The sequence below is a fragment of the Azolla caroliniana genome, unplaced genomic scaffold, assembly GCF_043228905.1.
Source record: "Azolla caroliniana isolate FFs.n. ecotype wild unplaced genomic scaffold, voAzoCaro1.0.p SCAF_13, whole genome shotgun sequence".
NCBI lineage: Eukaryota > Viridiplantae > Streptophyta > Polypodiopsida > Salviniales > Salviniaceae > Azolla > Azolla caroliniana.
The window spans coordinates 312064-384152 of NW_028230448.1; the positions used below are offsets into that span (position 1 = coordinate 312064).

The window sequence follows — 72089 nt, forward strand, 5'->3', positions numbered from 1 at the left end:
AGTTGTTTTCGGTTTGCCGAAGTTCAGCGGCCGGTAGGCCCAAGTATGTGAAGCCTGCCAACTCGGGAAGCAACACCGGCTTCCATTCCCTACCGAACGTAACCGGAGCCGTAACAAGCTCGACCTAATCCATTCGGATGTGTGGGGACCGGCACAGAATGTTAGTCTTGGCGGGAGTCGATATTTCGTCTCCTTCATCGACGACTATACGCGGCACACATGGATCTACCTCATTGAGCGGAAGAGTGAAGTCTTCGAGTGTTTCCGGAGTCTCCAAAGCATGGTGGAACGGGAATCGGAGAGGAAGATCAAATGCCTGCGGTCGGATGGCGGGAAAGAATACTTTTCTAACCAATTCAACAGTTATCTGCAGCAAACGGGAATTCGGCGAGAATTCAACTGCACATACACACCGCAACAGAATGGTGTTGCCGAAAGGAAGAACCGGTCGCTTATCGATGTGGCAAGGGCAATGCTGGAGTAGAAGAGCATGCGCAAATTCTACTGGGCGGAGGCAGTCCGAATGACTGTCTACATGCAGAACCGGATCGGTGACAAGGTGTCAGCTCACGAGCTGTATTTCGGGCGGAAGCCGAATTTGAGACACCTTAAGATCTTCGGTAGCATTGAATATGTGCATGTACCGGATGAGAAGCGAAGGAAGCTGGATGCAAAATCGGAAACATGCATCCTAGTCGTCTATGTTCAAGAGCAAAAGGGTTATAAGTGTTATTACCCCCGGACAAAGCAGGTCCGAGTTAGTCGAGATGTCGAATTTGATGAATCGGCATCATGGTACTCAGGATGAGAGTCCGGAATCGTTCGGGTTAAGTGGGCCGAACGTGAGACTGAGTCAGTCTCACCATTCAGATGAGGAACCGGTGAGTAGTGGAGACTCTCCCGTGCACTCTCCCGAGGAGACGGTTCATGCGCAAAGAGAAGGGGAAGAAGAAGATGCCGGAATTCGAAACCGACAACGATGAGTCGGATCGGTGTGCGTCCAACTCCAGCAAGTAGAATGGCGGATCTTCGGCAACGAAGACCAATTCGGCTAAGAAGGGCCTCAAACCGGGTAATGGTGAGTTACGCCGGTCCACCCGCCAGAAGGATCCCGTCAAGCGGTACAGGTACAATGAGTACATGGTGCATCACTATGCATACATGACTAAGGTGGCGGAGGTGCGTGAGCCGGAGAGCTCCACAGAAGCGGCCAAGGACGCAAATTGGCGTGCCGCTATGGACAAAGAAATGCGGGCACTTGATGTCAATGAGACATGGGACCTGGTTGACCCTCCTCATCACTTTAAACCGATCGGATGCAAGTGGATATACAAGGTAAAGTACAACGCCGACGGTTCTGTTAACCGGTATAAAGCCCGGTTAGTGGCGAAGGGATACGCGCAAACCCACGGAATCGGCTACGACGAGACCTTCGCTCCTGTAGCGAAGATGACGACAGTTCGACTGGTGCTGGCGGTTGTTGCGGCAAGGGGGTGGCATCTTCATCAGATGGATGTGAAGAATGCATTTCTTCAAGGTGATCTTGAAGAAGAAGTCTTCATGACTCAGCCTCCCGGTTTTCAATTGGAGATGAACACGTCGACGGTATGCCGGTTGAAGAAGTTGTTGTACGGCCTGAAGCAAGCCCCTCGAGCTTTGAATGCGAAGATTACGCACTGGTTGCGTAAGATGGGTTTTGTGGCCTCCAAATCGGACTCTTCATTGTTCATCCGGCAAGGCTCTACCCGTCCGGTATGTATATTGTTGTATGTTGATGATCTAGTCATCACTAGACCGGGTGTTCCAAAAATAAACCGCAGCAAGTCCCAGTTGTCGGACGCATTTGAGATGAAGGATCTGGGGGACCTTCATTATTTTCTAGCGATCGAGGTGATCCGAACCCCAGACGGCATATTGCTCTCACAATGACATTATGTCTTTGTTGAGCGGCAAGCTCAACTGGAGCTAGATCGGCTAAATAAGCCTGAGCCGGCAAGCGAGACGGATCAGTAAGCAGTGAGCAACCGAGCCAGCAAGCAACAAAGCCGGTGAGCTGGGGAGCCGGTAAGCCGGATCCAATCAGTAACCGTAAGCCTAGTACTAGTGTAGACTACTAGGCAATTATAGTCTCGTAGTAAGTGTCAGATGCTCGTGTGAGCATTGAAGTACGTGGTACTTTTGTTAGTCCCACGAGGACTTGTATAAATAATGCTACTGAGCATAGTTGTATGTACTGATTAATTATATTGTTTTTGAATATAGCATTTACGTTCTGCTCTCTCTGTCTCTCTCGCGTACTCTGTGTATTCACTACTTTCTCTGTTTTCTAACGCTTCCGCAAGTAATCGTTTACATGGTATCAAAGCGCGAGGGTTGAGAACCTCCTCTGTAGCCGACAAATGCTGATAGCAAACCCTAACAGGTCGTAAAACAGCAGACAGAGAAGTGATGGATAGAGGGATGGCTAGCTCGCTCCCTATGGAGAAACTCGACAGATGCATCTATGCATCTTGGTCGTATAAGATGCACCAGTACCTGCTTGGGCATGACTACTGGAGTTTCGTCGAAGGAGCCAATGAAATAACACCTGATGCGGCACATAAAGACTTCCCAGTGTGGGAACAATCGGCAAGCAGAGTGATGTATTGCTTCGCGTCCAGTGTCGGAGACCAGCTGCTGAGCCACATCCGAGATGCCAAGACGCCGAAGGAGGCTTGGGGGAACCTGAAGAAGGTTTTTGCCACGAGCACTACAACCCGAAAGCTACAACTCTGACAGAAGTTAAGCAATGTCTGACAGAAGGATGTGTTGGTGGCGGAGTACATGGCCCGGATCAAAGAGATCTGTGACTCACTTGCCTCTATTAACGTTACCGTAGAGGAAGACGAGATGGTACAAGTTTGTCTTGGGGGCCTGGCGTCTAATTTCAGAGCGTTCCGAACGGTAGTGTGTACAAGGGAGAATACGCCGTCATTTTTCGACTTACAGTCGATGCTCCTTGTAGAGGAGAACCACGCCGGTGTGTCAACTAGCGCACCCACTGACAACCAGATGTTGTACACGGAGGCAGATCGGTCCCGTGGGCGTGGTGGACGCGGCAGGTCGGCACGCAATGGAGGCGGCCGGCAAGAGCAAGAACGAAGGCACAAAGAACGTGCCGACAGCAGTTTCAGGACTTCCGCAGGCAGGGGGAGTCATGGCGACACCGGAAGACAGCAAGAGTGCTCAACAACGGAATGCTGGTACTCTGGCAAAAAGGGCCACAAAGAAAGCGAGTGCTGGAGAAAACGAGCCGATTCGGACAAATCCGGATCCGGCAAGCCCAGCAAGGATGGCCGGCAAAGCTCGCACTACGCGGAGGGATCGGGAGGATCCAAGAACGGTAACGGGCCAGCGTTGGTGGTGAAGCACAACGCGAACTCAATGAAGAAGACCACTTCCAAATCGGAGGAAGTCTGGTATGTTGACTTCGGTGCGTCGAACCACATGACAAGCCACAAAGAGTGGTTCTCCTTTTCGGAAAAACCGGATCAACCAGGAGTAGTCGAAACCGGAGACGACACTCCTCACCCAATCGTGCACGTCGAAGAAGTCCCTTTGAGCCACGTCGGACATAAGGGGAAGTTGATGAACGTATTACACGTTCCGACAATCACGAAGAACTTGGTGTCGGTCAGACAAATAGTCGACCAAGGGATGCAGGTGCGGTTTACGCACCTCGGATGCTTCATCGAGGAAGAGAGCCAAATTATTGCGCAAGGGCGCACAGACGGGAGGATGGTTATCCTCGACACCAATGACGTCGGCACCGCTCTATTTACAAAAGGACAGAAGGTCGAATCGGACATCGACCTCTGGCACAAGCAGATAGGCCATGTCAATTACCGGAGGCTTCAAGACATGCAAACGAAACAAGTTGTTTTCGGTTTGCCGAAATTCAGCGGCCGGAAGGCCCAAGTATGTGAAGCTTGCCAACTCGGGGAGCAACACCGGCTTCCATTCCCTACCGAACGTAACAAGCCGTAACAATGGATCTACCTCATTGAGTGTAAGAGTGAAGTCTTTGAGTGTTTCCTGAGTCTCCAAAGCATGGTGGAACGGGAATTGGAGAGGAAGATCAAATGCCTGCGGTTGGATGGCGGGAAAGAATACTTTTCTAGCCAATTCAATAGTTATCTACAACAAATAGGAATTCGGCGAGAGTTTAGCTCCATATACACACCGCAACTGAACGGTGTTGCTGAGAGGAAGAACCGGTCGCTTATCGATGCGGCAAGGGCAATGCTGGAGGAGAAGAGCATGTCCAAATTCTACTAGGCGAAGGTAGTCCGAACGGCTGTCTACATCCAAAACCGGATCGGTGACAAGGTGTCAGCTCACGAGTTGTATTTCAGGCAGAATCCGAATTTGAGACACCTTAAGATCTTCGGTAGCATTGCATTTGTGCATGTACCGGATGAGAAGCGGAGCAAGCTGGATGCAAAATCGGAAAAATGCATCCTAGTCGGCTATGCTCAAGAGCAAAAGGGTTATAAGTGTTATAACCCCCGAACAAAGCAGGTCTGAATTAGTTGAGATGTCGAGTTTGATGAATCGTCATCGTGGTACTCCTTACTAACTCCGACTTCCAAATCTGACCCGATGCCGGTGGATAAGGCTAGTGATCCTGAACCGGGCCCAGGTAGAGGATGATGAAGCGTGGACTCAGGATGAGAGTTTGGAATCGTTCCAGTTGAGTGGGCCGAACGAGAGAATGAGTCAATCTGACCAGTCCGATGAGGAACCGGCGAGTAGTGGAGACTCTGTCGTGCACTCCCCGCGCAAGGAACTGAGGAGACGGTTCACGCGCAACGAGAAGGGGAAGAAGAAGATGCAGGAGTTCGAATCCGGCAACGATGAGTCAGATCGGTGTACGTCCGACTACGGCAAGGAGAAAGGCGGATCTTCAGCAATGAAGACCGAAGTGGCTAAGAAGGGCCTTAAACCGGGTAACGGTGAGTTCAAGGCACATCACTATGCGTACATGACTAAGGTGGCGGATGTGTGTGAGCCGGAGAGCTACGCAGAAGCGGCCAAGGACGCAAATTGACGTGCTACTATGGACAAAGAAATGCGGGCACTTGATCTCAACAAGACATGGGACCTGGTTGACCCTCCTCGTCACTATAAACCAATTGGATGCAAGTGGATATACAAAGTAAAGTACAACACTGACAGTTCAGTTAACCGGTACAAGGCCCGGTTAGTGGTGAAGGGATATGCACAAACCCACTGAATCGACTACGACGAGACCTTCGCTCCTGTAGCGAAGATGACGACAGTTCGAGTAGTGCTGGTGGTTGTTGCGGCAAGGGGGTGGCATCTTCATCAGATGGATGTGAAGAATGCAGTTCTTCAAGGTGATCTTGAAAAAGAAGTCTTCATGACTCAGCCTCCCGGTTTTCAATCAGAGATGAACAAATCGGCGGTATGCCGGCTGAAGAAGTTGTTGTACGGCCTGAAGGAAGCCCCTCGAACTTGGAATGCGAAGATCACGCACCGGTTGCATAAGATGGGGTTTGTGGCCTCCAAATCTGACTCTTCATTCTTCATCCGGCAAGGCCCAACCGGTCCGGTATGTATACTGCTGTATGTTGATGATCTAGTCATCACCGGACCGGGTGTTCCAGAAATCAACCGTGTCAAGTCCCAGTTATTGGACGCATTTGAGATGAAGGATCTGGGGACCTTCATTATTTTCTAGGGATCGAGGTGATCCAAACCCCGGATGACATATTGCTCTCACAACTACATTACGTCTTGAATATGTTGTACAAGTTCGGCATGACAGAATGCCGACCTATATCCACACCCTTGGATTGGAACCAGAAGCTTCGCCCCAACTCCGGACCGGCCTGTAACAAGGAACGGTTCTGACAAATTGTCGGAAGCCTTATTTACTTGACTATCACGCGACCCAACATCAATTATCCGGTTGGTATGATAAGTCAGTTCATGCAGAAGCCGACCGTGGAGCATCTTCAGTGCGCACAACGGATATTGCGGTATGTCAGCGGCACCAAGGACCGGGGACTGTTTTACCGGCGAGGTATAACCGAAGAGCTCGTCGGTTACATAGATGCCGACTGGGCCGACGATGCATCAGATCGACGATCAACCTCTTGTTACATGTTTTCCCTAGGTAGCGTGGTTGTTGCGTGGAGCAACAAAAAGCAACCAACATTTGTTCTGTCGAGCACTGAGGCTGAGTATCGGGGTGCTACCATTTCCACCTGTGAAGCCATTTGGCTTCGGCGACTGCTGCAAGACCTACGGATCGAGGTACCACCCCGATTCTGGTCTACTGCGACAACATAAGCAGCATGCAACTCGCCAAGAAGGCCAAGACCCGAACATGGTCCGATGTGGTGAAGGGCTTGGAACCAAAAGGCGAATCGGGAGCAACCGATTTGGACAAGATCTGGAACGAATCGGAGACATTCGATTCGGTTCAACAGACAGATTCGGAAGAACTGGATCAATTCAAGGCCAAGTAGACATGGATGCAGCGGAAGTCGATACCATCGCGGAGGAACCGACGGATCGGCAAGCACCGGTGTCATAGCAACGAAGGAGCTGAGAGGGGCCTATTGAGCAAACATACCGACCGAGAAGATTGAGGCGTGCAGAACAAGAGGGGTCGCGGAAAACAGAACCGGACCGGACGAGGAGCGCGAGCAAGGCGGAGCGACGCCATGAGAAGTCGGTTGGAAGAACCGACTGCCGCAGAGACTGACACTAGGATCCAACCTCAAGTTGAGCTTGAGGGGGAGTGTTGAGCGGCAAGCTCAACTGGAGCCAGATCGACTGAATAAGCCTGAGCCGGCAAGCGAGACAGATCGTTAGATGTGAGCAACCGAGTCGGCAAGCAACAGAGCCGGTGTGTTGGGGAGCCGGTTAGCCGGATCCAATCAGTAACCGGAAGCCTAGTACTAGCGTAGACTACTAGGCAATTATGTCTCGTAGTAATTGTCAAATGCTCGTGTGAGCATTGAAGTACGCGGTACTTCTGTCAGTCCCACGAGGACTTGTATAAATAATGCTATTGAGCATAATTGTATGTACTGAGTAATTATATCGTTTTTGAATATAGCTTTTATGTTCTGCTCTCTCTGTCTCTCCCGCGTACTTTGTATATTCACTACTTTTTCTGTTTTCTAACGCTTTCGCAAGTAATCGTTTACAGTCTTGAATATGTTGTACAAGTTCGGCATGACAGAATGGCGACCTGTATCCACACCCTTGGACTGGAACCAGAAGCTTCGTCCCAACTCCGGACCGTCCTGCAACGAGCAACGGTTCCGACAGATTGTCGGAAGCCTTATTTACTTGACTATCACGCGACCCGACATCAATTATCTGGTCGGAATGATAAGTCAGTTCATGGAGAAGCCGACCGTGGAGCATCTTTAGTGCGCGCAAAGGATATTGCGGTATGTCAGCGGCACGAAGGACAGGGGACTGTTATACCGGCGCGGTATACCCGAAGAGCTAGTCGGTTACACGGATGCCGACTGGGCCGGCGATGCATCAAATCGCCGATCAACCTCCGGTTACATGTTTTCCCTAGGTAGCGTGGTTGTTGCCTAGAGCAACAAAAAGCAGCCAACATTTGTTCTGTCGAGCACTGAGGCTGAGTATCGGGGCACTACCATTGCCACCTGTGAAGCCATTTGGCTTCGGCGACTGATGGAAGACCTATAGATCGAGGTACCGACCCCGATTCTGGTCTATTGCGACAACATAAGCAGCATGCAACTCGCCAAGAACCCTGTATTCCATGCTCGCACAAAGCACATAGAAGTGCACTATCACTTCGTGTGTGAGCGTGTCCTGAGCGGTGAGGTTGAACTTCGGTATGTTCACACGGATCGGCAAGTTGCCGACATCTTCACCAAACCGATCGGACAAGTTACAGCAGTTCACCGAAATGCTTGGTGTTCAGCATCTCGACGTGCCACACTTGAGGGGGACAACGGGCAAAGACACCGGAACGGGCAAAGGCAAATAGACTATCGATTGCGCCGGTGAGGGAAGAACAGGAGGTGGCAGAGTCAAGAAGGACAGAGCCGACTGAAGGAAGAAGGGCTTGGAACTAGAAGATGAATCGGGAGCAACCGATTCAGACAAGAGTTGGAACGAATCGGAGACAGTCGATTCGGTTTGAAAGACAGATTCGGAAGAACCGGATCAACTCAAGGCCAAGCAGACACCGATGCAGCGGAAGTCGATGCCATCGTGGAGGAACCGATGGATCGGCAAGCGCAAGAGTCATAGCAACAAAGGAGCTTAGAGGGGCCTATTGAGCAGTCATACCGACCGAGAAGGTCGAGGCGCGTAGAACAAGAGGGGTCACGGAAAATAGAACCGGACCGGACGAGGAGCGCGAGCAAGGCGGAGCGGCGCCAGGAGAAGTCGGTTGGAAGAGCCGACTGCCACGAAGCCTGACACCAGGATCCAACCTCAAGTTGAGCTTGAGGGGGAGTGTTGCGCGGCAAGCTCAACTGGAGCCGGATCAACTGAATAAGCCTGAGCCGGCAAGCGAGACGGATCGGTAAGCCGTGAGCAACTGAGCCAGCAAGCAACTGAGCCGGTGAGTTGGGGAGCCGGTTAGCCGGATCCAATCAGTAACTAGAAGCCTAGTATTAGTTTAGACTACTAGACAATTATAGTCTCGTAGTAAGTGTCAGATGCTCGTGTGAGCATTGAAGTACGCGGTACTTCTGTCAGTCCCAGAAGGACTTGTATAAATAGTGTTACTTAGCACAGTTGTAATACACAAAGAGTGATTATTGTTTTTGAATATATCTTTTATGTTCTACTCTCTCTGTCTCTCCCGTGTACTCTGTGTATTCACTGCCTTCTCTATTTTCTAACGCTTCCGCGAGTAATCGTTTATACTAAAATTACAAGGTGGCTGAAGAGTGGTCTTGAACTAGAGTAGTTCATCACTAAGTAGATCTTCGACTTACATAGTGTACATCGAATTGTGCATGATCACCATTTGGCGTACATGTTGTGTGCCACTTAGCATACATGTGTGGATGCCATTTGGCGGTCATCTAGTGTGTCTAGTGCTCCATAATTCTTAAATAATAATAATATGAAAACATATTTATAATGAAAATAAGTGGGTATAATGGTTAGAGTGAAAGACCCTTGTTAAAGGTCACAAGTGCAAATCTTGATATTAACATTCTGTGATAGTCGGAAGTGTCGAAATTTATTGATACTATCTATCATACCTAGGGCTTCTCACTCGGTAGCGGAGTAATTTCGTTTGGCAACTGAAAGATTCCGGCTTGAATAATAAACTTGCTAATACCAATTTGGTTTGGTGAATCGCATGAGCACACTGCCGATTGCGATGTCTGATGCATCCACGAACATGTGGAATGGTCATTTCCAATCCAATGGTTGTTCTCCCTCTCGGTCCATTGGGATGGCGTTTGGTGTACTGCCGCATGTATGGTGTTGCAAAGTCAGCTAGGTAGCGCAACATCCGAATGTGCTAACGGATCTGTCCGAGAAAGCGACTTAGGGCCTTGACATTTTTTGGGGTCGGTGCCTCCATGATGGCCTTGATCTTCCTTGGATTGACTGCAATGCCTTCATGGCTTACTATGTGTCCGAGGAGGACGCCACTTGTCACGCCAAACATGCATTTTGCCGGATTGAGGCTTAGTCGTGTTGATCGGCATCGTTCCAAGCATAATCGTAGATGTTGTAGATGCTCGTTGCGTGCACTGTACACCATGAAATTGTTGAGGAAAACCTGCATAAAGGCAAGTATTTATTCGCCAAAAATTTCGATGATGATGCGTTGGAGTGTTGTCGGTGCCGTTTTAAGCCTAAACATCATCACTATTGCTACGAATATGCCCAGTCTGTTACGAACATTGTCTTCTCCTAATCGTGCAAATCTTATTATAGCCACTGAAGCCGTCTAAAAAAGTATACATCTCGTGTCCGGCTACTACGTCAAGTACGCCATCCGTGAATGGTAAGGGAAATGCGTCGGTTATCATCATAGCGTTTAGTTTCCTATAGGCAATGCAAACTCGGATTTTCTCGTTTTTCTTCGCCACGTCGACAATCGGTCTCAGCCAAGTCGCAAAATTTATTGGTCAGATGAATCCGATTTTGTCCGTCGCAAGGTTAATCTAGTGCTAGTAGAATTTCGGATCCGCCGGTCACTCCTGCTAGCAGACAAAAGTTATGTGCAGTCATCCTACTTAGTTCGAGTCCCCAGTCGACCTACTCATGTTTCACGTGCACACGCATAATTTCATGACACCACTTTAATTCTATTGTTTGCTCAATCTCGAAGTTTAAGCTCAAAGGATAAGTTTCCCTTCTATCTTCATTTTTCATTGTCTGCTAGAGCCAAAATGAAGAGAGAACATATTGGCATTGCATCTATTGATCTGGTTGCTTCTTGGACCTTCCGTGTAACTCATTCAACCACCTCCTTCAGGAATTTCCTCTTTGTGGAACTCTTGAGGAGGGATGGTCATAATTCTTCTTCATTCCCATCTTGGTCACACTAACCCTCTTTCCCTATTCGGATCCCAACCAATGCCAAGTAAGCAATAGCCTCAACATTTCTCCCCTTGGATTCTTTCATCAACCACGTCATACCTCCTCATGTAGAGTTCAAATCCCAGACTTGTAAAGATTCCATGTCCAGACCTCTCCATAAAAATCTGCATTACATTTTAATATTGTTGACTTACTTTCTCGCGATGTATGGAAAGTTCATGTGATATTTTCAGATTGAAATGTGTAGCTAAACCACATGCATTGTAAAGTTGTTGTGCATTTTCTTATCCAATTTTATTTTTGAAAACATCCCCCTTTTCCTAACACATCTATCGTTCTTCTCCTACCGTAGACCCTACTTAGAAGCGTGACATCGAGCTCCTTTACTCTCCCATCTAAGTACATTTTGGATCAACATTCAAGAGCTAAATTATTAAACATAGACAAAAAGAAATGCAAATAGATACAAGCATGCACAAAAATCACCATGAATAGAAGGGAGCAAACATACAAACACATTTTCCCAACACATATATATCTACACTTAGGGTTAAGTAACCATACATACATACACAACTAGATTTGTTTGTTTGTGTGCGTGTGTGAAGCAGACCATAACTATCCATGTGCACTAGCGAGAGGAGTGGTGAGAAAGAAACATCATGAGTGATTGAGTACAAATACTATGTGATATTAAATGAGTGCAAAAACGAGAAGCATTATTAAGCGACGTTTGTGTACGCAATTTAAACACAAATAATTGCAAACATCTTGCAAAATGACGTTTGCATAGGCAATTTAAAAGCAACCAATGATTATTAAACTTATAAAGTAATTTAAAGGCTAGGCATATGTGTGTATTTATATAGTAATTTAATAATTCCTCGATTTTGATGACTTTTTACAATGGCCTCTAGTCATAAAGAAGACAAAAGAAACCATATAAGGCAGACATGCTTTGTTGTGTGGATTGAAACTATGTGGTGCCAACGAGGCCTCCCCAATGTTCAACAGCAATGGCGCCTTGAGTTGAAGTATTGTTCGCCGGCAGAAGAAGCTTTTGGTGATGACCAAAGAGCAAGGACTTGAATTCATCTTCTTTAAGCCCCCAACAAGTTCAGATGCTTGGTAATAAATGCTAAACCCTTTTATATAGAAAAAGACTCATTGAAGTACTTTTACATAGTAAAGGCTTGTGGAGATTCCACGTCTACGCCTCTTCATAAAAATCTCTACTACATATTGATGTATAATTATATTGTTCTCTTACTTTCTCGCGATATATGTAAAGATAATGTGACATTTTTAGACTGAAACATGTTTGCAAAATCACGTGCATTATAATGGTGTGGTTGTGAAATGCTTTATCCAAAAAAAATATTTAAACATCCCCTTTTTCATAACACAGCTTCTATCGGCCTTGCACAAATAGAATGTGCATATATTAAATGAGAAGATTTGTGAATTCAACACAAAAGAGAAGCATTTGTCTCTTTTGGTATTATTAGGACAACAAATCATTCCAAACATCATGTGTGGACTAATTTAAAGGCGATGCATCATAATGAGGGTCTAAATTTGATGGGTTAGTATTAAAGTTTTTTACAAACATTTTTTAAAGATTGCAAAAACTAACATGTCATTTGAGCTACAAATTTTAAAAATGAAAAGTTCTATATAATGTTATGTTGTTTTACATTTCATTACCGTAAAACTACATAAAGATACAAAAATCAACATACTACCTCACAAAGATAATGAAATATATAAAATAAATATCTTGTTAACGTTTTTTCAATACAAAACAAACTTTATATGTCATAGACACTTTTATTACATGTATATTTTTTATGGGGAAAATGGCCTTTGACAGGCATGACACATGTCAAATTTTTGCCCTGATATGATTCATAAACTAATACAATAATTTATACATGTGATTTTTAGAAAAATAAATAAAGAAATTATGCATGTGTGTAAATTAAAGGTAAGGAATCATAATCTTATACAATAATTTATACATGTGTGTAAATTAATGCTTAGGACCACCAATTGTAGGTCAGCTGCAACAAGTGGTAAGGGTGGAGAAGGGAGTGTAGATCTTGTAGAGGGTGTGTTGGGCGAGGGACCTTTGTGTCCCACATCTGCAAGTCTGCTTTCTATAATGGCAGTTGTACGCGATTCAGCCCAGCTCTTGTTTCAACTCTCATGTTAACGTTTTTAATCTAAAGCACAAACAAGATATGTATCAATAATCATAATCTATTCTTGCAAAGTGGATACAATAAACATCAAACAAAAGATCATGCAAATTGAATACTTAGCCATTGTATGTTCCTTAAAGCTCAAAAAGCTTTAATACTAATACGTCAACTTTAGGCCTTGCTATCATTAAAATTTATATGATATTATTTTAAATATGTTACCAAAAAAAACATATAATATATTATTATACATACATATATTTATATGAAAATATGTGGCATATATATAATATATATGACATGGAAAATAGAATTTGAGCATGTCATTTGACATGTATAATTTTTAGGGGACTTAGAAGCGTGACATCGAGCTACTTTACTCTCCCATCTAAGTACATTTTGGATCAACATTCAAGAGCTAAATTATTAAATATACATAGAAAGAAATGCAAATAGATACAAGCATGCACAAAAATCAACATGAATAGAAGGGAGCAAACATACAAACACATTTTCCCAACACATATATATCTACAATTAGGGTTAAGTAACCATACATACATACACAACTAGATTTGTTTGTTTGTGTGCATGTGTGAAGCAGACCATAACTATCCATGTGCACTAGGGAGAGGAGTGGTGAGAAAGAAACATCATGAGTGATTGAGTACAAATACTATGTGATATTAAATGAGTGCAAAAACGAGAAGCATTATTAAGCAACGTTTGTGTACGCAATTTAAACACAAATAATTGCAAACATCTTGCAAAATGACGTTTCCATAGGCAATTTAAAGGCAACGAATGATTGTTAAACTTATAAAGTAATTTAAAGGCTAGGCATATGTGTGTATTTATATAGTAATTTAATAATTCCTCGATTTTGATGGCCTTTTACAATGGCCTCTAGTCATAAAGAAGACAAAAGAAACCATATAAGGCAGACATGCTTTGTTGTGTGGATTGAAACTATGTGGTGCCAACGAGGCCTCCCCAACGTTCAATATCAATGGCGCCTTGAGTTGAAGTATTGTCCGCCGGCAGAAGAAGCTTTTGGTGACAACCAAAGAGCAATGACTTGAATTCATCTTCTTTAAGCCCCCAACAAGTTCAGATGCTTGGTAATAAATGCTAAACCCTTTTATATAGAAAAAGACTCATTGAAGTACTTTTACATAGTAAAGGCTTGTGGAGATTCCACGTCTACGCCTCTTCATAAAAATCTCTACTACATATTGATGTATAATTATATTGTTCTCTTACTTTCTCGCGATATATGTAAAGATAATGTGACATTTTTAGACTGAAACATGTTTGCAAAATCACGTGCATTATAATGGTGTGGTTGTGAAATGCTTTATCCAAAAAAAATATTTAAACATCCCCTTTTTCATAACACAGCTTCTATCGGCCTTGCACAAATAGAATGTGCATATATTAAATGAGAAGATTTGTGAATTCAGCACAAAAGAGAAGCATTTGTCTCTTTTGGTATTATTAGGACAACAAATCATTCCAAACATCATGTGTGGACTAATTTAAAGGCGATGCATCATAATGAGGGTCTAAATTTGATGGGTTAGTATTAAAGTTTTTTACAAGCGTTTTTTAAAGATGTATGTCATATGACATAAGATTGCAAAAACTAACATGTCATTTGAGATACAAATGATTAAAATGAAAAGTTCTATATAATGATACAAAAATCAACATACTACCTTACAAAGATAATAAAATAAATATCGTGTTAACGTTTTTTTATTTCAAAACAAAATCCTTCCATGAGTGATAAAATTTTGCACCTGAGAAGGGCCAAGGCATAGGTGTGTATTTATACATGTGTGTGTATATTTACATACTTAATTTAAAGGCAAGGCATCATAAATCGGATTCATCCATCAATCACTTAGTCTAGTATACGTCAAATTCAATTACTTGCTATAATCTTCGTATTGATGACAATGGATAACATGTTTCTCGCTCAAGATTACTCCTTTGATGACCAACATCGGCTCACTCACTTCAAGTATGACCTCACCCCTCACGTGCTTGCCAAAGTGAGCCAAACCTTGCCGGAGCTGCTAATGCGCGACGGCGTGATTGGTTGCCCCTTCCAGTGGAGGAATCATCCCGAGTGCGAGAAGCTCAAGACCTTCACCGCGGAATGGGCCCGCTTCCACTTTGGTGGTGACATCATTAACATCAGCTGCGACAAATTGATAGGCTCGGACTTCCACTTGCTGGCCACCATGACGGGGCCAGGCGGACGGAGCGATCGAATGCCTGCCGTCGTGAAGCTCACACTATGGTTCTTCATGTTCGATAACTTCGTGGATGAACCAACACACATGGGAGCCAACATGGGAGCCTCCCAAGAGACAGTTGATGCCATCATGAGCGTGTTCCACATCGCCGACAACAAGAACACGGTGGCCGTAGGAGGAGATGGCGATGAGACAGAAATCGTGGGCATTAAGAAAGGCGTGGAGTATGGTGGCAATAGTGATTACGATAAGGCCATCTGGGTGATACGGGAGTCGGCGCGCGATTGGTGGGAGGAGATCCAGCAGTTGGGGATGTTGACGAGGCAACGATATCGGTTTGTTTCTTTGTTCAAACGGTACCTCAACGCCAACATGGGGCAGGTGGCATTCCGGCAGAGCTGCATGATCCCTGACTTGGGCACCTACAAGGAGCTACGCCTCCACTCCAGTGGATGGTATGTGTGTAGCGTGATGCTAGAATTCGCATTGGGATTGGATCTTCCGGATGAGATCATGGAGCACCCGCTGTTGTCTGCGCTCAAGGTCGTCGCCTGCTCCCACATAATGTTCGTCAACGACATGTTCTCGTTCCGTAAGGAGCTCTCGGACGGCGACCTCATGAACCTTGTGCCAATCCTCCTTTGGCACAACCTAGGTGCCTGTAGCAACCAACCACCTGCTGCTGTAGAGGCGTTGGTGCAACAGACAATGTCGCAAGCATTGGGGTTGGTGAGGGAGCTGAACGAGGAGTGCGTGCGGTTGATGGCGAAGATACAAGTGTCTGTACGTGGCGGCAACGGTGGGGTGTTGGCAGAGGAGGCAGCAATGGTGGAGAGGTACGTGGAGGGAGTGTCGGACTGGCTGTCGGGGAGTTTGCGATGGCACCGCATCTCCAAACGATATGTCAATAACAACAACAACAACAACAATTTACCGTAGTATTCTATACTGTAGTATTCTTGTAGCGAGCGCGCTAGCACTAGGTATGACTCGACGCCACGACAGTGGTATGGGATGCCGATCGAGGCTCGAGTCCGTCTCGATCCCTTCGCTCGGGGGTGGTCAAGTGGATCGACACCCTTCTTTCTCTCTCTCCTTTCTATCTATTTATCTATATTCTATCCTTATCTAATGCTCACATTAGTTCATGTCTCTAATAGTTGGTATCAGAGCCTATGTTTTAATGTTTCTTTTGTTGGTTTTGTCTTCTTGATGGATGGCGATCGATCAACGTGCGGTCGACCTTGTTCCAAACAGTAATCAACAAAGGAACTTCAGTAATCTTTCTTGTTTTTTTCTATTCTTTCTTCTCTCAATTTAATCATGTGTATGGTTAATATGTAATTTTTTTTTATATATATTCAATGATGTTGAAGTGGTAATTAATTGGTTATATAAAATGTTTACATATGTGTATGAGGTCAATACCTCATTTGACATATATTGAATATGTGATTAGTGTTGTATGCGCATGAGGTTAATACCTCAATTGCGTATTACGCTCACATACATATGTTATGTATGTGTATGAGGTCAATACCTTGATTTCGTTGTAAATGATATACGTTTGGTGTCGTATGCATATGAGGTCAATACCTCAATTGTGTATTATGATTAAACCTTATTTTTGGATGTTTCATGTGCGTAGAGGCTACATGCCTCGATTACGTGTCTCGATTTCATCATATGTTGGCTATTTGATGTAACCATTTGTTTAATGTACGCATATGTGGTCACGTGTATACGTATTTTATCGTATATACGTGATAAGTAAACATATGTGTATATTTGATATTACGTGATTTCTATTGAATGTTGTCCTTGTTGGGAAAAGGATCTTGGTGTCCATCCTCACATTTTTGTGAGAATGGCGTTGTCACCGTCCCTTTTTTCAACAATTTTTTATTGTTGACATTCTCGTTCGTGACTTCAATTTTATTACGTAAAGAAATGCCTATAGCCACAATGATGTTGAGAACGTAGGGCTTGATCCACTTCATGTGAGGTCACTCCTATGACATACATATCCAACATCCCTCCCATGTTACATGGATATGATGCCACCATAATATCATTCTTACGAGAGGCATTCGTAATGACGTAACCATGTGATGGGCCATGTGGGCCTACTACGAAACGAGGGCTCATTTGGCTTGACCATTAGGTCGCACTTTGGTGTATGCCATCGTAATTACGAGACTTGAGGTTAGGTAACGTTGTCGTGAAGAAACCCGGCCCTAAGAAGAATCAAAGAATTAAAGGCGTGAACCCGCCTTTGTACGACTATGCGCGAATTGATACATTGTACATAACTAGGAATAGGAAAACTAATGTAAACATACTAGGTATTAGATATTTACTAATTAGGAAATCAATGTGTATCTCTGTCAGAAGGGACAAAGAATAAAGTTAGCATGTTTTGATGTAACGGCCTCCTCGACGACCTATAAAAGGGAAGGGGAAAAGAAGAAGATATATCGCATTTTGGGGAGAAGAAAGGAGGTGTTGTCGGACTGGGAACTGAGCTCTCTCTTCCTCTATCATCATTCTCCGCAGGGTTGCCATCGTTGTAATTGTCACTGTTATTATAATTGAATCTCTTGTTTCCGTCTACCTGTGTTATCGGTGTTATCTGGGTTTCTGGGAGTGTCTTCTTTCGCCTCTCTCGAGTGTGCTCCTTGAGTAAGTCGGCATACGCGTTGGTGGTTCAATCACATGGGAAGTGCTGCCGGTTGCTGACAGGCCTAGTAGGCCTTGCACTTGCGTGCTTCTCACTTCCTCTTATCTCTCTTGCTCCTTGGTTTAGGGCCCCCGTGGTCCTGCCTTATTTCACACGCGAAAGCGTAACAACATGACATATTTGGTGAACCCGACATGAAACAGGCGGCTGAGGAGTCGAAGATGAGGGGGTCGGAGCTCGCTGAAGCCATGGCAGCGGCAATCGATCGGATAGTAAGCTCGCGAGGGCATGAGCGCCCTCGACAGGGTCATTGAAGCAATTGTCGGCACGATAGGCTGGCTTGATAGGAAGGACGCTACGAGCTACTTGGTGGCCTACTGAGCCGAGATGGTGATGAGGGACATTCCGGAGGATAGGTGTCTGTTCGGGTTCCCTCGGGTGGCAACATTGGGCATCCACGCAGAGGTGCTCGAGGTGTAGGCGGGATGCCGAACTTGGGGAGAATTCGAAACACGGCTCCTCGAAAGGTACGTGCTTGATGATGTGCTTCGGTTATTGAAGCGGGACTTCATGGAGTGGGTGGAAACCCCCGGAATGGGGAGGAATGCGTTCGGCGCTCCTCCGGGAGTTCGAAGAACGCTTCGCATGGCAGCTCTCAACGCTGGATAGGACTGTGTTGGACACGAGCCGTGTCCTGTTGTTTGTCAAATCTGTGGACGTGCGAGATAGGGGCCAGGTGGGTCTCCTACTGAAGACGGATGATGGGCTGACAACCGATTGGGCCATTGTCAAGGGGGTCTGCAGCCACTTCGACAAACAGAGAGAGTGGGTAAACGAGAAGTCATTGGCGACGGGACCCACCCCGGCAAGGAAGTTCAACGAGCCTTTGTCGGCACGAAGGGAGGAAACCCGGGATTGGCTTGAAACTGGCCTATCGACCAGAGCGGTCAAGGGCCCATCCGGGGGAGCGGCTCTTGAGGAGCTGACACACATGGTGTGCGACCTGCAGATCGCGCAGGCCCGGAGAGACAGTGGAGGGTAGCCACGCGACCGAAGGCCGCCGGCTGGACAACGGTGTATGTGGTGCGACGCGGTCGGGCACAGCCGGCGAGACTGCGTGGAGTTTGCCGAAGCCCTCAGGGGTAATGTGGTGTACCTATGGAACGGATGGGTGCACGCTGGTGATACTCAGAGAGAGGTGGAGACGAATTTCGGGTGTGACGGGATGAAGCGGCTGATGGAAGAAGTGGAGGCGCGCCATGTGGAGGTCGTCCATTATTCAACATCGACTGGGATCCGGGTGGGAGGTGACGAAGACCAGAAAACGAAGGACTCTGGCTTCTGGCCCTCGGTGCTAGAAGGCCTCTCCGGCGCACGACTGAAGGGGGAGGAAATGAGTCACGCAGAGCGGCGGGTCTAGGAGGTCACTGAATGGGATGATGTGGTTGAGGAGAAGACCGGTCTCGTAGAAGCCGCGTGCCAGTACTATGAGGTTCTGGTAGAAGACAAGTGCACTGGAAAGGCTAGAGGTGCCGGGCCCTCACAGTGGTACGAGACCCAGTTCAGGCAGAAGCAAGACGATGGCAGTAACCTAGGCGCACCTGACAAAACGAAGTGGGCCAGTTACCAGCTAAGCACCGAGATTGAAAGGACGATAGACCTACGGAAGGTTCTAGAAGAACGGATCCTCGACAGCAAGGTCGAGCTGTCTTTGCAGGAAGTGCTTGGGATCCTGAAGAAGGAATTCCACGATTCCATCATAGATCTAGTGAAGCGCAAGTGGCTCTCTACAGAGTTGGAACTGGAGAAGCCGATGGAGGTGCAGACGGTGCACCCGGAGGATGCGGCCCTAGAAGGCGAGTTGGTAGAGAGCCACTACTCGAAGTTACACTGGACCAAGGCCACCACGGAAACCCCTGTCCGGATCAAGGACGTGCAGGAGCTGGTGATTGCGTGATAGACCATGGTTCAGAGATAAACCTGATGTCCATGGACTTCTACAGGAAAGGGAAGTGGCCAATCAACACCAAGCACAGTTGGAAGATACGAGCGGCATTGCACACCACAGAGGAGTTGCACGGGGCGTGCCTGAATGTACGTGTGAAGATTGGGGACGTCGAGGTAGATCAACATTTCTTCGTGCAGGAGACGTCCTCGCACTTGGTGATACTCGGCGAACCGTACATTATGGCGGCACGGATGGAAAGAAAGGTGCTTGATAATGGGTCGGCATACGCGCGTGTAAGAAGCCAAGATGGATGACACTCCATCCAATTCCTGACAGTAAGGCCGAATCATGAGCGTAACCACGAGATCCTCGGGGGTGATAGCCGAGGGGATTTTTATAGATGGCTATCGAGGCGTGGGGCCGCGGTTGTCCGGACACCCCGGGGAAACCCCACACCTGTACCATAGGTAGGAAGTTTTGGTTTTCCAATAACGGAGGTTGTATGATAGCCGGCATCGCTGGCCGGGAGAGGAGGCGGATAGAGGAATGACTTAGGACATGCGGAGTCCTCGATCCCGATGAGGAAATAAGTGGCACCATGGAGGCGGTCTCTTTCGACGACACCCTTGGGGAAATCGGGAGGGTGATCGAAGAATGCCTCAGTGAAGACTGGATGATTCCGGTTAACTCGGTGGGAATGTACGAAGTCATTTCCGACTTCGGGAAAAGGGTCAGGTCGGATCAGACAGCCTGCGTGGATACAACGTACAAGACTATGGACCGGAAGGTTAGGCTAGTCGTGGCACCCTTGCCGGAGGGCAGCAGGTTATGGATGAAAGGGGTCACATCGGACCCAAGTCTATGGGATCCGGATGGCATAGGACACCGGTTCACCAACACAATGCTACGGGAGCTCAAGGTTGGTGGGGGTATCCTCCTACTGCCAACGGAGGAGGAAAGGTTTCGGGGAATGCTCGGAAGGCACGGGAAGGCCTTCACGTTTGCGTCGGGGGAGATCGGGTGCGTGGACCCGAAGGTCGTGGAACCAATGATGATCTTCACGGTACCACATGTGCCGTGGAATCTCAAACCGATATCGGTGCCCATAGCTTATGGATCTACTGAAGCAGAAGGTGGAAATGGGCATCCTTGAGCCATTGAGTGCCCCATATTCAAACTGGTGGTTTACGGTGCCAAAGAAGAATGGCACGTTGCGCTTCACTCAGGACTTGCAACTGGTCAATAAAGTGACCATTCAAAATGCAGATATCGGGCCGACCGTTGATGAGTTTGCAGAAGCCTTCGCCGGAAGGTCAATCTATTCAGTCGGTGATCTACATTTGGGGTATGACCAGTTCCAGCTAGCCATAGAGAGTAGGGATATCACGACGATGCGGACTCCTCGCGGCCTAGTCTGGATGTGTACCCTGCCGCAGGGAGGGACCAACTCGGTGGCGCACATGGTGAGTGCGATGAACAAGGTGCTGAGGGACTGCATCCTAGACATCACCATGCCATTCTTGGACAACATCCTGATCAAGGGATGTCCGGTGGGGGATAAGGACGAATAGGTCAGGCCAGACGGATGCTGGAAATTCGTCGCGGACCACATCAACGACTGCGAGAAGGTGCTACAGAGACTTGAGAGCGCGGGGTTCACCCTCTCCGAAGAGAAGTCCGCTTTCAGGCATTCGGAGATCCTAGTAGTCGGGCACTTGTGCGGGCCTTACGGCCGGAAATCGTCTCCCGTGAAGGTGGAGGCCATCTCTGCGATGAAGGATGATTGCAGGTCGGTTACGGAGGTCTGAAGGTTCTTGGGGGTGTGTGCGTTCTATCACATTTGGATTCCGCACTACGCACACGTGGTGGAACCACTCTACGGGCTGCTGAAGAAGGGGCGTAAATTCGAATGGGGCAAGGATCATACGGAGTCGATCCGGAGACTGAAGGGGGTGCTTACTACGACACTAGCTCTTCGAAAAGTGGTTTACGGCAAGGAGGTCCCAATCTACGTAACCGTAGATACAAGCCCGACCAAGATAGGATGGGTGATCAATCAGGAGGACGAAAGCGGCACGCGGTTTAGGGTTCTCAATGAGCGACAGCGAGGATACGCCCAAGTTAAGCGCGAACTGTGGTCAAGGCCGATAAAGACTACTTGATTGGGATAGAAGTAATCATCGAAATAGACTGCCTGCTAATCCTCGGTATGGTCTCCGGATGCGCGACTCCGGATTTGGCAATGCTCAGGTGGATCGCGTACATTAAGTCCTTGGATCCGGCGATACGACACATCTCCAGAAAGGAAAACACCATGGCCGATATGATTTCTAGAGCGCCGTTCAATGACGAGAACGACACGGTTTCGGAGGACGAAGAAGTCGTTGTAGACTTCTTTGAGTTGGCTCGTGTAGCGACAAGGGGCAGGGAGCACTCCAGCGCTTAATGAGTTCAACGAGAGTGAGTATGACGGGGAGTGGCTCCAGATCGGGAAGTTCCTGAGGACAATGACGCCGGACGCGGCATGGACTAGAGAGGAGGCTAACCGGATCCGGAAGAAAGCATACCGATTCTTCCTGTGGGACGGAAGTATAGCTCCCAAAGAAGCGAGGCGGTGTTCCACTCCGCGTATTGGCGAGAAGGGACGAGCAGGACGAGTTGTTAATGGTGTACCACGAGAGTCCTTGGGCCAAACACCGTGGCACTTGGGCCACTTTCGAGAAGCTGACGAAGTAGTATTGGTGGCTGGGGTTGTACCGGGATGTGCACCAATTCGTGACAACGTGCGAAAGCTGCCAGATGCACTCCTCAATCTGGCATCGGGATGAGCTACACCCGACCTACCCACCAACCGTCCATTTCAAGTGGATGGTGGACTTAGTAACGATGCCAATAGGAGTAGGGTAGATGCGGTACCTGGTGTTGGCGCGGGAGGATTTGACGAACCAGGTGGAGGGTCACGCACTACAAAACAAGACGACTGGGGTAGTCTGCCAGTTCCTGATTGAAGAAATAGTATGCTGGTATGGGTCTGTGGGGAAGATCGTGGTGGACCGGGGAGAACTGGATGCGCAAGAAGCTGAGGAGTTATTCGATCGGTTGGGAGTCAAGCTCTCTCTCACTACGGCGTACAATCCAGAGGCGAACGGGAAGGTAGAGCGCGGGCACGGGCCAATTGTGAAGGCACTAGTAAGAGCATGTGAAGGACGGGTTGGGAATTGGCCGCGGCTCCTCCCTTACGCATTGTGGGCGGACCGGACTACGCACAGTTCGGTAACCGGGTTCATGCCAACAGAACTGATGTACGGGCAAAAGCTGATCATGCCAGTAGAACGAACGATCTCCTCATGGGTGGCGATAGATTGGAGGGGTGAGATGAGTTGGGAAGAGCTGTTGGCGGCGCGGATTCGGTAGCTCGAGCGAAGACCGGAGGACGTGGAATGGGCAAAGGTGAAGTTGCGTACGGCGGGGGAAAGGAACAAAGACAAGTTCGACCGAACACATCGACTACGGCCAAAGATGATCAAAGAAGGCGATTGGGTGCTGGTCTACGACAAAAGCCTCGACAATCAACACAAGGCAACACATAAGTTTGGGAAAAGATGGTTTGGGCCCTACACCGTGACGAGCACGAACAACAATGTCACGTATCATCTGGCGGAGCTCGACGGAGCGCGGATAGCGGTACCAGTGGCCGGTAAGTGGATAAAGGTGTTCAAGAAACGACATGCCGATGGACCGGACTCGGCAAGCGCAAATGATGGTAATGACTGGACTGGCACGGACGGTGACTCGGAGGATGAAGAATGATCACGGGCCGGTCTTCTCCGACAGATAGACAATCTGGCACGTACCAGTGGACGTGCGGTTTGGTGAGGGTGGATGTCACGAAGAAACCTATCCCTAAGAAGAATCAAAGAATTAAAGGCGTGAACCCGCCTTTGCACGAGTGTGTGCGAATTGATACATTGTACATAACTAGGAATAGGATGGCAGATGTAAACATACTAGGTATTGGGTCGAAGCACGCTACGGTGTACCAGAAAAGTACTGTTTTTTGCCACAAAAATTGTCAGTACTTTCAATACTTTTAGTACTGAATAATTCAGAAAAAAATTAGAGAAAAAGAAAATCGATTTTGGAGAGTGGGGTGACTGTAGTACAAGTGTCATTTACTGTAGAAGGAGTGGGGGGAACACATGAGGAGATGTTCTTCCATTTTGGGGGCTATTTTCCCCTCACGTCGATTTTGGCGCTTCCCCTCACGTCGTTTTGGCGCTTCCCCTCATACTGCTCTTCCTCTATCCCTTTGAGCTTTTCATCATAGACATCCATGTCACGTTTCTGATTTTCCTTCAATCTAAATCTCAGACATCCATGTCTGGTTGGAGAGTTTGAGTTGAGGATTTCTGATTTTTTTAGGGTTTCCGTTTTTGTTAGGTTTAGGTTGAGGTATAGAGATTGTTCTGAGGGTTTAGGTAGCAGCCAATAGTCACTTCTTCGACAACGACTTTCTTACTTCCACCGATTGCAGTTGATGTCGTGGTGATTTGGGGCTTTTTCCACCAAATCGAGGCGGCATTGGAGGTTCCTTCCACCAAATCGAGGCTCCTTCCACCAAATCGAGGCAGCATATCCAACGCTCCCTCCACCATTGGAGGTTCCTTCCACCAAATCGAGGCGGCATATCCAACGCTCCCTCCACCATTGCAGGTTCCTTCCATCCATTTTTTTATTTTCAGTACTAAAATGTTTCATTTCTTCATATTTCAGTACTAAATTTTTAGAATTGACATTTGTCATATTTGATATGTAATTCTAATGTTTGAAACAAAATATTTCTCACTTTGCAGGCCACATTTAAAAACATTTGATTGTGTTTTCTTGGTTGAGTCTATATATCCACGCTCCCTCCACCATTGGAGGTTCCTTCCACCAAATCGAGGCGGCATATCCAACGCTCCCTCCACCATTGGAGGTTCCTTCCATCCATTTTTTTATTTTCAGTACTAAAATGTTTCATTTCTTCATATTTCAGTACTAAATTTTTAGAATTGACATTTGTCATATTTGATATGTAATTCTAATGTTTGAAACAAAATATTTCTCACTTTACAGGCCACATTTAAAAACATTTGATTGTGTTTTCTTGGTTGAGTCTATATAACATTAACTACTTTCGCAAGACACTTAATTTTTGTGGATAAATCTAGTGACCGAATGGGGGTTCCTAACGAGAGTGAGTTGTCAAGTAACTCATGCATATCTGAAAGGACTAAGAGACGAGTGGTTCTTCACATAGTCCGTTATTTGGTAGAAATAACGAAGAGATTTAGTGAAGAGGATCGTAGGGATATTATCTGTAGAGTGTTACACCATCAAAGTTTGAATGAAGACATGGAGAGAATAAAATTTAGGGACCAATGTGTTTCAGAAGAGATTGTGGAGTCTATGAAGTCATCCCTAGACTTAGTGAAAGGTGTAGAGAGCTTAGACAAACTTGCTGCAAAGAGGGCAACCCTACACATGGTTGTGAACGGTGTGAGAGAAAAAAAATATAGTGATACTAAAGTTGCCTTAGCCCTGGGTATTCAAAGAAGGAACTTGAGGAAACATCGCCGAAATATACACTCAAGCAAATTCAAGTGGCTCGGGTCGGGACGTAGACGACGATGTGATGCCTTATCTCAAGAGATTATTGAGAAAGTGGATTCATTTTGGGCCAAAAATACGCGTGTCTCACCAAATAAGAAGGACGTGTGTAGACAACGAATAAGTCAGGGTAAGTACCAGATTCACCCTAGACACTTCTTGGAGATGACAGAGGTATTCCATTTTTTTATATCAATTCACATTCCATAACTTTGTGTTTTGACCAAGTGTATATTAATGTTTGCTATATATATTGGTTGATGTAGGCTGAATTGTACATGAACTTTAAAGACCAACATCCGAGCTTGACTGTTGGATTCTGCAAGTTCCAAGGTTTGAAACCATTTTATGTTAGAAAATTAAATGAGAGGAATACATGTTGTTGTGTGTACCATGTGAAGATGGACATGTTAAGGCTAGCAGTGAATGCAATGCGTACTGATTCTAAGGGTATACACGGGGAATTATGTGTCTGCACTTGTGAGATTTGTAGACCAAATGGGGAGAATAATAGGTGTAATGCACAAAACATGACTTATGCATCCGTTTCTGAGCTATAGAGGTCTTGTGTTTGTGAAAAAGAACCATCATGTGAGTGGCATCGTTGTACATGTCTATTAAGAACATGTAAGGTTTGTCCGCTACCATTATTTTGTAGGTAGGAGCTTGATATGGGAAATAGTCATATCGTGAAATGGAAATATTTGGAGTATGTGACTGAAAATATTGGCAAGGGAGTTGTAACTAAGCGTATCAAGGAAGTATATAAGGAGACATGTGCTGCTACCCTTGTCTCAGAATTTAAGAAACAACTTGGGGAGTTTATTCCACATAACTTCCGGAGTTATTGGCAAAATTCACAGTTCAAGGAATGTATTAATAACTTACCAACGGGTGTCATCGTATCCGTTATTGATTTTGCAGTAAACTATACATTTAAAGTTCAAAATGAGGTTCAATCAATGCATTGGTACAATGATCAATGTACAATACTTGTACATATTTGCTATTGGAGGCAAGACGGTGAGTTACATAAGAAATCAATATTTTACATTTCAGATGATAAAAAGCATGATACACTATTTGTTCAACATTGTTTTAAGCTTCACCATGCAAATTTATTTTCTCTAGGGTTAACCTTTAACCGTCATTGGGTTTGGTCTGATGGTGCTGCCTCGTAGTTTAAGGCGGCACGATCGTTCTACTTTATCGCTAGGTAATTTTTAATCCATATGTTTAGTACTTATCATGCAATGTGTAAGGAAGTAATTCTTGTGTTAGTGGATGCATACTAATTATGTTTGTAACTATTCGAATCTTGCACTTGTGAATGGATGCATGCATACTAATTTTGTTTGTATTATGTTGTACTAAGTAACTTTTAATCCATGTGAAGTGTTCTCCATAGACACATTGTACTATGTTGTGTTTATAGAAGGATGTAAAGTACTCATCTTGTACTCATAGTATTGTCCGTCCTTAAGAGAATTGTACTAATTATCTTTTTATCCATGTGAAGTGTTCTCCATAGACACATTGTACTATGTTGTGTGTTGTATCTGTACTATGTTGTATTTACAGAAGGATGTAAAGTACTCATCTTGTACTCATAGTATTGTCCGTCCTTAAGAGAATTGTACTAATTATCTTTTTATCCATGTGAAGTGTTCTCCATAGACACATTGTACTATGTTGTGTGTTGTATCTGTACTATGTTGTGTGTATAGAAGGATGTAAAGTACTCATCTTGTACTTAGAGTATTGTCCGTCCTTAAGAGAATTGTACTAATTATGTTTTAATCCATGTGAAGGGTTCTCCATAGACACATTGTACTATGTTGTGTTTTGGTTCTGTACTATGTTGTGTTTACAAAAGGATGTAAAGTACTCATCTTGTACTCATAGTATTGTCCGTCCTTAAGAGAATTGTACTAAATCAGTATTTAGTCATGTTGTACTCATAGTATTGTACTCATCTTGTACTCATCTTTTAAACACACTGTGTGGTATTGATTATCTATTAATCAATGTTCAACGTTCTCCATGAACACACTGTATTGTACTATGTGTTGTATCTATACTAAATCAATGTTTATTGGGGGATGTAAAGTACATGTCTTGTAGTACTAATGATCTTCTAAGGAGGGTTGTGTTCTCCGTGGACACATTGTATTGTACTATCCAATATTGAACATTTTGTACTATTTATCTGTTAATACATGTAGAGTGCTTTCCATGAACTCATTGTACTATACTTTGTGCTATATCCATACTAAGTTAGTATTAAGTGGATGCCAGGTACTGTTGGTCGACAACATAGTACTATTTATCTTTTAATAAGTGTAGAGTGTTCTCAATGGATACGTTGTGCTATGCTTTGTTTTGTATTTGTACTAAATCAGTATTAATGGAAGTGTAGTACTCTCAATTGACAACATAGTACTAATTTTGTTGGAAACCTGAGATACCAAAGCAAGTATTTCTCCTTATTCAATATTCGTATGCAATGGAATTACTTCGGGTCTGGACATAGAAAAGGAGAGCATGATGGTGCGGGGGCTGTGATCAAATGTGCCCTTACAAGTGAGCAATTGGATAATAATGGCGCTAAGTTACAAAATGCACATGATGTTGTGCAGTGGCTAACATGGAAGATGTCAAATGATGGTAAGAACAGATTGTTTGTTGAAGTTCGCGCTGATGAGGTCGATAGAACTAAATCATATGGTTGTAAAACCGTGAAAGGCACACACAACACCCATTGTGTGTTAGGGTTTAGCCACAAGGACACAACCCAATTGTTACTCCGTAGTTTATCATGCTTTTGTTCCATGTGTCTAGATGAAGCTTGGGATAAATGCATCAACCTATCAATCGTGGAGCCCTAGAAGCTGCAGAAGCTTGAGCCTGAACGACAAGATGATATTGAAGAGGATGTGCATTCAAACTATATTGTATACTACAACCAAAATCAAGACTTGGCAGTTTTATTGGAAGTTGGAGATCATTTTGCAGTGCTCAAATATCCTCAGAATGAAGATTTAGAAGACTACTACATTGTGGTGTGCAAGCAAGGAAAGACATTATTGAAAGAAGTGGTGAGGGATGGTTGGGGCAACAATTTCAACGTTGGTGAGTCTGTCGTGTATGAAAACTATTATGCAAAGTTGCCGCAGTGCAAGAACACATATGCATTACTAAAAGAAGCACCCATCGCAATAATCTACGTTGATGCCATTCTTGCGATCAAATTCAATATGACTCAAGCAAAGCACAAGGTTAAGGGATACAACACTGTCTACAAGGTCCCCCAAGAGGTTCATGAGCACATATTAGGGGAGGTCTCTCTATTTAATGCTTGAAAGTCACCCTATCAATACATTGTACCAGAAAACTGAAAAACATCCACTTGGAGTTCACTATTAATTTTGATGATTGACAAATGAATTGATATATTTCGTCTTTCTTCCAAAGTGTTTATGCCTCTCAACCACTTGTACTTATCTTTCATAATATATTAGTTGTTGTCAACAGGACTTGGATTTCTTCATTGCCGATATTGCTCATGTTTCCTGATGTTTTTTGAGCATAGGAGTTTTGCAAAGCCATGTTAAAATGAGTAAAAATATTGTATAAGAGTTGGTGTGTCCTCTGTTGGCACATAAATCTGCTCTTCTTTTGCTACCAAGAGAAGATTGTTAGTTGAATTCATTAAAGACTTTAATATTGTAAGATTTTCTACTGTAACTTCATTCTTCAAAGGGGGCGATGAATTCTGTGAAGACAACAATGAAAATTATTCTCTCAGAATCCTTTTTTGTTTCATGATATGTCTTGTGAAGCCATCTGAGTTTTAACTTCTTGTATATAAGTCCTGAATATCTAGGCTATGGATTTTAAAGTACAGACCTTCCTTTCCTTAACAAAATAATCCAACTTCTGAAACAATAATTTGTGATAGCTCAAAAAGGTAAGTGTTTCCTTACTACTGTTAGTGGATGGTTCATCCTTTGGGATGATATCATCAAAATATGGCCCACATTGCTTCAACAATTTGCACACATTCTGGTTACCCTCCAAATGGGATTGATGAAACAGTCTATACTTCAGTATATCTTCAATAACACTCGATATTTTCTGTTTCTCATCATCAACACCTGAAAACCTAAATTTTCCTAGCAAGCTAAGAAGACTTTCAAGCATTTTATCTACAATAGACTGAAAGACTTTGCGAGGATTAGGAGATGATCTCAAAAAAGAAACAAAACGTTGTAAAATAAGAATACTTAGATCAAAAAGTATATTCCCATTGTTTTTGATATATATGTTGACGGGCAAAATACAGAAGCAATCCTTAAACATGAACTTGATTTCACACTGGTATAACTATTTCAGATTCTAAAACTGGATTTTTTACATTGGCAATTGAAACAGTATTTTGGTATCCAAATAGTTCAATTTCAGACATCACTAACAACTAAAGTTCAAGTACAATTGAAAGACAATCAGGCACTAGAGGGTAACTTGGCCGATCTTGTAATGCGCTTGTTGTTGGTGCCAGATTTTTGTGATTTTACATTCTTCTTTATCTTAAAGCCTTTAGGTATGAGCTGACTAAGTGGCACTTCATCATCAGAGGCATCAGAGACAGGCGTGGATGCACGGGCACCTTGTACTGGTGGCAAGCTTGAGAGATCAACTATGTTTTCTGCAACTGCAATGCTTGTACACAAATCCACAAAGGTGTTGTCGATAGACAAATTATCACTCATCTCCTGAATGCTTGTACTCCTAGCGATCTTTATTGCCCTATCATCATCACCGATGCCTATACACTCGTTCTTATTAGACTCCTGTATGTGGACCGTGGCAGTAGTCATGGTCAACTCCTCTTGTACGGTGGATGTCACCTCATTCTTAAGACAACGTTGTTCGCTCTGAGTACAATCAGGCCCACCTTCATTAGTAACATTGTTCGCTCTACACTCCTCATGGGATTCTATACAATCAGGTTTATCTTCAGGGAAAGTGATGTTCTTTCCACGATCCTCATGGGCTTCACAAGACACTACTAGCACATTCTCAGTACAATCAAGCTCCTCTTCATTACTAGCAATGTTCTTTCCATGATCCTCATGGGAATCTTTAGACAGTACTAGCACATTATCAGTACAATCAGTCTTCTCTTCAGCACTTGCCACATTATCAGTACAATCACTCTTCTCTTCAGTACTTGCCATATTCTTTCCACACTCATAGGCTTCTTTAGACATAGTGTTGTTTGTACATGCCAGCTGCTCTTCACATATGAATGCTTCGTTTTTCTCACAATCCTCATGTGTGGAAGATGTGCTTCCAGAGTCTGCCTCCTTGCAAAGGTTAATTTGATTCTGACTCTGATGGGAATCTGACTCTGCACTTGTGCTGCATGAAGTTCCCGATTCATTTGATTGCAGTTGGGAATCAGACTGCTCTTGTAAACCTAATTAATGGGATTCCAAAGAATATTGGTATCAACTCACATACTCAAAAGTTTGCAAACAATGAACATAGGGTTTAGGGCCACATTTTTACCTAATGTTACATCGTCATACTGTACAGCCGTAGATACCCCATTGCAAGTGGTGGGCTCGGTCATCTTCTCCACAACATCTAGGTGCTCAACAGTGTTGTTATGATCTATAATAACAACAAAAATAGGGTTGTTATGAGCTAAATCATTGTTTTCAAAGTCTGGCTTTTGACGTGTACCTGGGAGTGTGATAAATTCGTCTTCATGATCAGGTTTTGGACTCGTATCTCCGTCACCAAATATCATTTCATCATCAACTAGTAACACAAGTACATGGTATTAGACAATGGATTAGGTTGACAATGCTCCAGACAGGTGAGAACTTATATGACTCACCATTGCATTCAACTTTGCCTTTCTTGCCGTTTCCATACAACATTTTTGCAGCATTTATCTTCTTACTGGGCTCTATTTGTAAAGAAGCTGCATTTCTCTTCTTAGTGGGCTCTATTTCTTGATGTTGACCGGAGCTTGGGGAATTTGTTTGTAGAAGCATATGTTCCACTACTCCAATGGCCCTTCTCATACATTCATCCTCAGCATAAAAATCATAGGTTATTGGTAATGATGGTCCCTGAACCTTGGAATGTGCAGCAGATATTGAGGGTTTAGGCACAGGGGCTGGTTGTTCCATTACCTTCCCTGGCGTGGAGTTGCTTGACACTACAACATTCATTGCAAGAAACAAAAAAACCTTGAATGTTAGTACCATCATCTAAAATATATAATGTAGGTCACAAGAGCTGCTTCCCATTTTACACAATGTACCAATCATGAACAATGTACTACTCACATAGTTCCTAAATTACTGAACTAGTACTAATAAGGAACACTGTACTGCTCACTTAGTTCCCAATTTACACGATTAGTACTAATCATGCACAATATACACAAGTAATACTAATCATGCACAATATACTACTCACTTAGTTACCAAATTACACAAGTACTAATCCCGAAAAATGTACCACTGACTTAGTCAAATTATTAAGTAGTACTAATCTTGAACAATGTACTACTCACTTATTTCCTAAATCACTGAACTAGTACTAATCCCGAACAATGTATTGCTCACTTAGTTCCCAATTTACACAAGTAGTACTAATCATGCACAATATACTACTCACTTAGTTACCAAATTACACAAGGAGTACTAATCCCGAACAATGTAATGCTCACTTAGTTCCCAATTTACACAAGTAGTACTAATCATGCACAATATACTACTCACTTAGTTACCAAATTACACAAGGAGTACTAATCCCGAACAATGTAATGCTCACTTAGTTCCCAATTTACACAAGTAGTACTAATCATGCACAATATACTACTCACTTAGTTACCAAATTACACAAGGAGTACTAATCCCGAACAATGTAATGCTCACTTAGTTCCCAATTTACACAATTAGTACTAATCATGCACAATATACTACTCACTTAGTTACCAAATTACACAAGGAGTACTAATCCCGAACAATGTAATGCTCACTTAGTTCCCAATTTACACAATTAGTACTAATCATGCACAATATACTACTCACTTAGTTACCAAATTACACAAGGAGTACTAATCCCGAACAATGTACCACTGACTTAGTCAAATTACACAATTAGTACTAATCCTGAACAATGTACTACTCAACAATGTACCACTGACTTAGTCAAATTACATAATTAGTACTAATCCTGAACAATGTACTACTCAACAATGTACCACTGACTTAGTCAAATTACATAATTAGTACTAATCCTGAACAATGTACTACTCAACAATGTACCACTGACTTAGTCAAATTACACAATTAGTACTAATCCTACAAAATGTACTACTCACTTATTTTCTAGATTACTGATCTAGTACTAATAAGGTACAAAACTAGTACTAATAAGGAACAAAGTACTACTCAGTTCCCAAATTACAAAACTAGTATCAATCATGAGCAATGTACTAGTAACTTAGTTCACAAAGTACAGAACTAGACTAATCATGAACCATGTAGTACTTACTAAGTACTAATCCAACAAATGTAGATTGGTATTTTGTACATAAGTAATACTAAACATGATATGTGTTCTACACACCTAGTTACATAACTTGTACTAATTACACCAACAGTATTAATCTTGAACAGTATTAGTACTAAACGTGATATGTGTTTGACACACCTCATTTCCAAATTACAATAATTGTACTATTATTCAGCAATTTACTATACACCTTGTTCCCAAATTACATTACTAATACTAATTCCCAAGTTACACAAACAATACTAACAGTCAACAGTGTACTATAAGTATAGTGTTTACTAAACTAATACTAGGCAAGTTGCAATATAGATTGGACGATGTTGTACCTGGTTCCCTTTTAGTACTACTAATTCTGGAAAATTTCCCTTCAACTACACATACCAATTATATATTAAGAGTACTGCCAATAGTAACCCACATAATTAGGGTTCCACATAATAGTTGTTAGAGATTACACTAAATTTGAAGTATGAATTGTGGCATACACTAGTTCTAGTCCAAATGTTAATTGACATCATATAATACAAACAATAGAATAGTAGAGCCACATACCGTACGGGTGTACTTTTAAACCCCAAGCATAGTACCACTCAACTGCAATTGTAGTTTTATAGTCCATACATGTATTCTCTTTCTCAAAATGATACTTAGCACATAGCACATGATATGTGTGCAAGCATGGTGTAATCACAACATCCATAGCCTCCAGCTTGAATCCGAGGCCACAAAATATACACCTGGAAGATTGCAAACACAAGTTATAATATATTAGCTGCTCACTTATTTATACCAGAGAAGTAGAAATAAATAACTTTTAAAGCCAATACCGTGATATAGCTATACTAATAATGGTACTTTCTATACCACTTGGGTGCTCAATTACAGATGGACACAAAGTATCAAAACCATTTTGTTTTAAATCCTGCATCAAGCATGCAAGGTTCTCAGAATGCAACTTTAAGGCTGACAACTTATTATCTATTTCTTCATGTGCATTCCTGCAAGTATCAAGGTCTCTCATCTGTGAACCTAATTGAGTGCCCATATTGTTCAGCTCTTTCTTCAACTCCTCTTTCAACACCTCACTTTTTGAATTTTGGATTGTCGATGCAATCCATTCATATGTAGTTTTTATTGAAGAAAATTTCTTTTCTGCCTGTATCTCAGCTGATTTAACTGCTTCCAAATTAGCAAGTAGTGTTTGTATTCTTGAGCTCATAGAAGCTATGCAACCGGCCATCATCTGTTCATGCTTTTTAGTCATTGTGGCCCGTACCTTTGCCTCTAGAACTTGGTGGACAGATGTTATAGCTAGAATATCCACATGAGAGGTTCCAGATGACTTCAAGCCAGTGTTGGTACTGGAGGACCCTTTGTAATGTTCTGACCGGTGCCGATTAAAATCTTCCCAATTTACGTCAATGGCACCTTGAACTTCACATGCAAAAACACGTGCAAAAACAGTACCCACCTCATTGTTAGTGATTTGATTTGTATCATAAACATGTTCGTATCTCGTCTTCAATAAATTCATGTATTCCCTCTTCAAACCACTTATGTGGAATCCTCGCCTTGTGTTGGGATGTGATGACCCCCAGGTTTTTAACAACCACTCTCTCAGCTCTGGATAAACGTCAGGTCGTGCTCGAAGGAAATAATTGTTGAAAAACCGTGCTCGGCCACAACCGAGGAATAGGATCAACTCACAGAAAACGGGAAATACAAAGTGCACGAGGACAATAGAGAGGAAGGTACACTGGATGTTTTACGTGGAAAACCCTAAATGGGAAAAACCACGGGAGTCCTCAAACTCCAACTATCACTATGAACAGGGATGTACACTGGTGAAGCTACAAGGCAACAACCTTGAGTTCACTATCTTCGCCACAGGCGGCGGTAATACACAGAGGCAACGACCTCTTCGTCTCTCTCTCTCTCTCGCTCACTCTCTCTCTCTCGGCTGCTCTCACTTCGCATAAAAAATGAGCAACAACACAAACTGTTTGCCCTAAGTCATATTTATACACATATGACTTTCGGGCTATTTACAAATATAGCCTCAAGGGCTCTTGGCAAACATATTCACAAATATGTCCCCGCATCCGGATCTCTCTCCGGGTACATTCGTCATCCGGCTCCGTAACCGGGGTCTTCATCATCCGGCTCCGTAGCCGGGGTATTCATCATCCAGCTCCGTAGCCGGGGTCTTCATCATCCGGCTCCGTAACCGGGGTCTTCATCATCCGGCTCCGTAGCCGGGATATTCATCATCCGGCTCCGTAACCGCAACCGGGCTTGCCGTCATTCATCTCCGGACATCCCATCCGGAGGGACCGTAATCCCAACAAACTCCCCCTTCACTTCGGCATGGGATGTCTCTCCAATCCGATCCTCTTCCGGCATGCTTCCAGCTTGTCGGGTGTGAGCACCTTGGTCAGCATATCCGACCCGTTCTCGTCCGTGTGGATCTTCGTCAGCACGAAATCCTTGTCTTCAATCCTTTCCCGGATCCAGTGGTATCTCCGCTGGATGTGTTTCGTCCGGGAATGGTAGGCCGCATTCTTCGCAAGGTGGATGGCACTCAGACTATCACAGTGGAGTCGGTACTCCTCCTGCCGGATACCGAGCTCTTTAATGAAGTCCTTCATCCATATTATTTCCTTGCCGGCTTCAACAGCCGCCATGTACTCCGCCTCCGTGGTTGACAGCGCAACCGTCTTCTGCAGCCTCGACTGCCACGAAACAGCTCCACTTGCATACATCATCACATACCCTGATGTGGACCGGCTGGTATCTGCATCAGCCAACATATCCGAATCGGTAAAGCCGTCGAACTTGGGCTTACCGGAACCGAATCGGAGGCACACGTTTGCCGTGCCCTTCAGGTATCGGAGTATCCACTTGACCGCGTTCCAGTGCTCTTTGCCGGGATTGCTCATGTACCGGCTCACCACTCCAACTGCATATCCTATGTCCGGTCTTGTACACACCATTGCGTACATCAAGCTTCCGACGGCAGAGGCATATGGTACTTTCATCATGTCCTTCTTCTCAACCTTTGTCTTGGGGCTTTGCTTGCTGGACAGCTTGCAGTTTGCCGGGAGGGTTGACCCGACCGGTCTTGCTTCCGACATGTTGAACCGGTGAAGCACCTTTGTCACGTACTTCTCCTGTGACAGCCACAACTGCTTCTTCTTCCGGTCCCGGATGATGTGCATCCCTAGTATTTGCCTCGCCGGACCCAGGTCCTTCATTGAGAAGGTTCGATGAAGCGCTTTCTTCAACGTCCGTATCTTGACCTGGTCCCGTCCGACGATCAACATGTCGTTCACGTACAGGAGGAGTATTAGAGAGTCTCCTCCTTCGAACTTCTTCACAAACACGCAGTGATCAGACTGCGTTTTGTGGTACCCTTCGTCGGTCATGAAGGAGTCGAACTTCCGGTACCATTGCCGGGGAGCCTGCTTCAGTCCGTAAAGGCTCTTCTTCAACCGGCATACCAGGTGCTCCTTCCCTTTCTTCTCGAATCCTTCCGGTTGCTGCATGTAGATCTCTTCTTCGAGTTCACCGTGAAGGAATGCCGTCTTCACGTCCATCTGTTCTACCTCGAGGTCCATGCTTGCCGCTATGCTCAGCACCGTCCGGATGGAGGTCATCTTCACTACCGGGGCAAATATCTCGTCGAAGTCGACGCCCTTCTTCTGCTGAAACCCCTTCACCACGATCCTGGCTTTGTATCTCGGGGGGTTTCCGGCATCTCCCGGTTTCAGCTTGAACACCCACTTGTTTCGAAGTGCCCGCTTTCCTTTCGGCAACTCCACAAGTTCATATGTGTGGTTCTCATGCAGGGAATCCATCTCGTCCTGCATGGCACTCAACCACCTGCGGCTCTGGGTGTCATGCTTTGCTTCTTCAAAGCTCTCCGGCTCCCCCTCGTCGGTTAGCAGCACGTGCTCTGGTTCCGGAAATCTCCGGGGGGCCCTTCTCTCTCTTAGAGGATATCTCCGTTCCGGAGCTTCGGTAACCGGTTCTTCCGATTCTTCTTCATCCGAATCCATTTCGGGATCGGGGCCGGTTCCGGTATCATTTTCATCTTCTTCGGCCGGTTCTGTTTCTTCACCGTCTTCGGCCGGATCTTCGAGTGTTAACCGGTCCCTTGCCGGTCGGGACTGCTCCTCGTAGAGTTTATCCTCACCGGTCGCCTTGGAGCTCTTCATCTTCTTCTCCGACTCCCAGTCGGCGAGTGTCTTGTCCTCCATGAAGATGATGTCTCGACTCCTGAATATCTTCTTGTCGACCGGGTCCCATACTCGGTAGCCGAACTCATCGTCGCCGTAACCGAGGAATATGCCTGGCCGGGTCTTTGGATCTAGCTTTCCTCTCCGGTCCTTTGCCACATGCACGTATGCGAGACACCCGAACACCTTCAGATGCCGGTAGGATACTTCCCTACCGGTCCACACTCTCTGCGGCGTGTCCCCGTCCAAAGGTACTGAGGGTGATCTGTTTATCACGTATGTCGCCGTCGACATCGCCTCAGCCCAAAACCCCTTGGGTAATTCCGCATGCGCCAGCATACTCCGGACCCTCTCCATTATGGTCCGGTTCATCCTCTCGGCCAGCCCGTTCAGTTCCGGCGTCTTCGGCACAGAAAACTCGAGCCAGATTCCCTTCGAGCGACAGTACTCCTGGAACTGCCCCCGGTATTCCCCTCCGTTATCCGCTCGTATCGCTTTCAGCTTCTTGCCGGATTCCCTTTCCACTCTCGCGTGAAGTTCTTTGAAGACGCACAAGACTTGGTCCTTTGTCTTCAACGGTGCCGTCCACAGCTTCCGGCTGTGGTCATCAATGAATGTCACGAAGTACTGGGCTCCGCCATGTGACTTCGTTTCTACTTGACACACGTCAGTGTGCACCAGCTCCAATGGTGCGCTACGTCTCGTCGGTGGCCTTGAGTGGAAAGAGGTCCGGTTTTGCTTACCGACCAGGCAGTCGGTGCACTTCTCCAGGTGCACATGCTTCACTGGAATAAGGTTGTCTTCTGCAAGCCTCTTCATCCCCTTGTCACTCATGTGGCACAATCTCTTGTGCCACAGCTCACCGGCAGTGTCGGCTGCCACGTTCAGCTCCTCCGGACATAGCCGGGAATTCATCAGGTATAGTGTGTTGACCTTCCGGGCCCGAGCCACTATCAGGCTCCCCTTGCTGAACTTCATGACACCGTTCCGGATGCTACCCGTGTAGCCTTCATCATCTAGCCTCCCGGCCGAGATCAGGTTCAATCAGACCTCCGGAACGTGTCGGACATCCTTCAGCAGCATCTTGCATCCGGTTGATGTCATCAGCCACACGTCTCCTATGCCGGCAATCCGGCATGTGCCTTCATTTCCCATCCGGACACAGCCGTGCTCACCGGCTGTGTAGGATGAGAAGTATTTCTTCTCCGGGGTCAGGTGGAACGACGCTCCGGAATCGACCACCCAGGTCATCTCTACACCGGCAAGGTTCAGCTCCCTCTCTTCGGTAATGAGCATTATCTCTTCTTCACTTGCCGCGAGTGCCGTCGTTCCTTTCCGGTCCTGCCCTCGCCGATCCGGACCTCTCCGGTCCGTGGCTCCCCGGTATGCACCGTTTCTCTCCGGTGACTTCTTCGAATCGGTGTCGTCGGCTCCGTTGTCCTTTCGGTAATGCCGACAATTCTTCCGGAAGTGCCCCGGCTTCCCACAGTGGAAGCATGTGGGCCTTCCTCTTGACTGCGACCGGGTCCCCGACTTCTCCCGTCTTTGCGGACTCCGGTTCCATTGTCTTCCCCGATCCGATTCGGTAAGCAGCATCTTCGGATCGGAAACCAGTTCTTTATCTCTCCGACGCGCTTCTTCGTTCAAAATGCTTGTCTTTACCGTTTGTAGAGACAAGTTATCTTCGGTGCAGGAGGTGTTGAGAGTCACCACCAAGTTCTCCCAGCTTTCCGGCAATGTACACATCAGAATGATGGCTTGCATTGCATCCTCCAACGGGAACTTGATCGCCGCAAGCTGGTTCACGAATCCCATGAACGTGCTCACGTGTTCCACCATATTCTCGCCGTCCCGGTACTTGAGGTTCACTATCTTCCTCATCAGGGAGGTCCGGTTCAACGCATTCTTCCTCTCGTAGAGGCCCGACAGCTTCTTCCACATCTCATATGCGTTGGTGTCGTTCGCCACATGTTGTAGGACGCTTACATCGACATATTGCCGGATCGTCGCTACGGCTTTCCGGTTCAGGAGCTTCCACTCCGACTCTATTACTCCCTTGGGTATCTCGGCATTGTCGATCGGTTCGTACAGGTCTCGGACGATGAGAAGGTCTTCCATCTTTATCTTCCAATCGGCGTAGTTCTGTGAGTTCAACATCATCATGCCCGGAGGCCCACTACCGCAGCCTTCCATTTTCTGTGTTACCGTCGCTCTGATACCACTTGTTGAAAAACCGTGCTCGGCCACAACCGAGGAATAGGATCAACTCACAGAAAACGGGAAATACAAAGTGCACGAGGACAATAGAGAGGAAGGTACACTGGATGTTTTACGTGGAAAACCCTAAATGGGAAAAACCACGGGAGTCCTCAAACTCCAACTATCACTATGAACAGGGATGTACACTGGTGAAGCTACAAGGCAACAACCTTGAGTTCACTATCTTCGCCACAGGCGGCGGTAATACACAGAGGCAACGACCTCTTCGTCTCTCTCTCTCTCTCGCTCACTCTCTCTCTCTCGGCTGCTCTCACTTCGCATAAAAAATGAGCAACAACACAAACTGTTTGCCCTAAGTCATATTTATACACATATGACTTTCGGGCTATTTACAAATATAGCCTCAAGGGCTCTTGGCAAACATATTCACAAATATGTCCCCGCATCCGGATCTCTCTCCGGGTACATTCGTCATCCGGCTCCGTAACCGGGGTCTTCATCATCCGGCTCCGTAGCCGGGGTATTCATCATCCGGCTCCGTAGCCGGGGTCTTCATCATCCGGCTCCGTAACCGGGGTCTTCATCATCCGGCTCCGTAGCCGGGATATTCATCATCCGGCTCCGTAACCGCAACCGGGCTTGCCGTCATTCATCTCCGGACATCCCATCCGGAGGGACCGTAATCCCAACAATAATTCCATCCAAGAGGTGTGTCTCGATTGATGGAGTGGTACATCTTCTTTCTCTGTGTTGATGAATTCATCACCCTTTCTCTTGTGGGTGTCTTCTTGCTTTCTTTCATGGGTGTCCTTCTTCCTTCCTTCACTGGTGTCTTCACTTTCTCTTTCATCAATGTCTTCTTTATGGGTGTCCTTCTCGTCATTGTCCTAGTCAACAAAATTCTCAGGGAATGAATATGCATGTACTAGAAGAAAACTCAAGCAATTACCATCAACACATAGCAAATCATCACATTGCATGTACAAACCATGTCAAACACACAATAACCCTAAATAGTCGGAAAAAAACTCATCCATGTCAAACACACAGACAATAAAAACAGACGGATAGGAAAGTCAAAGAAAACGAAAACATTGTAAATCATCATAGCCAACTCCATCACATCGCATGTACAAGCCATGTCAAACACACAGAAACCCAAAATAGTCGGAAAAACACTCATCCATGTCAAACTCACACAAAATAAAACAGATGGACAGGAAGAACAAAACGAAAACATAGCAACTCATCATAGCCAACTCCATTTACGTTGCATGTACAAACTTGTCTAACACACAACCACCTCGATCAAAATATTGTCATACATTTTTAAAAGAAACATAGAGAAACACAGAGAAAACAAAAACATACCAGTTGGGCATGCAACACATAGACTATGAATAATCAAACCCTAAAAATGGCCATACACATGCAAATAAAAAACAGACAGACAGGAAACATTTAGAAAAAGAAAACATACCAGTTAGGCATGCAACACAAAGAATACCTAGAGGTCGTACAACTTGCAGAGGTACCACACCGTGTTGATTTCGACAAACAAGGTTGCTGCAGAGGAGACAAACGAGCATAGACAGAGGAGACAAACGAGCATACACAAGGAAGGAAAATCAACAACACATACAACGAGTAGGGGAAACAAAAAAATCTGCGTATACAGAGTTCAGAGATCGAACCTGGCACAGAGGGGAACACAAGAACAACTACGCGGGGAAACAGAGAATCGAAGGTGGAGTGAGAGAGAGAAACAGAAAGAAAGAAAGAAACAGAGCTTCGAAGGTGGAGTGAGAGAGAGAAAGAGAGAGATAGACCTGTAATAGATATGTCATCTTTCTTTAACTTTCTGCCACTGTCTGTCTGACAACTTCGAGACAGAAGAGAGAGAGAGAGAGAGTGAGAGAGAGAGACATACCAATTGACACGTTCGACTACCCATACCAGAGAGAGAGAGAGAGAGAGATACTGAGACTGACCAACTGTCACAATGGATACCTTCTCCAGGTGTGCTTTCGTACAACTCTACCTCTAGGGACATTTCGAGTGTGACGTATAATATCTTTGTGCAAATGAATTTGTTTTTTGTTTTTTGAAATTTATTTACAATTTTTAATGTTTATTTTCTTCTTCGATTTAGTACTAAATTTTTGGCCAAAAGTTGGTACACCGTAGCATGCTTCGACCCTATTAGATATTTACTAATTAGGAAATCAATGTGTATCTCTGTCAGAAGGGACAAAGAATAAAGTTAGCATGTTTTGATGTAACGGCCTCCTCGGCAACCTATAAAAGGGAAGGGGAAAAGAAGAAGAGGTATCGCGTTTTGGGGAGAAGAAAGGAGGTGTTGTCAGACTGGGAAACGAGCTCTCTCTTCCTCTATCATCATTCTCCGCAAGGTTGCCATCGTTGTAATTGTCACTTTTATTATAATTGAATCTCTTGTTTCCGTCTACTTGTGTTATTTGTGTTATCTGGTTTTTTGGGAGTGTCGTCTTTCACCTCTCTTGAGTGTGCTCCTTGAGTAAGTCGGCATATGCGTTGGTGGTTCAATCACCGGGGAAGTGCTGCCGGTTGCTGACAGACCTAGCCTGCCTTGCACTTGCGTGCTTCTCACTTCCTCTTGTCTCTCTTGCTCCTCGGTTCAGGGCCCCCGTGGTCCTGCCTTATTTCACACGCGAAAGCGTAACAACACAACAACGTACCAACATATTTTGTAGTAAACGAGGGGGAAATAAGGACTCTTGACATATATGTTTCTTTTAAAAAACATATATGGGCAAATGCCTCGCATATCTCTTATACGCATGAACTATTAACCATTCAAGAAGAGTAACCTACTTGGTTGGCTCAAGTGTTTAATGCATTTGTTCTTGAGGTCTCGAGTTTAAATATGACCAAGACCATACAACATCGTTGATACATATCACTATAACACATGTTTAGACTTGAGGTCTAAGTGCACTTCAAGGTCCTCGTAATAGGACATAAAGAGCCGAAACCACATATGTGGGCACCGAAACATAGTTTATTGTTAACATTTTTTTTATGTATAAACTACTCATGACGCGAACATACATGGTTGAGCCTCAGGAAACCTCCATGAAAAAAATCGATATAGAGATCAGGGAAAGACATTTATTTGTCACCCCCATGGTTTTTAAAACACCTTTGTGTTACCATAGTAACCTGATCTTGAACCTTATCTCAAACGTCTAGAGGGGTATTGACGTGAGATCATGATATCGATTAATGTTTGCCCATGATATGTTTACATCACGACATGATGTTATGACTATTTGTCTGACCTTATCCTATTTCTTTGCCAGAAATAACCAATCAATGGCTCAAAATAACGATCCGATGTCATCCGCTCAAGGAGAAAGAAAGTTCAAGGAAATCCTCCTGGACAAATGTCCATTGAGATGTATTTTTCGCAACTAACCCAATACCTTAGTTTCATTGCTCAACAGATGGCCGAACTTCGGCAATCTCAAAGTGCTCTCGAGGCACTTGTCATTAGTTTACAGCATGAGACTAATAGACTTGATGAGCGATAGGGTGAACCATCCTTTGTCGTTAAACCATTTACGGGAGAAAAAAAGAAAAGAACCGAAGAAGCAATCTACACGTGGTTGGGTCGATGGGAGTCTCATTTTGAGCTCTATCCCATGCCAGATAGTACGAAGATTGCATATGTCGGCCAAGAACTAGGGGTTAAGGTTGCCGTCTGGTGGGGTGGGCTCCGTACTTTGGGGAAATTGCCCGATACCTAAACAAATTTTGTCACAGTTTTTAAGGGCCAATTTCTACAACCTCCCTCTCGAACCAAGGCTACTCAAGCTTTAATGAACCTCTCTAGCAGGAAGTTTTCCTCGCTAGAAGACTATGTCCACCATGCTAGAACCCAAATCCAAAAATTGGGTCTAGAAGGGGACAATTGGTTAATAGCTTGTTTTGTCAATGGCCTCCCCAATTCGGACTATCACTGGATAGTGCATGATAAGGATCCAAAATCCTTCGAAGAGGCCGTTGAAATAATTCTTTGCTATCAACGCACTTTGCAGAAGGATCACAACAAACCCAACAAAGCGGCTTGAACTAAGTAGTCGCAATTTGCTAGGAAACGCAAGACACCCAATGAATTCATGGATCGCGATTGTAAGTGACAACATCCTTTTTGTGTATTCTGCAAAAAGAAGGGTCATACAAAAGAACAATGTCAAAAGCTCCAACGGAAAGAGCACGATAGCAAAGCTAAAGCTGTAGACCATAAAGGTCAGATTCCTAATGTCCTTCAGATCTATACACATCATTTAAGTAATTCTCAATGTTATTTCCCTCACTATGTATTGGGTCCTAATGATTTACTACGTGCAAACGGGTATATCAATGGATCTCCCGTACAATTTTTGTTTGATTCGGGAAGCTCACACAACTTTGTCAATGATCGTTTGGTTCAGATATGGAGAATCCAACCCACTGTAAGTGATCACACCTATATGGTGCACTTGGTTGACGGAAGAGTACAATACATCAACGACGCGGTTCATTCATTAGGAATTTCTATTGACACTTATATAGAGGAAGTAGACTTTCATGTAATGAATCTTGTACCACTGATGTAATACTGGGTTATCCCTAATTTTATAATAAAAACTCATCTTTATCTATCGATTGGGTTCATCATTCAATAACTTTTGTACTGAACGATTGTACTCATTTTATTCAATGTGTAAAAAAACAATCCCTCTCGATTGTTTCCTCTCCATAAATATCTGAGTTGTCTTGTTCTACTCTATGTTATTGTGTACTTGATCCTAACATTCATGTTTACAATATTGATAATGTCTAGGTTCAATTAACATATTTTGAACAACAATAACTTGATGAAATCTTAAATGATTTTTTTGATGTTTTTCCGAGTGAACTACCAGATGGGTTACCTCCTAAATGTAATATAGAACATCGTATAGATATTGTACCTAGCGTTGCACCAATAAGTATACCTCCTTATCACTTAAGTCGATCCGAAGAGGATGAGGTATCTAAGCAACTCAAGGGCTATTTATGAATGGGTTATATACGTTATAGTAAATCTCCATGGGGTGCACCAGTTCTCTTGGTTAAAAAGAAAGAGGGCACATGGCATGTGTATCAATTACCGATGCTTGAATAAAGTGACGATCAAGAATTCGTATCCATTGCCCCGGGTTGACGATCTAATTGACCATCTCCAGGGAGCTCGGTATTTTACGAAACTTGATCTCCATACTGGCTACCATCAAATTCATGTAAGTGAGGACGATGTTCCTAAAACGGCATTTTGTACGCGCTATGGCCATTATGAGTTTTTGGTTATGCCTTTTGGTTTGACCAATGCTCTGGCTACATTTCAACAAGAAATGAATGACATTTTCCGAGAACAACTTGGAAAATTTGTCATTATTTTCTTGGATGATATTTTAGTTTATAGCCGTACATTACAAGAACATGCTAAACATGTCTGCTTTGTTTTACAAACATTGCGTGACAAACAATTTTATGCGAAGATCTCAAAATGTGAGTTCTTCAAGAAATCAATTACTTATCTTGGACATCTCATAACCGAACGAGGAGTTGAAATTGATCCTTCTCGCATCGAGAAAATCAAGCTTTGGCCCACTCTTCAGAATATTCGAGAAGTTTGATCATTCCTTGGTTTTGTCGAGTTTTTGCGAAAATCCCTTTGTAATTACTCCTAATTGACGACGTCGTTTACTGATCTTTTAAATGGTCAAACGCGTAAGTCTACAAAACCTATTGTCAAGAATGCTACACTAGACCTCGCCTTTAAGGAACTCAAGGACCTGGTGTGCGAGGCTCCTTCACTTCTTTTACCTGATCCCTCAAAACCTTTTGAGGTTGAAATCGATGCAAGTGATTATGCTATAGGTGTTGTCTTATATCAAGATGGTAAACCAATAACATTCGAGAGTAAGAAACTTGATTCTGCTCAATGTCGGTATACCGTTCAAGAAAAGGAATTATTTGGAGTTATACATGCGCTCAAAACATGGCGCCATTATCTTTATGGAAATCGATTTGTGGTAACTACGGACCACGAGTCCTTGAAATATTTTTGTGACCAACAAGACCTGAAAGGTTGTAAGACACGATGGGCTAATCTCATCCACGACTTTGATTTTTCCATACAATATTGTAAAGGTTCCATGAACACCGTCGTTAATGCACTAAGTCGCATCCGTGAAGTTAACATGCTTAGCTTCACTGAAATATCATCAGATCTTTATGATCACCTTCAAGGAATGTATTGTGATGACAGTTATTTCGCAAAATACAAGGCAAGAGTTGAATCTGGAACATACACCACCACATCCTCGAAGGAATACTTCCACATTGCTAACGGTCTGCTCTACCGTAATGGGAAGGTTTGTGTTCCAGATATCCCCGAGGTCAAAAAGAGAATTCGTTTTGAATGCCATGATGCACCCTCAACAAGGCACCCTGGAATACATCATGGTTTTCAGCCACGAGCCCCGATTGATGTTAATATACATCATGATGAGTTGCGAAGTACACATAACTTTCTTCGGGATATGCAAGATATGTTGCATATTGCACGAGATAATATAAAAACAACTCAAGATAGAGCGTGTTTTTATGCCGATCATCATAGGCAACCTCGTGTAGTCAACCTTGGACAGAAGGTATTTTTACGTGTACCTCACAATTCTAAGACATTGTCTAAGGGTAAGTGCGCTAAGTTAGCCCACGGTTTTGTGGACCTTTTACACTCCTCAAACGCATTGGGTCATCGGCCTACCGTCCCACTCTTCCCGATGGTGTTGAAATTCATCTAGTTTTTCATGTGAGTCGTTTAAAAGAACTTCTAGGTTCTGGCGACAATATAGTTGCAACTGAAACTCTGGTTACTTCTGAAGAATTATCTTCTAAACCACATGTACTAGAAAGAATTCTCGATGTTAAAACAAAAAAATTACGTACTAAAGAAGTACGAGAATTTAAAATAAAATGGATGGATAAATCAATAAAAGATGCCACATTGGAACGTGAAAATACTCTCAGAACTAACTTCCCTAACTTTCCATTGCAAGAGTGCAATGTTTTAAAGCCGGGGAGTATGTTACGGGCATGACCATATAATATCCCGTGGTGAGAATTTACCGTAGTATTCTATACACGTGGATAAGTGTGAGGGTTAAACGAGAGTGTAAAAAATGGGAGGATTACTTTTAATCCTCGGGATTGAGACAACCCATTAGGCCAAGTGTGAACTTGCCTGGGTGCCTTGGGTATCGCTATAAATAAGAGGCCTAACTACCCTCATTTCATCATCTTATTGACTACGTCGAGATCTGTCTTGTGGTGGGTCAACTCTTATAGCGAGCACGCCAGCACCAGGTACGACTCGACGCCACGACGGTGGTATACGACACCGATCGAGGCTCGAGTCCATCTCGATCCCTTCGCTCGGGGGTGGTTGGGTGGATCGGCACCCTTCTTTCTCTCTCTCTCCATTCTATCTATTTATCTATATTCTATCCTTATCTAATGCTTACATTAGTTCATGTATCTAATAACTGTGCATTCTAAGCTTCCATTAAACTTGTGTTTATTCTCTGTTGCTATCCGGTGTAACCAGTTTTGTCCAAGCTTCCGCATATTAACTTTGACACATTACAATGTGTTACATTAGCCAAATGGCTTGTTTGTAGAGACAATGCTAAAAAAGTTATGACTTTTCAATGAAGAGGTGTTTCTTTAAATAAAGTTTAATAATAAATAACTCTTTGTAATTAATTAATAATTTCTAATCAATAAAAAATATATATAATATTTAGGTTAAATATTTCCATTCCCCCCCCCCCCCCCCTTAAGCTAATATTCTTTTATTGAAAAATATTGCCGTTTGAAGAATAGTTTGGCATTGTTAGTCCAATCTTTCGGCAATAAACGATTTGCTTTGTTTGAGGTACTGGCTTTGTTAGAAAATTGACCCAGATTAGTGTTGTAGGTGCATACTTCAAATCTTCTCTTTGATTAAGTCTTGTAGAAAGTGATGTTTGAAAGAGACATGGCGAATATTATCACTCATTTTCGGATTACAAGCTAGCTTTATACATGATTGATTATCACAATGAAGGATTATCTTTGAAGTCTTGAACAAGTTAAGTTCTTCAAGTATGGAATTAATCCATATTCCTTCTTTAGCAGTGAATGCGACAACTACATATTCGGCTTCCATTGAAGATAGTGCGGCCATTGTTTGCTTCTTTGACCTCCACGCTATAGCGGCTCCATCAAGACAATATACGAGGGCGGAAAAAGGTGTACGTCAGTGGCGACGTTCTAAGTTGGCAAACTGTGGTCGCATCATCTTCTAATTGTTCACCTCCTTCACACGTGTTATTTTTAAGGTTGTGTGTTGGTGCGATGGATTCAAGCAAAGCTGACTCATTGAATTTAACAATTCGGCTATAGAAGAAACTGTTCTTGGTGGGGTCGAATAAATAGTAAGATTTGTAGCCATTTGCATCTCTGTATCCAACAAAAATTGCGAGAACATGTTGCGACATTAGGTAACATGTTGCGACAACTTCTTCGCTAAAATTTTGGAGATAACATGTTGCGACAACTTCTTCCCAAAATGAGGGCGGAAATGACGCTAGGCTAAGCATGCTTCAGGCCAAATTAAGGAGAGTTCGATTATTTCGTTCAGCTAGGCCATTTTGTTGTGGTGTCGAAGGAATAGAAATTTGTTGTAAAATTCCATGGCCTTTGCAAAATTTTGTGAACATGTTAGATGTATATTCTCCCCCCTCCGTCAGATTGTAGATATTTCAATTGTACATTTAGTTGCTTTTTTGTTAGTGATTTGTAGTTTGTAAAAGCAGTGAAAGCTTGGTCTTTGCTTTTGAGGAATTTAAGTATTGTAAACCTTGTGTAATTACTAATCATCTATGAAACTAATGGAATATTTTGATTTAAAAAGTGATTGAGTAGGGAATGGACCACATATATCACTATGGACGACTTCAAGAGGTTCGACTTTTTCGTGAATTACTTGTAGGAAACTTTGATGATGCCATTTTGCCAAACACACACGCTTCAATAAGTCAATTTTGTAGAACATATCTGATGAGGTAGAGATGATAGAAAGGAGAGATAAGGAAGATAAACAGACCCAAAACCACAAAGATCTATTGCTAATGAATAATTATGATGGAAGGAAGAGAGAAAGAAGATACATAAATCCAAGTCTACAAGGATAAATTGATAACAACTCAACCAACACTACGTGAATAGGCAAGAAAACATCACAAGAAAGAGACTCCTCTACCACCTTACTCTTCTTGCTTTATATAGAGTTCTCTTCCACTAGATAAGTTTCCCTTGCGTTCTTTTTTAGGCTTTTTTTAGAGTTTTTCATCGAGTCCTATTCTTATCTATAACACAACAATATTCAAATCGTCATATCTCCCTCGTCTAAGCTCTAAATTTAGATATTTAAAAAGCTATGGATAGCTCTCTTCACAAGCTTTCTAACCCATATTTACACATTATATTTGGCTTCCAAAAGAATGAGTTATGAGCGTTCGTTTCAGACTGTGTTTTGGTGGCTTGCTTTTTTCTTCTTTTACTTTTCTCCATCTTTCTTGCTTCTAGTTTGACTTATCCTCAAAACCTTGTCTAGTGATCTTGCCCTCCGGATGTGAACGCACCATACCTTATATTCTTGTAGAATTCAATACCTTGAATTCTAAAAACACTTTCACAATATCCTTTGGGACTCCTTGAGCAAGGTGTTGAGTTTGGAGTGTTTGCATAACAGCAAGATGTGGATGTCTGAGGTGGTAGTGCCAGAGTAAGGTTAGTTCATGCTTCCTTTCGATTTCGATTGCATGAACTTTGATTTTTGATTGGGTTATTGGATGTACACTAATTGGATATAACCCTCGTCATTTGCAAGAAGTTCGTATTGTGAGGCCATTTGGGAGCAGATGACGAATCACGGCTTGGTTATGATGGACCTCAATGATGGTTCCATTCAAAGTTGCTTGACTTATTGAGAGAAGGTTCTTGGTAATGCCAGGTACATGATACACATTATTGATGGTGAAATTTACCCCTCCAAGGAGATGAAATGTAAGTTGGCCTTTACCTAATGCTTGCTTTACTCCATTATTTCCAAATCTAACAGTTATTGGATTTTGTAGGGGTGTGTACCTTTGAAGCCAATCTGATTGATGTGTGAGATGATTCGTTGCTTCGGTGTTTAGATACCATTTTTCATCCTTCTTGGTTGGTATGTCGTAATAAGTGCTTGTGGTCGACGAATGTTTCTTGGAAATCTTCTAATATTTTGTTTTGCTTAACATTCTTGGGATGAGTGTCCTGGTCTTTTGCAAATATTGCAATTGTCATGATAACACTCACATCATGCATCGAAAGGATTTGAACCCACGGCCTTGTTATACACATGTCAAATCCTTAACCATTGTATTAATATTCTTATATGTATAGTTTTCAGAATATGAAATCTAATATCATAGGAATTATCTATATTACTCTACATTCTAGAATGACCTGTAATATTCTAGAGTGTTCTATACACTAGAACCTTCTAGAATACTCTAGAGATCTTCTAGATTACTCTACATTCTAGGATAACCTAGAATATTCTAGAGTGAGCTATTACTTATAAATAGGGATCTACCACTCATCCCAAACCTAAATTGGTTCAACGCCATTTTGTAGCACTCTGTTGCCTACTCTTTGTAATCCATTTTACTCTTCAATATAATAATTCCCTTTCAATTCTCTCTCTCTCTCTCTGTCTTGAAAATTTGAACCAATTTTCCCTTTCATTTCTTTGTCTCCCAGAAACCGTAACAAGTTATCTTCTTCCTTCTCCTCTCCCCTTGTAAGCTATAGAGTTCGAGAGCAAACAAGAATACGTGTGTGTTCTTTCTGAGCTCGACATGCTCACGAATAAATTTGTGGCATTAGGGCATGATAATCAAATGCTACTTGGAGACCTACAACAAGTGAGCACAGAAAAAGCTCAACAGTATGAAGAGTTATCACAGCGAGTTCATCAACTCGAGGCAACTATATTGTCATTACGAGAACAAGCGTCAGGGGCTCATAACTCCCCTAGAGAGCCAAAGATCAGCCTCCCCGTCAAGTTTGATGGTACGAGATCTTTATTTCAAGAGTTTTTGAATCAAGTTGGTCTACTTATTCTGCTACATCTCAATCGGTATCCAACTGACGCTGCTCATGTGGGATTAGTGGGAACTTTGCTATGCGGTACAATGTTAGCATGGTTCCCACCACTTCTCGAGAAGAAATCACCATTGCTGGAGAATTTCGAGGCATTTGTTAAAGAGTTTCAAGCTTGTTTCGGAGACACCAATAGCACTAGGACAACGATAAATAAGATTCGAAGGCTCCGACAAGTAGATCGTCCCGCATCGGCTTACGCAGCCGATTTCCGTCTCTTGGCATGCGATATCCCTTGGGATGAGGCGGCCTTAATGGATCAATTCCGTCAAGGTTTGCGAAATGATGTCCAAGATCTTCTTCTTACTTTCCATGAAGATCCAAAGTCACTCACAGAAGCCATTATTCGAGTCATGCGATGTGATAATCGCCTATTTAAGCGATGTTCTGAGCGCCAACAAATGTTACGCTGCCAACCTGAATAGACTTATGCTTCCGTAGTTGCAATGCCTCCAAAAGTTTCTAGACCCATTACAAGGGATGGCCCAACTCCGATGGAAATAGAGTCAACACAACGTTGTGGGCCATTATCAGACGTTGAGAAGCAACGACGTCGAGCGGCGGTCCAGGACATATAGTTGTAAACTGTCCACATAAACCTAGGCGTCAAGTATACCAAGTAAGTTGCCTATGAAAACCCTACATTGAGTTCCATTGTTACTTCTAATAACATAAGTAAGCCTCATAGTCCATGCCATGAGAATAGATTTGATGTCTTGAGCCAATTAGAGGATGTGTTAAACAAGTAAGTCCAGCCAAAATAGGAGTTGTTTGGCTGGACCATCCTAGCTATGTAGAGTTAGTTCCTAGTCATGGTTCCATTTCATCAAGTCAAATGAGCAGAGTTTTTTCAACACAACTCGAGCTTACCACATCTACATGTCATCGAGTGCTAGCTTTTGCCCCCTAGATTCTGGAGCCAACTCTTGTTTCATGGATCATGAATTTGCCTTGTCACAAAACATCCTGTTGAATAAGCTTCCCCGCCCAGTAGCCATAGAAGTCATTGATGGACGTCCCATAGAATCAAGAGATATAGTCGAGGAGTCCGAACCAATTAGGATAGTTCTTGGCGATTTGGCAAGCATAATCTCTTTCAACATTATTCGTAGTCCAGAACACCCAATAGTTCTAGGCCTCCCTTGGTTTGAACTCCATAACCCGAAGATTGATTGGATGAAAAGAACAAACCCCACATCCCTCTCTCCTACATGTGATAATAGATCCCTAGAGTTATCGACCATATCTTTACGACAGTTGCGGGAGGAAAGGGGGAACGAGGCCATGTTTGTCTTCGCAATAGTAGCAACTCCATCATCCACTTCACGTGAAGCGGACATTAAACTACCAGAGAAATACAAGGAGTTCTCGGATGTCTTTGATAAGGGGAAGGCCAATACATTGCCAGAGCATTGGCCATACGACTGCCCGATTGACTTACAACCAGGGAAAGAACCTCATGGGGGCCAATTTATAATCTCTCCCTTGTAGAGCTAGAGACTTTGTGGGAATATATTGATGAGAATTTGGCAAACGGATTCATTTAGCATTCTAGATCCCCTGCTGGTGCACCTATCTTCTTCGTTAAGAAGAAGAATGGGACTCTTTGGTTGGTCGTTGTTACGGGCATGACCATATAATATCCCGTGGTGAGAATTTACCGTAGTATTCTATACACGTGGATAAGTGTGAGGGTTAAACGAGAGTGTAAAGAAGGGGAGGATTACTTTTAATCCTTGTGATTGAGACAACCCATTAGGCCAAGTGTGAACTCTTGTAGCGAGCGTGCCAGCACTAGGTACGACTCGAGGCCACGACGGTGGTATGGGACGCCAATCGAGGCTCGAGTCCCTCTTGACCCCTTTGTTCGGGGGTGGTCGGGTGGATCACCACCCTTCTTTCTCTCTCTCCTTTCTATCTAGATCTATCTTTTATCCTTTGCTTACATTAGTACATATCTCTAATAATTGGTATCCGAGCTCATGTTCTAATGTTTCTTTTGTTGTTTTTTGTCTACGCTGAGACTCTGTTCTTGTGGTGGGTCAACTCTTGTAGCAAGCGCGCCAGCACTAGGTATGACTCGACGCCACGACGGTGGTATGGGACACCGATCGAGGCTCTAGTCCATCTCGATCCCTTCGCTCGAGGGTGGAGACTCTGTCGAGACTCTGTTCTTGTGGTGGGTCAACTCTTGTAGCGAGCGCGCCAACACCAAGTACGACTCGACGCCACGGCAGTGGTATGTGATCCCTTCACTCAAGGGTGGTCGGATGGATCACCACCCTTCTTTCTCTCTCTCCTTTCTATCTAGATCTATCTTTTATCCTTTGCTTACATTAGTACATATCTCTAATAGTTGGTATCTGAGCTCATGTTCTAATGTTTCTTTTGTTGTTTTTTGTCTTCTTGATTGATGGTGATCGATCGATGTGCGGTCGACCTTGATCTAGACAACGATCAACAAAGGAACTTTGGTAACTTTTCTTGTTTTTTTTTTCTATTTTTTCTTCTTCCTTCTAATCATGTATATGGTCGTATGTAATTTTTTATTATTAATTCAATGATGTTGTAGTGGTAATTAATTGGTTGTATAAAACGTTTACATATGTGTATGCGGTCAATACCTCATTTGACATATATTGATTATGTGATTAATGTCGTATGCACATGAGGTTAATACCTCAATTGCGTATTACACTCACATACATATGTTACGTATGCGTATGAGGTCAATCCCTCAATTTCGTTGTAAATGATATGTGTTCGGTGTCGTATGCGTAAGAGGTCAATACCTCAATTGTGTATTACGATTAACCTTTATTTTTTGATGTTTTGTGTGCGTAGAGGCTATACGCCTCGATTACGTATCTCGATTACATCATTTTTGGCTATTTTATATTACGATTTTATATATATGCATATGTGGTCACGTGTATACGTATTTGATTGTATATATGTGATAATATACATATGTGTATATAAGTTATTATGTGATTTCAATATCGAATGTTGTCCTTGTCGGGAAAAGGATCTTGGTGGCCGTCCTCACATTTTTTGGTGACATCCCCGTTAGTCACTTCGATATTTCATTACGTAATGAAACAATCATAGCCACAATCGTGTTGACTATGTAGGGCTTAACCCACTTCATGTGAGGTCACTCCTATGACACACATATCCAATATCCCTCCCTCATTACATGGATACGATGCCACCATGAGATCATTCTTACGAAAGGCATTCGTAATAATGTAACCATGTGATGGGCCACATGGGCCTACTATGAAAAGAGAGCTCATTTGGCTTGACCATTAGGTTGCACTTTGGCGTATGCCATTGTAATTACAAGACTTGAGTTTAGGTAATGTACCAACAAAGTTTGTGGTAAACTAGGGGGAAATAAGGACTCTTGACGTATATGTTTCTTTTAAAAAAACATATATGGGCAAATGCCTTGCATATCTCTTATACGCATGAAACATTAAACATTCAAAAAGAGAAAAATATTAGGCAAGAGTTGAGTCTGGAACAGACACCACCACATCCTCGAAGGAATATTTCCACATTGTTAACGGTCTGCTCTACCGTAATGGGAAGGTTTGTGTTCCAAATTTCCTCGAGGTCAAAAAGAGAATCCTTTTTTAATGCCATGATGCACCCTCAGCAGAGCACCCTAGAATACATCGTACATTCGTTCTAATCTCCACTCAATTTTATTGGCCTAAGATGCGTCCTGACATACATAGCTATGTGACTAAATGTCACCAATGTCAGGTTAACAAAGCCAAGCGACTTAAAGACGCAACACTTTTACATCCCTTGGACATTCCCAATAATAAGTGGGAAAGTATATCCATGGATTTTATTGTTAGCCTTCCTCGCACCCAAGAAAGCCATGATGCCATCTGGGTTGTGGTTGACAGACTAACTAAAATGGCCAGATTTATTGCTACTAAAACCATGGTAACAACTCCTGAATTGTCTTACCAATTCGTTGAAGAGTTATTTCGTTTTTATGGGTTACCGATGGATATCGTGAGTGATCGAGATCCAAAGCTTACTAGTGACTTCTGGACACAAGTCTTCAAGAAGTTAGAAACTACATTGAGCATGAGCTCCACGGATCATCCTCAATCCAATGGGCACATAGAACGAGTAAATCAAATTATTGAGGACATGCTTCGAGCATACGTTGGTGCAAAACCAACAAAATGGGAACGTTATCTCCCAATTTTGGAGTTTGCTTATAACAGCTCCAAGCATACGTCGACGGGATATAGTCCTTTTATGTTGATGTATGGTTTTCAGCCACGAGCCCTGATTGATATTAATATACATCATGATGAGTTGCGAAGTACGCAAAAATTTCTTCGGGATATGCAAGATATGTTGCATATTGCACGAGATAATATAAAAACAACTCAAGATAGAGCGCGTTTTTATGCCGATCATCATAGGCAACCTCCTGTATTCAACCCTGGACAGAAGGTATTTTTACATGTACCTCACAATTCTAAGACATTCTCTAAGGGTAAGTGCGCTAAGTTAGCCCCACGGTTTTGTGGACCTTTTACACTCCTCAAACGCATTGGGTCATCAGCCTATAGTCTCGCTCTTCTCGATGGTGTCGAAATTCATCCAGTTTTTCATGTGAGTCTTCTAAAAGAACTTCTAGGTTCTGGCGACAATACAGTTACAATTGAAACTTTGGTTACTTCTGAAGAATTATCTTCTAAACCACATGTACCAAAAAAAATCCTCGATGTTAAAACAAAAAAATTACGTACTAAAGAAGTACGAGAATTTAAAATAAAATGGATGGATAAATCAATAAAAAATGCCACATGGGAACGCGAAAATACTCTCAGAACTAACTTCCCTAACTTTCCATTGCAAGAGTGCAATGTTTTAAAGAGGGAGAGTATGTTACGGGCATGACCATATAATATCCCATGGTGAGAATTTAGCGTAGTATTCTATCCACGTGGATAAGTGTGAGGGTTAAACGAGAGTGTAAAGAAGGGGAGGATTACTTTTAATTCTCGGGATTGAGACAACCCATTAGGCCAAGTGTGAACTTGCCTAGGGGCCTTGGGTATCGCTATAAATAAGAGGCCTAGTTACCCTCATTTCATCATCTTTTGACTACGTCGAGACTCTGTTCTTGTGGTGGGTCAACTCTTGTAGCAAGCGCACCAGAACCAGTTATGACTCGACGCCACTACGGTGGTATGGGACGCCAAGCTCGAGCCCGTCTCGATCCCTTTGCTCGGGGGTGGTTGGGTGGATCGGCACCCTTCTTTCTCTCTCTCCTTTCTTTCTAGATCTATCTTTTATCCTTATTTTATGGTTGCATTAGTTCATGTCTCTAATAGTCGTGGATTATCAAGGGCTAAACAAAGTGACTATCCGGAATAGATATGCTCTACGGTTAATCTCGAATATTTTGGAATGTTTGAGTGGTGCAAAATATTTCACGAAGTTGGACCTTCGCGGAGCATATAATCTAGTTCGGATTCGCCTAGGGGATGAATGGAAGATAACTTTTCGCACTAGCTATGGACATTTTGAGTATATATATTGTGATGCCATTCGGCCTCACAAATGCACCTGTTGTTTTCCAACATATGGTGAACAATATTTTTCAAGATTTTCTTGATATCTTCACTATAGTTTACCTAGATGATATTTTAATCTACTCGAAGACCCAAGAGGAGCATGACAAACATCTTCGTCAGGTATTGCGTCGACTACGAGAATATGGTCTCTACCCAAAATTAGGAAAGTGTTTGGCCAGAATCAAGTGGAATTTTTGGGGTATGTTGTATCATCGGATGGTATTCCTATGGACCCCATGAAGGTACAGGGAATATTAGAGTGGCAAACACCCCTTTCATTGTGTGATGTACAATGTTTTCTCGGGTTTGCAAATTTATATCAAAAATTTATTAAAGATTATTCCAAGGTTGTGCTTCCGCTTACTCAACTCACACATAAAAATCAGCCATTTATATGGAGTTCAAATGCAGCCAAGGCATTCGAAAGCTTAAAACGAACATTTACAACAACACCTATCTTAGCACATGTCGACCCAACAAAACACTTCATCCTCGTAGACTGGAGATGATGGACAACTACACCATGTCGCCTTTCATTCACGAAAGTTTGAAGCTGCAGAGATCAACTACAAGATCCATGCCAAAGAGCTTCTTGCAATTGTGGATTCGTTTCAACAATGGCGACATTTTCTAGAAGGTTCTTCTCAGCAGATCATTGTCTACAATGATCATAAGTACCTGACTTATTTCCAAAATGCTCAAGTCTTGAGTCGGCGACAAGCCCGGTGGGTGCAATTTTTAACTCACTTTGACTTTATCATCATATATCGCCCTGGGATGCAGCAAGGCAAAGCAGATGCTCTTTCTCGATGCTCTTATATGGAACTTTGTCCAAGGGAACCTGCATTTGAGCATAAAAAACAAATCATTTTGGGTCCTAATTGCTTACGATTAATGGTAGTTAACGCCATAACAACTCTTGAAGATTCCACTCTTCTTGATTCCATCCGAGATCATATGGCCACTGATGATTTCGCCAAGGATGTTTTGGATCATATCATCCCGGATTGTGCTTCTTGCTCAGGCTCGAAAAATCCTCGTAATTACTATCATCAGTTCTATTGGCATTGTGCTTTTTTGTTTCGACAAAATCTATTGTATGTTCCTGATGGTCCCCCACGACTACAAGTTTTACAACATTGCCATGACTCACCAATGGCTGGTCATTTTGGAGTTCGCAAGACTCTAGAATTAATTTCTCGACGCTATTGGTGGCCTCGCCTTCGTCATTTTGTTGAAGAGTATGTTCGCAACTGTGATATATGTTGTTGATCAAAGAGTCCTCGTCACCAATCCTATGGCTTACTGCAAACACTTCCCATTCTGGAAAATCCTTGGAAGTCTATATCCTTGGATCTCATTATTGATCTCCCAGTTTCAAAAGTTTTTGATGTAATTCTCAAAGTGGTTGATTGATTTACCAAAATGGCACATTTCTTGCCATGTACGAAGTCAATTACTAGTCAAGAGGTGGCCGATCTCGTTATGCGGGAGGTATTTAAGCATCATGGTCTGCCGGATGATATTATTCGTGATCGTGGTCCACAATTCATCTCAAAGTTTTGGAAGCACATGTTCAAACTTTTCCACATTTCGGTTAAGCTTTCTTTAGGCTATCATCACGAAACAAATGGCCAAACTGAGCGTACCAACCAGACATTGGAGCAATATCTTTGTTGTTTCATCAACTATCAACAAGATGATTGGGTTGATTTTTTGCATTTGGCAGAACTCGCTTACAAAAACTCAGTCCATTCTTCTTCAAGATATTCCCCATTTTTTGCAAATATGGGTTGTCATCCTTGGTGGACGATGAATGCACATACAGACGTTCCTAAGAACCATGCTGCCAAGGATTGTCTTAGTCGCCTCCAAGAAATTCACACTGCCATTCTCCACAATTTGCATGATGCTCAAGTTGCACACAAGAGGCTTGCCGATCATCATCGTCTAGACTCCTCAAAAAAGTTCCGCGTTGGGGATCATGTATGGCTTCTCCAACACAACATCATGACCACTCGACCTTGTAGTAAATTGGATTACCAACGTTTTGGCCCTTACACGATCACTGGTAAGAGAAGTGATGTTGCATTTCGTCTTGGCCTCCCTTCACACATGCATCTTCATCCGGTGTTTCATGTATCCCTTTTGGAACCTTATACTACAAGTTCAGTTCCGAGCCATTTTACAACACCCCCACCTGTCGAGTTCTTGGACGGACCCGAATTTGAAGTTGTTGCCGTTCTTGACTCTAAAATCGTGCACAACAAGCTGTATTACTTAGTCGATTGGCTTGGCTATAACCCCAATGATCGAACTTGGGAACCTGCTGCAAATCTTTCCAATGTTGCAGAACTCGTCACTGCATTTCATCGCCAATATCATCATAAACCAGGTCCTAATACAAACCCTACGACCCGTGAGACGTGTTGTCGAAGAAGGGGGATAGTGTCATGATAACACTCACATTATGCCTCAAAAAGACTTGAACCCTCAACCTTGGTAAACACATGTCAAATCCTTAACCATTGTATTGATATTCTTTTATGTATAGCTTTTAAATTATGAAATCTAATATCATAGGAATATTCTATATTACTCTACATTCTAGAATGACCTAGAATATTCTAGAGTGTTCTATACACTGGAACCTTCTAGAATACTCTAGAGATCTTCTAGATTACTCTACATTCTAGGATAACCTGAATGTTCTCTATTACTTATAAATAGGAATCTACCACTCATCCAAAACCTAAATTGGTTCAACGCCATTTTGTAGCACTCTGCTGCCTACTCTTTGTAATCTATTTTACTCTTCAATATAATAATTCCCTTTCAAATCTGTGTGTGTGTGTGTGTGTGTGTGTGTGTGTGTGTGTGTGTGTCTTGACAGCAATAAGACTTAGTGTACTTCATTCCTCCTTTAGTCATAGGTGCATTAGTCCATTGGCTCTTGAAGCTCTTGAAACTCTTGTATCTTTGTGGTGTTTTGTAATGAGGTCGATAGGCTTGCATAGCAATTGCTTGTGTCAATGTATTTTCTTCTCTTGTCTTTCTCATCAAGTCTTCTTGTCTTATGTCTCCCATGAGATCTTCCACGGTAGCTTGTTTAATAAAATTTTGTGTAGTTACAAAAGATGACCAAGAAGAGGGTAAAGCACCTAATAATAAACATCTTTGTAGTTTGTCGGAAATGTTTGAACCAGATGTAATTGTATCATGCAGTTTCTTTTCCCAAGTGGTTAGAAAGTTATCTACATCACCTTCTTCTTTCATTGTGAATGTGACATATGCACATTGTCGAGGTAGTTGTGGTTCATGCGGCGAGGTCACAGGGACTAAGGTTAAAGCGAGTTGGCAAAATTTTTATAAGCCTTGTGCGTTGATGTTAGAAAGATTAAGGATAGGAAGAAGAAGAGTTAAAACTAATGTGTGAGAGATAGATGAGCATAGATAAGAGACAGAGACAATGTATGATTTAAGAAGCAAGAGTATATGATATGAACATGATTTATATTAAGAATACAAGATTTTACCAACCTTACAATCCTTGACAATAATATAAAACCTTTGTCTACCAAATTTCGGCTTGAACCCTTGACTTAAGTGTTGAGAGATAATAAACTTCCCAAATGAGCTAACTTGTTTGTTTGATTATTTGATTTTCTAAATCAAATAATCCCCTTGATTCCTTATCTCTTCTTATAGGTTCTCTCATGCATATGATGATATGAGGGTGCATGGCATGCATGTGATGCATGTGATATATGATCACCATTTGGCGCACATGCATTACATGTGATGCATGATAGTCATCGTGTTCATCTAAGCTCTAATGTATGAATATAGATATGCCATAAGTATGATGATGAAAATATCATTATAGAAAATAGCTTATCCTAATGGTATATACTTCATACTTGGTGTGTGAGGTTATGGGTTCAAGTCTTTCAAAGGTAACTCATTACAATATTCAAGTTTATTTTTATATCGTGAAGCAAATCCTTCATGACACCATAGTGTGTGCACTTCTGCTACATCGGTTTTTGGTTCGTATTGCGTTTAATTTCTCTCAAATTTAATGCAAAGTTTGTAGCTTTCTAACTACTTCTCCTTGAACATCTGATATATGCGCTAATAATATGCCGGTAAGAAACATCTTTACCGGTCCATACTTTTTGAGGTGAGTCTCCTTCCAAGGGTGCTGAGGGTGATCTATTTATCACATAGGTCACTGTCGTCAGCGCCTCAGCCCAAAACGTTGTCGTGTTGTTTCACTTTCTCGTGGGAAATAAGGCGGGACCGCAGGGGCCCTGAACCGAGGAGCAAGAGAAAGAAGAGGAAGGGAGAAGCGCGCATGCGTAGAGCCGGTTAGGCCTGTTTACAACCGACAACGCTTGCCAGCTGAATGAACCACCAACGTGTATACCGACTGAACAAGAAGCACGCTCACGAGAAAGGGGAGACTCACAGAAACACAGATAGACGAAAAATAGGAGATTCAATTACTGTCACAAACACACCAACGCCAGACTATGACAAAGCACAGATGACAAGGCTACGATCGAGAGAAGGTTACAAACATGGAACTCGACATGATGAGGCTAGAAAATCGGGAAGTTGAGAGCGATGAGATGAGGAACTTAAGACGCTAGGAACAATACAAAGAACATAAAGACAAAGATGTACATCAAGGAGAGAAGATGGGGCTAAACAAGAATACTAGATTGATGTGTTAATGACTGGTGTTGATTCGAATTGATTTGAGAATACATGTATGCGCTTATTTATAGGTTCCTATAGAATAGCTTAGAGATTTCTAGAATGTTCTAGAATGTTCTAGACCTAGAATGCTCTAGGACATTCTAGAACATTCTAGAATAATCTAGAGTTTTTACAATAATCAATGTAATACAAGAAGTAGCTTTTATTGTTTCATATAACAATAAGCTATCTTAATGGTTGAGGTTTTGAAGTATGAATTACAAGGTTCGAGGTTCAAGTCCAGGTGACGCCATAATGGTCATGTGTTCATGACACTATCCCTCCTTTGAGAACGCCGAGTGGAAGTCGACGTTAACATTGTTGGGCCGGGCTTGTTTGGATAGTGACGATGGAAGTCGTTGACCAAAGCTTCAACATTACAAACATTATCGATGGGTTCCCAAGTGCGATCACTCGGAGGATAACCAAGCCAATCAACTAGATAACAAAGCTTATTGCGCACAATCTTAGAATCGAGAATAGCAGCTACCTCGTATTCGGGGCCGTCCACAAGTTGTACAGAAGGCGGTGGTGGCACGACACGATCAGGAATTAAAGAGGTGTGGCAAGGTTCCAAAAGAGAGCTATGAAAGACAGGGTGAAGCCGCATATGTGCAGGAAGGTTAAGACGAAATGTTGCATCATTAATCTGCGCCGTGATGACAAAAGGACCTAAGCGTTGATAGTCAAGCTTAGCACACGATCGGGTAGTCTTGATGTGACGACGAAGCAACCATACACGGTCACCAACCTTAAACGGAGACTTAAGACGATGTCGATCGGCATTGGTCTTATGGTGTGCTTGCGCTTTCTGAAGATGTGACGATAACTTGAACTGGATTTGTTGTAGTCGGTGGAGGTGATGCGCCGCACTAGGGTTTCGTGACACCTCGGGAAGATCCAGTATACACCATCGAGGGTGGTTGCCGGTGTAGGCAAAGAAAGGTGTAACTTTGGTAGAAGAGTGGACCGTGTTGTTGTATGCAAACTCAGCAAGATGTAAAATTTTACTCCAATCATCTTGTTGATAACTAATGAAACATCAAAGATATTGCTCGAGCGTTTGATTTGTGCGCTCTGTTTGTCCGTCAGTTTGTGGATGATAAGCCGAAGAGAGTTTGCAAGAGATTTTGAGGCATGCCCATAGGTGCTTCCAAAAGTGTGAGATAAATTGAGGACCTCGATCGCTAATAATATCATTCGGGAGACCATGATGGCGAAACACTTCACGCATAATGAGATCTGCAGTTTCTTCACTATTGACGGTCTTTACACATGGTACAAAATGTGCCATCTTGGTGAACCGATCCACTACTGTTAAAATACATGTATGCGCTTATTTATAGGTTCCTATAGAATAGCTTAGAGATTTTTAGAATGTTCTAGAATGTTCTAGACCTAGAATGCTCTAGGACATTCTAGAACATTCTAGAATAATCTAGAGTTTTTACAATAATCAATGTAATACAAGAAGTAGCTTTTATTGTTTCATATAACAATAAGCTATCTTAATGGTTGAGGTTTTGAAGTATGAATTACAAGGTTCGAGGTTCAAGTCTAGGTGACGCCATAATGGTCATGTGTTCATGACAATTACCATGTCAGTAACAATTATAGTGTTTGCAAGATTACAATCGGCTAGCCGGCGACAACCCCTACCCAGACGATCACACTCCCACGCACGCACACTGTGGAGCCTCTGTCTGAAGCACACAGGCTTTCCTCGAAGCAGAGGCAAACGACTCAGAAAACCTGCAGAGAATAATGATAGATAGAGGAGGAGAGAGCTTGATTCCTAGTCCGACAACACCTCGTCCTTGCCCCAAAACATGATATCTAGCTTGGTCTCCTCTCCTACCTTTTATAGGCCGTCAAAGAGAAGTCGTTACATCCTAGTCACATCACCCTTATTAGCTGTCCCTTCGGACAGGGATACGTATTGATATCCCTAGCTAATGAACGTGTACTACCTAGTATATTTACATGAACCGAACTATTCCTAGTTATGTACAAAGTGTTGGTTGGTGTGCACACGCGTAACAGCTGGTTCTTGCCCCCCCTTTCCCCGATTCTGCCTAAGGCCGGTTTTCTTCACGACAGCCATCCCCACCAAACTACACATCCACCGGCATGCGCCAGAGAGGGACAAATGCTGGAGAAAACCGGCTCGCACTCACCCGTCGCTCTCTAAATCTTCATCCACTCCGAACCGGCTGTCATCATCGTCCTCGCTTTCCATATCCATATATTAAGCTAATCGTAAATAATTATTTTACTAGTTTTCATATCGTGTGTGAAAAATCACACGACATTCACCCCCACCAAACCTGCACATCCACCGGTATGTGCCAATTGTGGTGAGGTTCCTCTTTTTTAAGTACTCTTCTTCAACCTCGATGTTCGAGGATACATCATCTAGATCTTCGATCTCAAGATTTGGGGCTTCTCTTCTCTTAAAGATCTTGATCCTCTTCCCTACTATCGGCAAAGCAAGTCAAGTTCCATCCAACCACGCTAAAAAATAGGTTGCATTGCTTTCTACTTTCTTGACCATATACGGGCCAAACCATCGTTTTGCAAACTTTCGAGCAGTGCTATATTGATTATCGAGACTACTATCATAAACAAGAACCCAATCTCCTTCTTCAATTTTTCTTTGTCAAAGACGATGCTTTCTATCAAAATTCTCCTTGTTCTTCAATCGAGCTTGGTGCAATCGTTCTATTGCCAACTCGACATCTTCGGGCCTTCGTTCTAATTGTTGAATCCTCGTGGCTAGCAAGTCTTCCTGACTCATTTCCTCTTGCGATGGCAAAGACGTCCACGAAGCAACACTTTGCTCAATAGGCATTATTGGTTTTTGTCGTAATATGAGTTTGGCGGGCATATATCCCATAGTCGTGCTATGTGTAGTTCTATCTGCCCACAATGCATAAGGTAGTAATCGTGGCCAATTTCCCATCTTGCCGTCGCAAGCCTTTGCTAGAGCTTTTACAATTGGACTATGTCCTCGTTCCACCTTCCCATTTGCATCCGGGTTGTATGCCATGGTGAGCGATAATTTGACGCCTATTCTTGAAAAGAACTCTTTAGCTTCATTCACATCTAATTCTCCTCTATCGGCCACTATTTTGCTGACACATCCGTATCGACAAATAACATCTTCAAGGAGAAACCTACAAACCGCCGAAGTTGTTTTATTCCTTAGCGCCCGTCCTTCTACTTGGTTGGTGAGATCCTCTCTTGCTAGCACGAGATATTTCAATTGCCCCAATCCCATTGGCATAACCACTATGTCTACCAATCACTTATAGTGCATTGATAATGGATATGTCGGATGAAGTTCATCCCTATGTTGAATATTCGAGTATAATTGGCATTGCTCACATGTTTCAACATAGCTTGCTACATCTTTGTAAACATCCGGCCACCAATACTTCTCCTTGAGCTTTGCAAATGTTGCCCATATACCACGATGACCTGCCCACACACTATCATGAAATTCAACAATTAGTGTTTGTTGATCTTGTTTCTTGCACACCACTCGAAGTGGAGTTCCATTCTTTTTCTTCGGAAACTTCCATAGATGTCCTTCTATGAGGAAGAACTTGTAGGCGTTCTTCCTAATTCGGTAGAAGTCTTCCTTTGACCATGATTCATCTTTTGTAAGAGAGCTTAAGTATTTGCCAATTTCGATGAATTCACCCTCATAATCTTCTACTTTGAACACTGCTAGCACCCGAGCACAAGAAACCGTAAAGAAGTTTAGGCAAACATCCTCTTCGTCGGAGTCCAAATCTTCTTCACCCTCATACCTCGACCTTGACAACATATCAGCCACCACATTATGCTTTCCATTTATATGCCGAATCTTGGGGTTGAGGGACTTGATATAGGCAATCCATCGCAGCATAGCAATATCCAGTGTAGCACAACCGGATATCATTCCGAGAATAGGTAGACAGTCGGTTTCGATTATGACCTCTGTTCCTATAAGGTAGTCACGGTCGGTTTTAACCGCGGATACTATTCCCGATAGCACTCTCTTTACTTGAGCATACTTCCTTTGTCTTTCGGTTAACACCTTCGCACCGAATCGGATTGCATACAGATTCTTTTCTTTGTCTTCTTGGTTTATCACCCATCCAATTCCGGTTGGGCTCGTATCCACCGTCACATATATCGGGGTACCATCGGTGTAGTCGACTTTGCACAATGTTGGAGCTTCCAATAATAGTTTCTTTAGCTTTCGAATCGCGTAGGTATGCTCATCTTCCCATTCGAACTTCTTCCTTTTCTTTAATAGTCCATACAATGGTTCAGCGACATGGGCATAATGTGGAATCCATATGTGATAGAATGCACATGCTCCCAAGAATCTACGCACCTCCGTTTGAGACACACATTCTTCTTTCATCTCTTGAATAGCGTTCACCTTGGATGGAGACCGGCCATAAGACCCACATAAGTGTCCTACTACCATTATTTCTAGTTGACCGAATGTAGACTTCTCTCCCGAAAGCGTGAGATTCGCATCCTCAAGATTTTGCAACACCTTCTCACTATCCTTTATATGATCGATGACGAATCTTCAACAACCATCTTCATCTTTCGATTCATCTTTCTCTTCCATCAAGCATCCTTTGATTGGAATGTCATCTAAGAAGGGCATTGTGATATCGGGGATGCAATCCCTCAACACTTTATTCATGGCATTCACCATGTGGGCTACGGAATTTGTTGCACCTTGGGGTAAGGTGCACATCCTTACCAACCCGATCGGCGTCCTCATTGTCGTTATGTCTCTACTATCGATGGCCAATTGAAATTGATCATAGCCCGAGTAGAGATCTCCAATGGAATAGATCGATCTTCCCGCGAAGGCTTTGGCAAATTCATCCACGCTTGGACCAATTCCGGCATTTCGGATCGTCACCTTGTTGACGGGTTGGAGATCTTGTATAAAGCGTAAGGACCCATTCTTCTTCGGCACCGTAAACCATCTATTAGAGTAGGGAGCATTGGATGGCTCAAGAATTCCCATCCTAACCTTTTCCTTTAGAAGCTCAATCAACTTTGGAATGTGAGCTCTTGGAACCGGGATCGGCTTGAGGTTCCAAGGTACATGTGGCACCGTAAAAATCACCATCGGCTCTACCATCTTCGGGTCGGCACATCCGATCTCTTGTGGAGAGAAGGCAAAGGCTTTCCCATGTCTCTCAAGCATTCCGCGGAACATTCTCTCCTCTTCGGGGAGAAGGAAATCTTCCCTTCCAACTTGTAGCTTTCCTTTTGTCTCTTTGGTGAAGACATGACCTATTGCCTTTGGATCCCTTAAGCTTGGATCATTGGCAACTTCTTTCATCTTCTGCCAGCTATCTTCCGGTAGCGGAACTGCAACTGGCTTGATCTTCTTATCCACCGTTTTATATTTTGTGTTGACTTCAGCTTCCTCCATCAAGATGCCTCGATGATATTCATCGATGATAGCGTACATGTTGATGGAATTAACCGAAATCACATTTTCACCGATGGTGTCGTTAAATGAGGCTTCCTCTAGAATATGAGACACGAATTCTTCTTCTTCGATTATGCTTTCTTCTTTCAGCATCTTCTCGAAGTCTTGTATCTTACGCTTGTCCTTCTTGTTGAGTACTGTTAGTTTACATGCGCCACTAGGTGTCACACATGTTGCTTCTCCTTGCAATCCACTTATTTCGCTTACTTGTGGGGACTTATGATTGCTCAGACTATTTGTGCCCCACGCTTCAATAGTCCGCTCTAAAAATCTGAGGATTCGCCTCCAAGGCTATCTCGGTTCCTTTCGTGATTAGCCCGCACCGTAAGGAATTGAACAGATCTTTGATTGTCAAGGCTCTTGACTCGCACGAAGGCCGCTCCGTTATCGAACACTTTAGTCTCCATCCGGGACGATGTGATATATGGAAGCCGAGTCTTGCACGAAGAAGTGTTGATCCATCTCCACATCTCCGATCGTGACTTTAACATTGGGGCAAGCTCCGTACAGGTCTTCCGTGGCCTTCGTTGCCGCTCGTATCTTCCATCCGTGGTTTGTGTTGATCGGCCATCTTCCTTTCTTGTAGAATTCGGTCGACATGAGGTTGATCTCCGAACCATGGTCAATCAAGGCTACCACGGTCTCCTTCTTCTCTCCGATCTTCACCGGCGTCTCTGTTGTCGCTCTTGCCCAATGAGGCCGAGAGTAATGGTTGTCCGCCATCACTTCTTCTTCCTCCTCCTCTTCGGATCTTGCCTTGGTTATGGCACTTGTTTTCACCTCTTCTTCATCCGATTGTTGCCGCTTCCGCTTAATCATGTCCACGATAGTATCGTGGAACTCCTTCTTAGCGATCCCAAGTAGCTCTCTCAAAGTAAGGTTGACATGACTGTCTAAAACCTTCTCCTCAAGGACCTTCCGCAAGTTGGTTGTTTGTTCTATGTCCGACCTTAGCTTGTAAGTCGGCGCCACTCGTTCCTTTCCTTTCTTCACAGATTCATCGACTTCCATCCGAGAAGGTTGGCTCGATCCACCGGGCTTCATGCTTGTTTCTCCTATCTCTTTTCGTGGCGTAGGTTGGTCTTGTCCTTCTTTCCCTGCATTCCTTGTATTGTGACGCTTTGAGGTTTCATCTTCTTCACCGGTTCTTTTCCTCTTTCTTGTCAAAATTGTTGATCGGCTTGTTAGACTCAATCGTCATAGGTGCATTCCTCCTCCACGATTGTGGATTCTCCATATTAGTTTCCGCTTGCCATTGTCGACGCTTATCAAGATGGCTACAAGCCTTCTTCACCGCCGCCCAGTCCGCCACCAAGCCATTTGGTTGTGTTTCATCCTCCAAAAAGTTACCCAATTCACGCCGATCTTTGGCATCCACTACCTTCAGGAATAGTAGGACTTTATCTCCATCGAGAACTCTTTGATCAACACTCGGAAGTCGGTTATACTTCTGGTCGAATTCGGCATATACTCCAGACGCACACATATTCTTCCCTTTCTTCTCGATCCAAAACATTAGCGTATGTCGAGTCATCCGTGATGCGTCTTCAAGCATGTATTCGGCGAGAAGCGCCTTTTCAAACTCCGCCCAAGTTGCATGCTCGCTTTGGATCTCCATGATGCGCTTGTGGATCTGTGGTTCCACCACACGTTTGAAGCTAGAAATTTGTTTGAGATCGTTGACATCCCTTTCTTGCATCTCATTCCGATAGGTAGCAAGAAGATCCGTGATATTCTTGCCACCAAATCGTCCAACTATCTCGACCGTACGATCAACAGCTTTGTCGATTAAAGATTCTCGATCTCTCACCTTCAACATGTATTCCACTATGGACACCTGTTGAGAGACAAGCTCAACATATGCCAGATCGGATGAAGAAGCCGAGGACAGGATTGGTTGGGACCGATCGGTTAGGCCGAATGCGTAAAACGGTACGCAGACCGGTGTGTAGGTAGGGCCGGATCGGTGCGTAAACCGGGAGGCCGTTAGGAAAGATATTCTGTGAGGAATATATTTGGGAGTTAGTGTAGGAGCTCTTAACGAGCATTGAAGTACTATCAGTACTTCTGTCAGTCCTTCTAGGACTTGTATAAAAGTGTTCATTGAACACACATATGTACAGAGTGTTGAATATAGTTCTGGTTTTTTCTCTCTCTCACACTCTCTGTCTCTCCCGCGTATACTGCGTAAGCTCAAGCTCTCCATTAAACCTGAGCTTTCTTCCTTCTGTTCGGTCTCCATACTTGCTTCTGCACGCTACTTTTTACATGGTATCAGAGCGCGAGGGTTGAGAACCTCTCCGCAGCCGACACAGCTTGACAAAGAAGAACAAGAAGAACGATGGATAGAGGCATGGCGACCTCGCTTGCAACAGAGAAGCTCGACAGAACCAACTACGCGTCTTGGTCCTACAAGATGCACCAATACCTGCTCGGGCACGGCTACTGGAGTTATGTCGAAGGAGCTAATGACGCGGCACCCGAACCGACACACAAAGACTTCCCGTCGTGGGAGCAATCGGCGAGCAGGGTATTATACTGCTTCGCGTCGTGTGTGGGCGAACAACTATTGAGCTATGTTCGGGATGCAAAGACGCTGAACGGTGTGTGGTAAAATCTGAAGAAGATCTTCGCTGCGAGCACCACAGCTAGGAAGCTTCAGCTCCGACAGGAGTTGAGCAACCTACGACAACACAACTTGTCGGTAGCAGACTATAGCTCGAAGATCAAGGATATCTGCGACTCCCTCGCCTCCATAGAGGTGAACATTGAGGAGAGCGAGATGGTCCAGATCTGTCTCGGAGGTTTGGTGTCGAAGTTCGGAGCGTTTCGAACGGCTGTGTGTACCCGGGAGAATACGCCGTCCTTTTTCGACTTACAGTCAATGCTCCTGGTAGAGGAGAACCACGCGGGTGTGTCTACAAGCACGCACACCGACAGCAGAATGTTGTACACGGAGGGAGATAGGCCCCGTGGACGTGGAGGACGAGGCGAGTCGGCGCGCAATGGAGGCGGCCGACGAGATCAAGGAAGAAGACACCGAAGTGATGCCGACAACAACTCCGGACCCTTCGGAAACAGGGGGAGTCGAAGCGATGAGAACGGGCAAGGGAAGGCCATCGCGGAGTGCTGGTACTATGGCAAGAAAAGCCTCAAGGAAAGTGAGTGCTGGAAGAAGCGTGCCGATTCGGAGAGAACCGGTTCCGGAAACGGCTCCGGACATACCGACAAGGGAAATCGGCAGCGATCGCACTACGCCGAAGACTCCAGGAGAGCCGGAGAAGGGTCTGCCTTCGTGATGAGACACGAAGCAAACTCAATGAAATAGACCACCCCGAGATTGGACGAGGTGTGGTACTTAGGCTCCGGCGCGTCAAACCACATGACGAGCCATAAGGAGTGGTTCTCGTACCTTGAAAAACCGATACAACCTGGATTAGTCGCAACTGGAGACGACACTCTGCATCCGATCACGAATGTCGGAGATGTTCCCCTTAGCCATGTCGGGCAGAAAGGGAAACTCATGAACATGTTGCACGTTCCGACAATCACGAAGAACTTGGTCTCGGTCGGACAGATCGTCAACCAAGGGATGCATGTTCGGTTTACACACCTCGGGTGCTTCATTGAGGAAGAAGGCCGTGTGATTGCGCAAGGGCGCAGAGATGGGAGGATGTTCATCCTCGACTCCACTGACGGTGGCACCGCAATGTTCGCAAAGGGACAAAAATCCGAGTCGGATATCGACTTGTGGCACAAGCGGATAGGCCACGTCAGCTACCAGCGGCTTCAAGATCTGCAATCAAAACAGGTAGTGTTCGGTTTGCCCAAATTTAGTGGCCGAAAGGCACAAATTTGTGAAGCCTGCCAGCTCGGGAAGCAACACCGACTTCCTTTCCCCAACGAGCGAAAATGGAGCCGGAACAAGCTCGACCTTATACACTCCGATGTATGGTGGCCGGCACAAAACGTTAGTCTTGGCGGGAGCCGATATTTCGTCTCCTTCATCGACGACCACATGTGGCACACATGGATCTACCTCATTGAGAGGAAGAGCAAAGTCTTCGCCTGTTTCCGGGAACTCAAAGGGTTCGTGGAAATAGAAACGGGACGAAAGATCAAGTGCCTTCGGTCGGATGGCGGGATAGAGTACTTTTCCGGTCAATTCAACGGTTACGGATGGTCGTCATTTTCGCGACCGGCGCAAACGTCTCATTGTGGTCGATGTCGTGTTTCTGCGCATAGCCCTTTGCGACTAGCCGAGCCTTGTATCGGTTGACAGAGCCATCAGTGTTGTACTTGACCTTGTACACCCACCTACACCCGATCGGTTTTACCCCCCTTGGTGCGTCAACCAGGTCCCAGATCTCGTTCTCCGCCAATGCGTGCATCTCTTCCTCCATCGTGGCACGCCAATTCACGTCTTTAGCCGCTTCTGCGTAGCTCTCCGGCTCACGCACTTCCGCTACACAGGTCATGTACGCATAATGATGCGCCATGTACTCGTTGTATCCAAACTGCAAAACAGGATTCTTCTGGCGGGTAGGTCGGCGTAATCTCACATTAGCCGATGTCGAGGCCTTCTCGGTCGATGCGGACGTCACCTTTAAAGACCCGTCACCGGTTCCCTCGGAGTCGGACTCCCGTCGGTCTGACTCGTTCCTATCCGTGCCGGAATCCGACACCTTCTTCTTCCCTTTCTCTTTGCGCGTAGGCCGTCTCCTCGACTTCCTGCGCGGGGAATGCACGGCCGAGTCTCCACTACTCGCCGGCTCTTCATCGGACTGGTCGTACCGACTCAGTCGTCCATGTTACCGGCCGGCAAGGAGTCCAAAATACGGAGTGAAGGAATTAATTAAGTATGGTTGGAAATAAGCATAGTGTGGACGGACGGACTGGAAACGGTATGCCGTTCCAGATCCGGACGGATCCCGAATAGGTGCGATAGGCACCGTTTTGTACTACGGGCCGGAAACCTATTTAAAGGCCTGGACCCCATTGTAATCGCAGCGGATAATTAATAGAGCGTATGGTGTTTATACTTCTGTGTTGATTTCCGTTCTGTAATTACTGTTATATCTTACGCGTGTAATTAACAAAAGCGCTCTAATCGTGTAACCTACGTAAGTCGGTGTAATCGTTGAGTCATAATCCTATGCCGTAATCACCCTTTGGTGAAGTGTCTCCGTGACACCTTGTGTTAGGCCTTGTCCGGTCAGAGAACAACACAGTTTTGGCGACCACGATTCCTGCTTTCTCGCAGCGAAAGACGGCTTAATGGATGACGAGACCAACGCACGACCTGATTACAGACCGAGCTCGACGCCTCGCCGAACGGCAAAGACGGCGTGAGACTTTCCAGCAAGCAGCGCACGAAATTCGCTCGGATCGTTCGTTCTCCAACGAGATCCGGAGAGTTGCGGAGGAATCTCTTCGGTTACAGCAAACTCGCGACCAGGACGACGGAAGCGGTCTAAG

General features: G+C 43.9%; 1 protein-coding gene and 1 long non-coding RNA gene across 2 annotated transcripts; one reads left to right on the plus strand and one right to left on the minus strand.

The window, feature by feature from the left end:
• Positions 1-14530: 14530 nt before the first annotated feature.
• On the plus strand, positions 14531-16320 carry LOC147855894 (sesquiterpene synthase Agr1-like). The gene has a single exon (XM_087329567.1). The coding sequence runs from the start codon at positions 14741-14743 to the stop codon at positions 15986-15988; it is 1248 nt and encodes a 415-aa protein (XP_087185693.1). The 5' UTR covers positions 14531-14740; the 3' UTR covers positions 15989-16320.
• A 14595-nt stretch (positions 16321-30915) lies between these two features.
• On the minus strand, positions 30916-31271 carry LOC147855895 (uncharacterized). Its single transcript, XR_015530687.1, has 3 exons — positions 31238-31271; positions 31081-31158; positions 30916-31008 (listed from the first exon to the last, which is right to left on the minus strand). It is a non-coding gene; the product is annotated as an uncharacterized LOC147855895 (long non-coding RNA).
• Between the last annotated feature and the right edge of the window lie 40818 nt (positions 31272-72089).

Coding starts and splice junctions, on each gene's coding strand:
- LOC147855894 (XM_087329567.1), top strand. CDS start 14,741: ATGACAATGGATAACATGTTTCTCGCTCAAGATTACTCCTTTGATGAC.